Here is a 72,089-nt window from a genome sequence, read left to right as displayed (position 1 = left end):
ATTTTCGATTATGGGATCATGCCAATGAATTGTATTATTCATGTTCCATAAATAGTATATGTGACTGCTTGTAATACTACATATATATATATATGTATATATGTAAACTATAAAAACTACTCCTCCGGTCTTTAATATAGAACCTAATTGTTGAGTTAATTTTGGTCTTAAATATAAGACCTATTTCTCATATTTATCAATTTTTCTTAAAGTACCCTTATAGATACTCCCTCAACCATAATCAAGTAGATGAAGGAGAAAAAATATTAAGAAAGATGATTATACTCCTCTGGTTCTAAATATAAGACCCTTATATAAGTATGTATAATGGTCTTATATTTAGGACAAGAGGAGTAGTATTTAAAAAAAAAACATATCATATTTCTTATAATTAACCAACTTACCTAATTTTTTTAATCTAATAAAATTATTTAAATAGGTCTTATATCAAGGACCGTAGGAGTATATAATTTGTGTGCATGTCCATTGGGTGTTGGACTTGTGTTTCGGGTTTTGTTAATGAGAACATCATGTTGGATGATTTAGATTTCATGTTATTTTTAGTTTTATGTTTTTAATTATTTGTTCACTTTGATAGATGCAGAATTTAAAACAAACATAAATTTTAAATGTCACTTCCATAGAAAAATATGAAGTGTAATTGATGTGATTCTTACCCATAATTTGTGTTGTTGAATGTTAATGTTTTTCTTTTCGATCGGCTCTTATTGGAAGGTTAGTTTTGGGCTTGACTTATGGTACGTTAGTTTATTTGCAAGTAACCCTCATTTCTTTTAAACATTATTTCTCTAAAGTTCTTCTAATTTGCCTCGTTCATACATGTATTGAGAAAATAGTGATTGCATAGAAACACATAGTTACTTTGATTAAAGCTCGCCAAGGTTGTTTACAAATTTGAGGCTTGAACTTCTGACATGCCAGATACACATAAGCAAACTCCTAAAATTTGCAATGAGATTTAATAAGTGAAATTTAATTACTCGAGGAAACGTCAAAATTTTTATAACTTTTTAGGAATTTTTTGCTATTTAATTAACATTCCAACAGTTAAAATGGAATTACAGTTTTTTTTTTGGTTCCACTTGGTCTTGTAATTTTCAAGTTTCAAAAAAATGTTGGATAAAATATACAATCCTTCAACTTGATGTAAAGTTTCACTTTAGTTCATTAACTTTAAAAAGTATACTTTGGTTTTTTAAATCCCAAAGTTGTTAGTCTTAAATGATTTTTTGTAACAATCATAATTATTTTGAAAATTAAACTTAATATGTTAGCATTTAGTACTCTTCTGGTCCTAAATTTAAGACCCATTTTGTAGTATAATTTTATAAATTATACTACAAAATGAGTCTTATATTTAGAATTGGAGGAGTAATATTTTATCAACACCCAAGAGCTCAATATCATCATTTTTTATTAACGATTTTAGGGTTAGATGACTAAAAATTTACTTTTTAAATTAATGAACTAAAATGAAGTCTTTCGTAAAATCAAAGGACTAAAACTATACTTTAACAAAAGTATACTTTTGAAACTTGAAAATCACAGAGTACTTCCTTTCATTGTTGGTAAAATATATGTCTGCATTACATGGTAGGAAAAGCAAATTTAAGACACAACTTTGTAAACTTTCATATGCCAGCATATATAAATTTTTAAGCGGTTGGATAAGAAGCATCCATGGCAATTCCACATAAACCTTCTTTAGCATCTATGTTCCTCTTCATCCTCACGTACCCTTCCTCACCCCATTCAGTTCCCCATGAGTTCTTCACAATCCAATACTCAGTACCATCATTAGTAACGCCATAACCAACCGCGGTTACACCATGATCTAGCTGTGTTCCACATTCTCCAGTAAATACTCCGCTTGAATAAAACTGGAAAGAACCATCTCCGGCATCAATGGAAACAGACACTGGCTGGTTGGCCACAGCTTTCTGAAGTGCTTCCTCACTGTTAACAGGAACTTTCTCATAACCCTTAATTTCTGCAGCATGGGATGCTTCCTTGTTAGTGTTACACTTTCCATCAGATGCTGTGTAGGGGTAGTTTTCCTCAGTGGTAATCCCTCCGTTTTTTATGATGAATTCAAATCCATCTTCCATGTAGCCACCCTCACAACCTTGGTCCTCACCTTTAGCGTCACAGTCCACAAGTTCTTGCTCTGAGAGAGACACTAATTTTCCTGTAGTTAACTGGTGAATCCCTTCTGTTGCTGCAATAGTTGAAAATGCCCAGCAACTTCCTGGTTTTATGTAAACAAAAGTTGATAGATAAGTTTACTATCATATCACAATGAAATGAACCAGTATGAGAAACACAACAAAAGAGAAGACAAATTGAAACAAGAATAAATCATGATTTTTAATATCTTACCACAGTCGCCTTGATTCTTGACGGGGGTAACAGCTCCTTTCTGCCTCCAATCCACAGAAGCAGGAAGAGCAGTGACATTCTCGTACCTGAACGATGTGTCTGTCACGGACATGGGCTTAAGTGATTCGTGGGACCTCTTCAAGCCATTACGAATGGCCCTGAATTCTTCATTGGTTTGATCAGCAAACTGGTTGATGCTGAGCTTGTAGGGTTTGTTGCCATTAGAGTTGAAGGACTCAATGAACTGAACATTGTTCTTGAATATCTCAAAGCGTTTTTCCTTCTCTGCACCATCCCTGTACACTTTCCCATACTTGGCCATCCATTGCTCATGTCTTTCTGCTAGAGATGATTCTTGAAGCTTCCGGGAGACAGCCCCAGAAGTCCAGATTGCAAGAATGAGCAACACAGTTAGAACACAGCGGTTTTGACCGTTGGAAGCCATATGTGAAGAAGGTGTTTGATGAGAAGTATAGATTCTAAGAGAAGCTCTTGAGTTGGTATGCAAAAGGGCAAGAAGTGAATGCTTTATATAGAGATGGGTATGTTCTTCATGGCAGATATTTTAATATCAACTCGCAAATTAAAAAAAAAAATTGCAAACAAGATTCCCCATTCTGATTTTTGAACAATGATGATATCATAAGTTTAATATTATGGGATATTGTTCTAACACTATCGTAGAACTAGATTATGAATTAAGGATCAAACACTAGAAGTAGATTCTTGTCATGGATTATAGAAAACATATTTGACCCGGCAAATAAGTTTTGATGTTGATATTATACTACCTCCAGTCCTAATTATAAGACCCAATTGACTAATTTGAGGAGATTAAGGAAGTAAGTTAAGTTAGTTATTTGTAATAAATAAGTGTTGTCATTCTTAAAATATCCTTGCTAATTAAGTATATTGGTTAAAGTTATCATTATTAAAAGGACTATCTTGAAAAAAAAATGCATAAATATGAGAGACAAAATGGATTGGGGTCTTATAATTAGGACCAAGCTAAAAGTCAAATAGGGTCTTATATTAAAAACCGGAGGTAGTACGTCAAATAATTGTTCCGTCTAAGATGCTGTGATCAGGTTAACATTAACTTATATGAACCAATGATGTGATGTTTATGACTGGTTTTGTATGCTTCTATATATTACAAAACAAAAAAGGGTTCTCCAAATTACGTACGTACAGGGGGATACTATAACTTGGGTTTTCTTATGATTTATGCAGCAAATTCCAGCCATTTTCTTTTTCATAAACCAAAAAATAGAAGAGCAAAATATATATATAAGAAAAAATTAATTCCATGTCGTACATGATCAGATAATGGCTGGTCGACGTAAAGATTACGTAGGAAGGTATTCTTTTTCAGTCGAAGGGTGTCACAGCCTGCGTTTTTTGAAACTGAAACATTGCGGCCTGTTGCAATATTCTCGATTTTTTTTTTTTGCCGAAAAAATAAATTTTGGCCGAACAATATTCTTGAAAATTATTGCTTCTACGCTTAAAAGAAAAAACTATAAAAGTGACTTAATTGTTTGTACTTGACATAACATGGAGACAAACAAGAATGAAGGAGTTTTGCAAGTACCACACTGTATATATGCTTTTATTTGAACTGTAAGATAAATACGGCAATGTCGGCTTCTTGCAACCGGATATATTTGACTCACGTCTTAAACTGTTTCTTTGATTATGGAGATAACGTGCTCGCATGAATCATATGAGTTCCTTACTCATTTGAGTAAAAGGCGTGTGGGATATATGTGTGTGTATGTATATACTACTTCCAGTCCTTAATATAAGAGCCCGTTAACTAATTTGAATAGATTAAAAAAACTAATTAAGTTAGTTATTTGTAGTAAATAGATATTGTCTTTTCTAAAATATCTTGCTAATCAAGTGTATTAGATAGAACTATCATTATTGCAAGGATTACCTTAAAAAAAACTAGATAAATATGAAAAATAAAATGGATTGCCGTTTTATATTTATGACCAAAATAAAAATCAAACAAGTTCTTATATTAAGGATCGGATGTTGTATATGTTTAAATTAATTGACCATATTGAATTTAGGTGGTTTAAATTTATTATTTTTAAAAAAGAAACTATTCAAATTAATTCTAAGATATGCAAACCATGCGTACACTCTACATATCTTTAGGAATTTGTAAGGTTGCTAGTTGCATCTTGTCACAATGGCAAAAGCCACATTCTACAATTTGGGGTCTCCTAATATTATGTTCATTTGGTCTTATTTATGAGATAGAGAAAAGAAGACATATTTTAGTATTTCATATGACACTAAGAGAAATTTTTATATGAACGTATGATTTTACCCTTCATTTATTATTGTGTTGCTTTTATATATTAAATATGAACAAAGTTGGAAAATTATTAAATTTTAAATGAGAACTAATAAAGTTAAAGATTTTTTTTATCTATGTAAAACATGTTAAAAATGACTTATAAATAGGACTAGAGAAGTATTATATATGCACGTACCAATCACATATTCTTTCGAAAACTGAGAGGAAGAATCAAAGGAGTTTTAGGTAAGAAATATAATTACTAACATACCCTCCCTCAAAGACTTCTAACATTTTAATGTCGATAGAGGTAGTTTTCTGTTTATGACGTCACCGTTTGATAAATGTTTATTGAATTAACTTATTTAAGTAAATTTAAGCTCTATGAAATAAATGTGAAGAAAATTTTATCTCATGAAATATCAAAATAAATAAATAAATTCGTTTGCTTTACGAACATCGGAGAGTCTACAATGCCTAAGCACTGCTGTTAATTGACACATTGATTATTACAAAATTAGATCATTTTTACCTCCACACGAGTAAAGTATAATCGGATTTCACGTTTAGCGGCTCCAATATTTTGCTGGGAATAGAAAGGCTGACCTAAGATTCCCTCAAAAACTCCTCTTCTCAAATTGATTTGTTTATGGGACTTTTGGCAGACCATTAAATAATTTCCCCATTCATCAGTGACTGTTCACCGTTTCATTTCGAGGTTGAACACCAGGATCGGAATGACTTATTTATAAGCAGTTTTTTAATCAAGATAAATATATATATGAGAAAAGTTTAGTCATAACTTCCGTTTTACTAATTGATCATGAATCCAAACAAACCCATAAACAACACTTCAATCCAAAGGATTGGTTTTGTCATTTTACTTGACGGACGAATAGAATCCTGACGGGAGACTCAAAGTAAAGCCAATGTTCTACAAAACACATCACTTCTAAACCCCAAGCATACCAATAATCACAAGGAATTTCGCATAGCAAATTCCATCTTAGACAAGTAAAATCCACTTCATACGCATCTTACATACAACTAAATGCTAAGATAGGAAAGCCATTTGGACCAAAAGGTAAACCTGATCGAGTCAATCTCCAGACACGAAAGTTCGACAAATTTGCACTGCTGCCCGAAAGGGGGGGTTCAAGCTCGCTTAAACAGAACCACCATGGCAACCAGCACAGCCAATCCCATGAAAGTTCCTTTCATAGTAACATGATCTAAAAAGATTGTGTTTGACTTTTCAGCACCATCAGAACCCGCCTTCTCAGGTGATAATAACCCAAATAAGTTGTGAAAGTAACTTGAGACGCTGCCTATCATTTCAGCTACTGTGAGCTTAACATTCTGCATTAAATCATTGAAACCATGAAGGAAACCCTTTCCTGGGCTACTAGTTTCATCGTCAGAATCAGGCAACTCTTCCAGCTTTATGGAAGACTTCTCTGGTTCAAAGCCAATACCTGCAGAAGTATTTGGTACTAGAATTAGTTATACAAGATCAGTAGAGTAATGGAAATCGCAAGGGCAAACCCATTTAGTGATAGCTACCTCTCTCCTGTGATTGAACGAAATCATTCAGCATAGAATTCTGCATTATCGCACTCCATACATTCGGGTCGGAAACAATAGAAGCCACAACAGTCTGGATAAAGCCAAAGACAGCCAGATTGATTCAATCAATCACAAGTTCCAAGCATGAAATCAGTAACCTCTTTGGAATTGGATTGCTGATGAATTTCCAGTTATGCATTGATTCTCATGTTGAGACGAAGCAATCACTATATTATTACTTACCTGGGCCTCAGAACTAGTGCTCAGAAATTGAAAAGCTTGAAGGGCATGCTTTGGGATGAGTTCAGACTCACAAGATTTAATCTCCAGCTCTGAATGAGGAGACTTAACAGAGACTTGACTACCATCAGAGGAAATCTCATGTTTGTCGGCAGAGCAAGAAGAACTAGAAGACAGGTATATCCTAAAATATTCAACAACAAAAGAATCTTAGAATAGAGAGGATTTCATAAACATTTAAGTGGAAATCCTCTTAAGTGCAACCAACAATACACATCCACACACCCATAGAAAGAGAGAGAGAGCCACAGGAGACAGCAGCGCATGGATATATTATTTGCTTTTTTGGAAACTTAAATTACAGAAGATTTCATCACATTATGGAGAGCACAGACAAATAAAGAGACAGTTAATACACAATGACTGCGGAGTATACAATAAGATGATCATAAATTTGAAGAACCTACTTCCCAGCTTAACTTTTGAACCACTCCACTTCTCAATCTGCTTGGATAGGCTCAAATCAATCATCATTAGCACAAAGCACGTAAACTAAGCAGAGCACTAGTTTTGACTGATATAAAACTATATATACTTTCTCATAACATTGCCATAGGAAGAGAGTTTAAAGGAAAAACAAGTATTTATTACCATGACATACCACTCAAACTTCATTAAGTGGCCATTTGGTTAACCAAACTAAAGATAAAATTTTCTCCAAAGACAAGAATAAAATAAGGGGAAGATTTTGATGAGGGTGACTAAGCGGCACATCATTCTTCCTATTGGGCATTCTTCGCACTTGGATAAAATTTAAAGCATCTTGCACAAAATTATTGATGCGTGGCCTTCAAAACAGATTTTACCAAAGAACATAATTGCAATAATCAGAAAAGGCCAAAGCTGGAAATTAGAAAAACCAAAATAAAAGAGGAAGACTCTACAAGGGAAAGAGCCTATACTCGTGAAAGTTAACACAAACGAATCAGAAAATGCAACTTAACAAATCAGAATAAACAGCTGCACCTAGTATGTTATAATTTTGAATCACAAATAGTTAAAGTTGTCCAATTTATTATTTTCTCAAATTAAATGCTAGTCTCCGAAATAAAAGGAGAAAAAACCAAAATTTCGACCATAGCTGTATAGAAGTTCACATACTGATCAACAGCTTCTTTCAATTCTGTTGTCGCGGCCTTAGCCTCCTGAAACGAGGGCACAGCATTGAACACAACCCTAGGCATCGGCTCCCCGGCCTCCATAACCAGTTCACTGTCAGCGAATTCCCAATCATCCGCCTCCCAGGATGCCGCTGTGTGTACCGGCGCCGCCACTTCAGCTGTCGCAGCTTTCACTCCCTGCGATGACACGCCGGCGGACGTAGGACGCGACGCCTTCATCACCGATTGTTCGGCTACAGGCGTCATCGACACGCCCCGGAGACTGGCGTTGGCGGCGCCGAGACCGGCGACCTTCATGGCAGTCCTCATCGCACCTCCTCCTCCCATACTGTCTCCGATCAGCCGTGAAAAAATACAAAATCAGCAAAACCGGGGAGGTAACCGTAGAGGAATCAGAATGGCTTCGGCCCTTCAGGTCCTTGCTTAGCGGAGAAGAAGTAGGCCCACAGGATTTAAGATAAGATCAGATCATTTTAAACCGAAAAATGTGAGATAATAGTGATGATTTGATTCCGACGACGCGTGATGGATGAGGCACCGTTGGATTATTTCTGTCAGATGGCGCCACGTATGCAACCAAAGGGACAGTGTTCCCGTGCCGTGCTGCGAAGGGTAATATGCACAGTCAAAAATAAATATACCGAATAAAAGACGCTAAAACGCGGAGACGTTTCTTTTACTGATACTGAATTTTATCAATTAATTTTATAAATATATATAAATAACATTTTTTTATAACTCAGAATTTATCTCAAACCACTTTAAATTTGAGACTAATTTTTATAAGATTGTTAGAGTATTAAGATTAAAATTCTCTTAACAAGTGTGCTTTCTGAGATTCAAATTTAAAAAAACTTACCATATTAACCAACAACTTATTAATTATAAATAATATATTTTATTATCTAACATATTTTTATAGGAAAATTTGTTACAGAATCTCTAATTAAAAATTTTTTTTTTTTGAAGAGTTTGAATTGAATGTGTGCAACTCATTTTCAATAGTTGTAATTATATTTCAATTACGTCCGACATATTTTCAACTAAATATAATATTTTTGTTTTAAAGATAATTAATTGAAAATAAATTGCATAGAGTTTTTCTATCAATTTTTTAATTTGTAAGTATTACTGTATGATATTTTTTGATTTAGTATTAACATATATATGTGACATTTTGATATTTATTTCATATCCTTTAATTTGCAACGAAAATCTAGGAAAAAATCTTAGGGTGTGTTTGGGATAGCGGTGACAGAAGTAACTTTTTTCCAATCTGACTTTTACAGAAGTCAGATTGAGTAAAAATCAGATAGGGTAATGTGATTTATGTTTGGATTGGGTTTTGAAAAAAAAGTTAGTTTGAGAAGCTGAAACTTGTTTGGATGTAAAATGACTTAAAAGAACATGAATTTTATTAAATAGTACATATCTAATATTGGATATATATATATAATGTGACTATTTTTCAAGAAGTAAAAAAAATAAAAATTATTAAAAGTAAAGAAATTTAATTTATTATTAGAAAGAAATTATATATATAATGTGACCATTTTAAATGAAGTAATGAAAATAAAATCATTAAAAATAAGAAAATTTAATTTATTGTTATAAAGAAATTATATATATAATGTGACCATTTTAACAAAAGTATTGAAAATAAAATTATCAAAAATAAAAAAATTTAAGTTATTATTAGAAGGAAATTGAAAAATAATAAAATATTTAATTAATCATACTCACCAGGTTACTCCCCTCTCTCTCTCTCTTCTCTTCTTGGTTCTTTCATATCATTATAAGTTGATGATTCAACACCAGGCCAATCATACTAACCACGAAACACAGATCTTAAAATTTTAAAATAAAATGCGCCAACCAATCCGAGCTTGTCGCAAATAATTAACAGGAAAGACAGACTAAAGACACAAAGCCAAAAAATCGCAGAACCTCCTTCATTTAATAGCTAAAGAAACAGGAAAAGGGTAGTCATTCTTCCTCTTATGATCCTACCCAGTTCAACAGCTAGGACACATTAATCGAAAGAACATCAGATCAAGAGCAAGAACATCAAATCAACACTCCTAAATCAATAACAATAACAGCTATGGGTCCAAAAAATTCTAGCAATGGCAGCCAAGAACAAGCATCAAAGACGAGCAGATCTGGGACCAAAAACACTAATCTCTTACCAGGTGAACAAACGAGACTCTAACCAGTGTGGATCAAGAGCAGACGTGATCCGCGCGGTGGCAACAACAGACGGCGACGCTGGCTTGCAACCGAATAGAGGAAGAAGAAGAGCAAGCGAACGAACTAGAAGATGAAGAAGACCACAGTCCACCCACTCCCACACAAGAACCAGAACTGATGAGACGGCAGAGACATGACGGGAGACGACAGGCGCACAGCGAGGATATGGCAGAAGACGTCGCGAAGCTCCCGTTTAGCTTCATATCATGTTTCAAAACAGATTATGTGTGTGTGTGCATCGTTTTTCTTTGCTGAGGTGAGAGAAGAATCATACAGGGTCAGGTAGGTAAAAAATTTTAACATCCTAATAAAAATTCTAACGGTTTTCTCAACGCCCAACGGCATCCAAAAAAAAGCACCAAAAAATAGCTTCTCCCTCCCAAAGTCCATCTACACCTCAGGCCTAACGTGAATCCAAACATGTTGAAAAACACAGCCTGTTAAAAGTCAGATGGGAATGCACGTTTGGGGGCCCAAACGTGATCCCAAACGAGCCTTTAGATTCATAAAGACCGCTGCATATTTTTACAGTTTACTGCTATTTTGCCTTGTAATTTCTTCAACGACAAATACTGATTTTTGGTTTAATTACAGCGCCACAAGGCCAACTGATTTTGGTTTAATATTACAGCACTTTTAGCCACCTATAACCAGGCAACCTATATTTTGGCAGGAACACTAAGAAAAATATCGCCTCTGGCTCTGTGTGTGTGTGTAAGTGTTTAGTTTTATGAAATAAAAATTGAATTCAATATGGAGATTTTTTTGTCAAAATAAAGGAGGAAAAGATATATAAAGAGCCAGAAAAATGATATTTGATAGAGAGTGCTATAAAATTTTATGAGATCCTAGATTGGGACTTTAAAATTCGAAGGAAAAAACAATAAAAATGCCTCTTATTTACTCTTTAGAATATGTAATCAATTGTTATTAAAAATGTAGAAAAGAAAACTGTTTTGGGATTTGAGTTCCTATTTTTTTAAAGAATTTTTTCTGATTTTTACATATTTATAAACATCAACAACTCAGTAATATGCAGAATAAAAAAAACGTGGCATCGGCGATTGTTTCCACGTTTCAGTTTCTTTTGTCATGCACGTTACACCTCGCTGTAGTAGAACACTTTGACTGAAGCGAACTTAATGGGTCCGTTTAGATTAATGGTCCGTTTAGATTAGCGATTAAAAAATAGTTTTATTATTAATTTGACTTTTAAAAAAATAAATTGAATAAAAATTAAATTGAATAAGTTAAATTGTGTTTTAGATTGGAATTTATAAAAAGTTGGTTGTAAAAATAAGATTAGTATAAAGTTATCTTGATTATGATTGAGTAAAAGTAAATTTAGTTATATAATGACCAAATGGATATGAGTTTTAATAAATAATGAAACCTGATTAAAAAAATGATTCACATAATACAATAAAATTGAAATAATTTAATATGAAGAGGTCAAACTAATGAGTAAATTAAATTTTTAAATATAAAGTGAAACATGAAAAAAAAATGAATTGAGATAATATAATGAAGAAGTGAAATTTAAGGAGTAAATTAAATTTGAAAATTTTGGAGAAATGAAATATTTTAAATATAAACTTTAGAGAAATCTTCTTGCAGGTTTATTACTTCGGCTCTGTCTAAATTTCTTTTCATTTCCTATTGCATTTTTCGTCTCTCATTGAAGCAACATCACTGGTTTCTTTACTAGCTTTAGGTTTGCATCTCTCATGGATAATTCCAATTTTTTAATGACCAACAGTTGCTCATACTATCCTTCTTTTTTTCTTTTTTTTTCCTGTTACGTGCTCATTCTATATTCTTTGTGTTGCTATCAACCGACTTATACACTCCTCCCATATATATCACTTCTTCTTCTTCTTTTTCGAAAAAATTTTCTCCCCTCTATGGCCGAAATAGGTGTTGGAAGAAAAAAACACAGGGGATAACATAAAAAAAAATACTGCTGTTTACAGACAATCGTAACAGCAAAATCCACTAAAAATCTCCACAAGTTCAGTTTCTAACAGTAAAATCCATACTTGAACCCATTACATGCAATGCAATTGGATTATCAAATCGGCCTCATGGTTGTTTCTTTAACTGTACAGAGAAGGAACTACCTTTCGCGAGTTTGCGGTACCAGCTAGCTTAACTAGACAAAACCAAGCTCGGATAAATTCACAACATTTACATCAGCTCAACTCCACTAAAAATCTACAGTTGCCCATTACATACAACCAGAGAAAGTAGACGAAAAGAGAAAGGAAACAACAGAGATTCTGTATGGTATGTACCGGATCCGCAACAACAGAGCCTGAGAAAGGTAGATCGGCCTTTGTATTGTACTCTTTGGCCGAGATATAACACGGACAACTCACCCCCAATGCTCAAACATCGGCTGCCACAACTTCCAGGGGAGTCTTCAAATCCAATGTGCGAACAGCTTTGGACGATTAGTGAAACACGCAAAGATGATTCACCCACCAGACCCAACACAAGACTCACCTCATGCCGGCCAACGAACGGAAATGATGGCAGAGGAGCGACGGAGTCAATGGCACAACCTCTTCTCTCTAGCATCAAAGGTCCGAGTTTTTACGAATGAGGAGACAGGAATAAATGAGCAGATAATTGGACGAAGGAAAAATGACCATCCGACAAAAAAATTATTTTCGTAACGATCCAATATAAGCACAATTCAATTTTAAAAAGCTCCTCCCATGTAGCTTATCAGAACACCGGTGTGATCTGCCTTTTGGTACTGAAGTGGAATAGCCTAAAAGCTCTCCCAAACACCCTCGAATTCTACAAACGGGCTTAAGCTGATGATCAGCTCTTTTTGGCCCACCAACCGCCCATCCAAACAAGTTGAACATTGTGTATGTTCTGTGTTCTCTAGATAAGTAAGTAGGGTAATGGTGAAAGCTATAAATAATCAAATGACATTAAAAAGAAAAACATGACATTATATATATTACTTCCTGTTTTTAATAAAGGTTTTTTTTTTCTTTTATTTTGATTTATATATTACTTCCTGTTTTTAATAAAAGGTTTTTTTTTCTTTTATTTGATCTTAAATATAAGATTTCAATCTATTTTATCTCTCATATTTATCTTTTTTTCAGGGTAGTCTTTTACTAATAATAGTTTTAGCTAGTATACTTGATCAGAAATGAGATTTATGACAGAACAACACACATTTATTACAAATAACTAACTAATTAGTTTTCCTTAATCTACTCAGATTAGTGAACTAACTCTTATATTAAGAACCGTTTATCACTAAAGAAGTTGATCACTAAAGAGAAGCAACAAATAAGAATAGAAAAAAGAGCAGAAGAAGGATTATTAATAGCTACAGTATCTAAACTAGAAAATTATTTCAAAAAAACAAGGATATCCTAAATGATGATTGCAATTGCCCCTTCGGACGAGCTATCAATATGTGCTAGTTGTGTGATAAAAGTCAAAATCTATAGCGATTGATGATCAGAAGAGAGTAACGAAAATTAACAATGCAACTGAGAGAAGATAATAAACATTTATAATTAAAAGAATGATTCCTAAAGTTAATTTATTAATTATAATCATGAAAGAGCTAAATAATACTGGCAAACTAATTTGTCCGTCTTATAAACTGATATATAATCTAATGATATACTATTTCTGGTCTTTAACATAAAAGCTAATTGACTAATTTGAGTAAATCAAGAAAACTAGTTAATTTAAGTTAGTTATTTGTAATAAATAGGTGTTATATTTCTAAAATATCCTTACTAATTAAATGTATTGGTTAGAACTATTATTATTGTAATGACTATCTTAAGGGGAAAAAGAATGAATATAAGAAACAAAATGAATTAATATTTTATATCTAGGACCAAAACAAAAGTCAAAGAAGTTCTTATATTAAAAATCAGAAGTAATACATAAATATTTTAAAGAAATCATATAACAAATATTATAATTAAATAATTTTTTTTTAATTTTTTTAAATTAGTTAACTGGGTTTAATATTATAGGTAGTATTTTCTGTTATTTCTAGTGTTATTGCATATAATTTTTTTTCCGGCAGGTGGCGTAATTAATATGATGTAGTGAGAAATTTACAACACGAGAGACATGTCCCGGCCTGCAATATCCAATTGCTCAAAACAATAAATGACCCACTTTCTTTTTCTACCCAAAAAAAAAACATTTTATTAATTCTTTAATTAATTTTCATAAAATTGTTGCTTACAATTGAAGTCTATTAGCATCTATTATTATCGGAAAAAGACATGTTGATTGTGGCTTTTCACAAACAAATAAAAATGAAAGGACAAAACTATCTGTAGCACTCAATGAAACGAATGATTCTCGTTAATTTTTTTTTATCATCTTGTTTTTTGGCTAAGCAACTCACGTTTTTGTTTTTGTTAGGACCACATATATGATATTTGATTGCCCTATCAAAGATAATCAATTTAATTATTATTACTACTAATTTTTTATTTCATGAATACTGTGTGAATGATTAAAATATTGACGGAATTATTGAAGAATCCAACTAATGATACCCTTTGAATTATTGATAATTTGATATTATTGTCGCATGGGCCCTTTTCAGTCAATTAAGAATTTAACATTGGGAATTTACAGCCACAAGTCAAAAGGGAAGGTTTATGTCCCAATTAAAGAAGTATAAAGATAATCACGACAGAACATTCCAGATTAATTCATGCAAATCTTTCAATGATTACTTATCAAGCTCCTCTTAATTTGATATGTTTCTATGAGAATTTAGTTTAAAAAAATATTAACTTTCCCTATAATTCTGTAAAATGCTCACATGACCAAAAAAAATAAAGATTTTCAAAATAAAAAATTGCATTATATTTGAAAGGGAGGCGATGATAATTAAATAAGTAGGAATATTTTATAGACATCACATTCATTCAACTTAAAAGATAAAATCTTATTATACATGCATATAGAGATGCATTTAATCACCATTTATATACTTTGGCAAAAAAAAAAAAACCATTTATATACCTTATTCCTACTACTCACTCGAGTTTTTCACGTAAGAATTAGTTGGGATTTGCGGGTTGATTTATTTTAAATATGGTATTTCTATTCACTTTATCTTTTATATTTATTACTACCTCTGGTCTTAATTATAAGAGTTAATTAACTAATTTGAAGAGATTAAAGAAGTAAATTAAGTTAGTTATTTATCTTAAATAAGTGTTTTCTTTCCTAAAATATCCGTGCTAATCAAGTTTATTGGCCAGATCTATCATTATTAGAAGGATTACTTTCAAAAAATGTATAAATATGAGAGACAAAGTGGATTGGGGTATTATATTTAGAACCAAAATAAAAATTAAATAAGGTCTTATATTAAGAAAGGGAGTAGTGTATTTTTTTCAAATTAATTTATATAATTTAATATTGGAATATCTATACGAAATACAAATAGAAAAATAGGCAAATAGGAAGGTGAAGTAGCGAGTCACGAAAGTCAAAGAGAAGGAAAAGGCAGTCGGGTGGGGCCTACATACAGTTCAAACCGTGACTGGCCCCACGTTTCCCGCGTGAACGCAACGCCCCACTTCACTGGGCCCCCTTCTTTTCCATCCGAGTTGAGTTGAGACTGAGAGGACCTGGCAAGTTGTAATTTCCTTCTGTTTTATATGTTACTTGCGCACAAATAATTTTTACAGAAGTTAAAAAAATTGAATAATATCATATTTTTAAAAATTAAAATATTATTTAAATAAAAAATAAAAATTTTAACACACCATTCTTAGGATCCAAAATTATGAAACATGGAAAATAATTTTTTATGAAAGATAGTAAGAAATGGTGGGAGTAATTAGAATGAGATGTTCAGAAGCACTGTTATCCAAAAAGAGGGAATAATTATAACTAATAATTTTAGTTTCCAATTCATGTTTTTGCCAAGTGTGGGCATTATTTCCTTATTTGTTGATGTATTATTAGTGCACTATTTTACTTTTCTGTACATAAAATTGGCCCTTAAGCATAAAAAAATAAAATAAAATAGTTCCTTCGCATTTTTTTTATAATGAAACTTTTTTAAAAATATATTTTAATTTAAAAAAGGGAAAAAATAACAGTAAAAAAATCCATCTAAGAAAATATAGGATGCTTTTGAAATAATTAACCAAGTTTGCCAATAATTCACTTTCCACTTATGCTTTCAAGAATCACAAAGTCTTTAATACAAGGTCAAAAAGAAACTTAAAAAAAAAAAAAGAAAGAAAGAAAGGGAATCCAACTCATCAGCTTATTCCAATTACTATTCATTGGCACAAGACAAAGCAAAGACAAGACATCAATTTGCAAATGCCAATAATTAATATGCCTTTAAAGGGGAAAAATAATTGAAAAGAAAGACAATTAATTACTCCGTTCCTTCTTATAAAGACAAATCCAAATTACGTTGATCAAAAAAACAGTTAAAATTAGTTAGGACATTAATATGTAAAAGTAGAATGTTTTTTCCAACAATGCCCCTATTAATAGAGAGAGTATGAGAGAGAACATTAAATTATTAAAAGAAAGAGAAGTGGGAGGGAGAGAGAGTATGAGTTGGAGAAAAATAAATAGTGGTAAATAGGAAGTCAATACAAAAAATAGAGAACTTTTAATGTCTCTTATATATGGGAACATGCCATGAGTATCAAATGTCTCTTATAATAAGGAACGGAGAGAGTAATAATCAGCAGATTCCTAATATCACTCTTCTTCCATTTTCCCAAGCAGCCTTAATCATTGCTTAATTTAGTCTAAACATATATATAAATATATAACCCAGCTGGATTTTGATCCCTTGCTTTGGCACTTGTTATCTTCAAAGTTCCAACACATCAGACCAGAACAAGAACAAGGGAACAAGCAAAAGAAAAAAAGTTGGAAGATTTAGAAGTTATAAATTTGATGATTATGACAAAGCAGATTCAATTCCCAGGTTCTTCATCATCTTCCCCACCAATTCTTTTCTTTACAATCTCTCCCTCTCCCTCTCACCAAACAAACCTCTCTAACTCTAGAAAAGCCTACTCATATGACTATAATTGCAGAGCTAATTAAGATCATATAAAAACATTTATATATTTATATATAAATATGAACATGATGACAGAGAAAATACAATAATAAGGAAAGCCCTGTTGAAAACAGGGTGGCATCTCTCTGTTTTTTCTTTATTTGTTTTCTATCTCATAGCCTCGAATCCTCTCTCCTTCCTCACATGCTTCTTCAGTTTCAAACCACCTGCACAGCCCACAGAATCAGAATTAGCCTCAACCTCAAACATTACGACCACAAAGAAAAGGATCACTGAGAAAAAGGAGTGTGGCTTTTCTCTGATCTGACATGCCTCCGAGAAGTGCAGGCCAAAAGTTGAAGAACATGGCGAATGAAAGAAACAACCATATATATCAACCAATTAACTTAACCCTCTCTTATTTTGAACCCATCGTCCTTGAAAATTTTTAAACACCCCTCTTTCCACTAACAGTAAGTGTGAAAAATTCTAACAAGATCGCATCCAAATCAGATGTTTCAAGTACAAAAATTCTCTGACACGCACCAGTACCTGGAAAAAGATCATTGAAATGAAGAAACTGTGCTCCGTATGATTTTGCAGAATAATTATTGAAATCTGAAGATGAAAAAGTCCTACTGAATCTCTCTCCCTCTCCCCTACTCTCACACACACATTTTCTGTCATCCTGTTTTGTTAATATTTTTGAGAGTAGAACAGAAGAATTGGGTGGGAAAGCGATCCAGAGGGGTAGATATTATGAGCAAATGAACTATTATTGTTTGTATGCAATTTTGTTTCAGAAACAGAATCATGAATTTACTGAAGCACTCAGACATCAGAACAGGCCATAACGCCCTTCAAAAAGTTGTTTCGTACACACAAAACAACACAAAATAATCATCAAAATACAAAGCGCCACGTGATGTGTCCCCAAACTCAGAAAAGCAAATAAAGATAAATGAACCAAACAGACAAGCAAAACAGAAAAAACAAAACAAGAAGAAAGATCAAAAAAGCAAAGCAAGCTCAATTACATCAAGAAACAGATCTCACTTCATCACAAGAATTAAAAACCGATCCGGAGAATTAGAAGGAGCTAGCTAGCTGGTTTGATCCGAATTACCTTGGGGCTTGCAGTGAGGCGGATCTTCGAAGAGTGAGAGAGAGAGCTGCTTGTGAGCGACCCCAATGTCGAACAGTATCAACCCAGATGTGGGGTCATCGACGATGATATCCTTGACGGGAAGCCATAGAAATAGCTCTTCCTGAGACAGGCCTTCGACTCCGATGAGACTACCATACGTGAGATTAGCTCTCACGACGCTGTCAAAGAATACTCTGTTCTCGTATTTCGTCAAGCAAGGCCCGTCGAGAAAAACCTCCAATAAGCCGTTTTCCGACAACTTGTAGGATTTGACATCATCGGGCAAGAGTCCGGCCGGCAAGCCTTTTGAGCGAAGCAGGTCATGAATGGAGGAGGAGGAGGAGGAGGAGGAGAGAGAGAGTGGGGAAGAGAGAGAGGGGACAGGGAGAAGAAGGAAGAGTGAGAGGAGGAGGAGGAGGATGGTGTTAAAGAAGGCCATGGTTTCTTACACCAAAAAGAGAGAGGCACATGTGGAGGATCAAGGAGGAGGGTTTAAGGGAAGTTTCTTTTGCGCTGTGAGAGAAGCCGGAAAATAGAAAAGACTATTTTAAGAATAGGTTATACAGTCCTGAATTTACCATACTGCCCTTGAGTTGGTGACCTTTTGTCTATTTATACAGCTCCAAACAGAATTATTTTGGTGCTTAAAAAAGTTATTTTTATATTGATGATTTTCTATATTTAATTATCAATTATTTTAATAAAAATATAAATTTTATTTAAAAAATTGAAAATAAGGTTATGCTAACTTAACTTGCAGGCATGCAACCATATGGAATATTTATTGGGTGAGTTTGTCACCTTATGTGTTCTTTCCTACTCAATTGGGATTAGTTAAAATCTAATATGATTAACGAATAAAAATGATTTGATAAAAACAATTTTTTTAAAAATACTTATTCATACAATATTGAATTATAAAAATAATGTACCTAATTATTGAAATCATACACTTCTACATGTTTACTTAAAGTGTTTGACAATTTAAAAATAAGAGAAAATGATATTCAAAGTTACATAAAGTAACTAAAATTTTCGAACGTTGTAGAAATTAATTACTATCCACGCTAGCCAAGGCCACTATTCATATCTTAAATTAAAATCTTATTTTCTAGATATTTTCATTTATACATGGTAACAAGTTTAAAACAACCTTTATATAGAACACAGGAGCACACACACATGTACATATACATTGTACTTTGAAAGTAATTAATTTTGTTTTAAGGAATAATAAATTAATTCTGTAGTTTTATAAGGAAATGCAATTTTGTGCTTTTCCATAAAAATGTCTTTTTTCTTTGCCAGCTCCATGAAAAAAAAAATGGTGGGTCTTTGATGTTTGTTGGTTTGCGTTTATGGTTATTATTAACGTAGTTGTTGGTTCCTTGCTTGATGTGTGTTTTAATTTATCTACTTGAAAGTTCCAAGCTTGGTTTACACTAAACTAATTACAATGTCTGTGCTAATTAAGTTCCCTTCTCCTAAAGTAAAAGCAAAATGATTCTACGTATAATATCTTCTTATGAATTTAATTAATTACCATTAACTTGTATATTCCACATCAAAATAACTTCGAAATTAATCTAGGTTTGTAATGTAATTGAGTTCGAACAGTGGAAGAAGTCTGTTAATACTAAGTGGTTACCGACTAATTAAAAGCTAGCTTAAATCTTAGAAAAAATGACAAAAAAGAAGCTAAAACTTACCAAATGTCAAGTAATGAATGTTAACAAAAATTTGTTATTATTTGCAGATTCAGTATTGTTAATATTAAATAAAGTGTTGTTATCAAACATAATTTGGGATTTAGTAATTTTCAGTTTTTTTTTTGTCATCTTTTCTAAATCTTATGCTATGTTTATTAATTTCCCTGGATTAATATCACAGAATAAATTGCTTTAACTTAAAGAAATATATTATAAGGATGTGCACAAACAGATCCAATTTATCATTATTATTCTAATGCCAGCCAGTCCAATCATTATTTTACTAATTTATTAAAAAGTTCAACAAAAATATATACAAATTCATATTATTGTTTAAATTGTTCTGAAGAGTTCGATTTACAAATTTTATATTTATTCCTTAGTTCATCGTATTTTAAAAAAAATAGAAGGCATAATTAAACTAATCTTCTAACTATGAATCGAGACAAATTAATAAAGGATCAGTTTTTTTTAAAAAAGCAATAAAATTTAGATTATGAATATAATTTTTTAAAAATATATGCATTTCATTCTTATCTCTTTTAATATATATATACACACACACACAAATGTAAGTATCCAGCCACAAAAAAGGGAACTTAATTAATTGATATCACGGTCCAATACAGCAATGCCATAATGTGACATGTCTAGTAAAGAAATATAGTATAAAGTACAGTCAAAATCATAAAAATAAAAAAACAACAATAATTATGTGGAAATATTATATAGTATTTATTATGTTACAGGAAAATGTGGTCCAATGGGTAGGCGTATGGGGGCGGTGAGTGAGAGGGCACGATGGTAATTGGAAATCAGATATCATGGTGATGATGATCCCCAGGGCTAAAGTTGTAGCAATTAATTAGGAACACAATGATCATAAGATAATGTTTACAAAAGCAACACATAATAATGATCAATTAAAGGAGCTCAATTTAACCATGGTTAAGAAGAAAAGGGCCTTTTGGTCAACACAACAATATCCCAGTAAAAACACAAAGCAACAAGCAGGAAGAAGGGTGGGAGGATGGGCATAATGATTAAATAATAAATAAAGGATTGCCACAGTAATAAATATTACCTGCTGTTATTGTAAAACATTTTGCATGTTTGATCATGCAATATATTTTGTTTAAAATATTAATTTTTAACTTAATATTCGTAACTAATTATATAATTTTTTATTAATTAACCAAACTCTTCTAATTAATAATCTTTGTTGAGAGTAATTTGAATCAACATGAGATTGTGGGTTTGATTTTTGCAGGTAGTTCGCGCGCACCACCAAAAAAACTGCATTATGATAAAATCTAAATTATCTAAATTTATTTTAGATAGTTTTAAGTTTACAATTCTAAAGTAGAAATTTTTAAAGATGGTTGAAAAAAGTTGTTTTTGTTTTGAACTCCATATCGCAAAAAAATTACATAACCTAAACTTTACTCTCTAATCTCTATTGTCAAATACTCTTCTAATTCTAAATATAGAAACTAATTAATTAATTTGTATGAATAATAAAAATTAATTAATTTAGTTAATTATTATAATTAGACATAAAATTACATTAAAAAAAAGATAGATAAATATAAAAATAAAGTGGATCCATGTAAACAAAAATGAGATATTGTACTTACACCTAAAATAAAACTTGACGGTTAGGATCCGAGGGAGATAAGCCTCATGTCGATTGACGGACACATATCAATAAGCAGTTGAGCACCATGAATAAAAGTAGCTGGGGTCCAAAAATACGCGTGAGAAAATAGTAAGTCATAATTAATTTAGTAGCTTTAAGTTCTTTTCAAGAATATTTTAAAAAAGATATCATTTAATATTAATATTGTACTATCTCATATGCTTAATATGAAACTCAGTTGGTTAATTTGGAGCAGTTAAAAAATTAAATAAATTATTTTAAAGTATTTGTAAAAATAAAAAAATAGTTATTTGTAATTGTTATGTAAAACATCATGGTTGTGTTTGGTAGGAAGCATTGGAGGGATTGAGATTGAGATTGAAAAAATCTATTAAAAGAGCGTTTAATATAAGAGATTATTTGTTACATGGGATTAGTCAAAACCATATATATGGGATACGAGAATACCATAAGAAGAAGTGGCATTCTCTAATCCTACCTCTATGGGTTTGTCTAGTCCTATGCAACAAGCAATTAGTTATGCTAAATATTATTTTAATAATTTTTTTAATGGCAATCACAATCCATATCTCTCATTTTTAATACTTTTTACCAAACGGGACATATGGGATTTATGTCTTTTTTTTTAAAACACGCCTCTTCTAATAAAAGTTTTTTCCCAACCTTTTGATGAAAACATTAATGTGAAAGACATAATTTAGGGAAAAAAAAACTGCTCCCTCTCATCTTATTTATAAGCTTTAAATTTAAGAAGGAATATGATCCATTTTATAAGTTTCAATTTGAATTTATCTAATTTTTAATAAAAATTTTAATATTCCTAGTCCTTTTATAAGTTATACTTTGTACATGTCTAAAAGTTTTAGTTTACTTTTTTTATTTTTACACTTTAGCCAAGAATGATATTTTATTCTCTTCTTTTTTGAGCTGGAGAATCCTTAAAAAAAAACATTTGAATTTCAAAATTTCAGGTCAGTCTTATTTACTACACTTTAATAATAACTGATAATATTTGAAAAGTAAACGACAATATATTTTTATAGTCATTTCTAATTTAAAATTTTGAAATTTTAGAGGTATTCTTTTGAGAATTTTTTTTTTTCAACTCATTCTCTCTTATTCACATTCTCTAAATAATGCTATATTTTTAAAAATATACTATCTCTGGTTCTTAATATAAGACCTTGTTTGACTTTTATTTTGGTCCTAAATATAAGATCATAATCCACTTTATCTCTCATATTTATACATTTTTCTCAAGGTAGTCCTTCTAACAATAGTAGTTCTAGCCAATACATTTGATTAGCAATGATATTTTAGGAAAGACAATACCTATTTATTATAAATAACTAACTTAACTTCTTTTCTTAATCTCCTCAAATTAGTCAACTAGCTCTTATAATTAGAACAGAAAGTAGTATTTTTTATGTATTTATTGACCTTAACTAATTTTAGCTGTTTTTTTAATCTTATATATATTTCAGGTATTTATATCTTATAGAATGTAAGGGATTTTCTGGGGCCTGAAATATATACAAGATCGGAAGGGTATATTTTTTAATCTTTGAAAAAAGAAATGCAGTCGGAGATATTAAGGTTAATCAAGGCCGAAAAAGAAGAGATCAATGAAATGGCAGTGGGCGTCACGTCATGGTGCTCGTTGCGTTTGGCCCACGTGTAAATCATGCAGGAATTCAGGTCCCCCTTCATGGGACCATAAACCCATCACCTCTGTTTTTTTCTTTGTTTTTTTTTTTTTAAATACTAGCAAGATTTTATATTCAAGTTATAACAAGAAAAAAAAAGTCCTCTATGATTCAATTTGGTCGACTCGAATTAATTTAAACGTAATCTAATTTTTAGAAACCAGTTTTCATATTAAAGAAAAGATATTAATAAGAAAGCCAAGACTTTACATATATAACATTTTTATTTATTTTTCTAATATTTAAATCATCAAAACATGTATTTGGAAGGATGAATAGAAAAAAAAAAGAAACTAAATCCATTAAAAAGTGTGGATATATATTTTAAAAAAAAAATATCGCGGGGACATGAATGTGTGGATAGTATAAAGTATCATCAATATTATCTTCACCATCATTGTCAACATAGGTATATCCAAACCGGTGGCGTTGTGAAATTTAATGAAGAATTTATTATATAAAAAATATTTAGATATCCACACATAAAGAAGATTTGTCCTCATGTTTGAAAAAAAAGATTTTTTTTAACACATTTTCTTTCTCCAAATCATATCATCTTCCACAGTCCACATTTCATCCGATTCTACATGTATGAATTAGAAAATTGGTTTATATAAATTTATGAAATTATAGTAAAATATTTAATCCAAAAATGTGCGTTGGTTTAATTAAAATATTTTTTAATTATTTGTGTTGAAAACTATACCATTAAATTTTCCTCTAATATGTGTAATAAATATAAAGTTTTATATTTATAAAAAATATAGGTGTTGGTTTATCTTAAATTGTTTGTAACATCACTTATTTAATCATTACCTTTCGTTATAAACACTTTTGAACTTTTTTTAAAAAAAGAAATTAAAACAAAATCTAAATGATAGTGCCAGGTTTTTTTTTTCCCCCCCTCAAAGAATGGTAAAATATATGTGGATCCGGGAGAGGATTACTGGGCCCCAGGATAACATGGAGGGGAACTAGCTTGGATATAGGCCTAACGGGGGACATCTCTCCCACACTGCCTCATCTCCTATCCTAATCTTTTTATTGGGTTTGAACAAAATTGTTTTTTTAATATAAAAATCCATATTTTCCTATATTAGCATTGACTAGAAATAAAAGGAGAAAATTATGATAAAAAATTAATATAATGTCCTGTGAAAAAGACGATAAAACCCCTCTTCAGAGTAGCTCATAAATAGGGGGAATAATAACTAAGTAGAGGTTTAATTCTGGTTGGCACTTTGGGGACAATCAGAGCCAAAATCTCTGTGTCACAGTGATCTCCTAATGCCTTCATTATTAGGGCACACTAGTGCTTGGTGGGTAGGTGTCTTTATTCTATATATGACCTTTGTCTTAAGCATTAAAATGAATTCACTTTCTTCCATCCAAGATACAAGACCTCTTTAAAATCTAATTTATAAAAATTTTAAAAATTTAAACCAACCATTTGCAATTAATTAATGTGGTAAAGATTTGCGATGCTTTTCCTAAAATAACCGAACAATTAATTTACTATAAATAATCCTTTTCATTAACTAGGAAAAATGGACCATGACCAAATTGGAGTATTGAAAAGGGTACTAGATTTATATATAAATATAAATGAATTTATAAATAAGGTGGATTATTAAAGAATACATATTTTGACATATAATAATTTATGAATAAATTAACGTGTGTATATGGGTGTCATTAAATAAATTTAGTATTAATATAGAAATATAAAATGTAAAATATCTGAGGAGAAGTACTATTTTTAAGCTATAAACAATGCAACATTGAAATAATCAAGATATTGGGTTGGCATCATTATGATCTTGGCGTCACTAATGGGCTACTTCCAGCCCAGTTCGTGTTCCGCAGTATGTCATCAGATGCTCCAATTCCAAATAACACTGCACTCCTCACAACTGGTCTATTTTGGGCCAAAAACATTGTTTTCAGAAAAAATAATTGAGTATTCAAGAGAAGAGTCATTAAAAAACAAAATCAATGGTTTTTTTTTAACCTGAAAAAAATCAATGGTGTTTGAGGAGAGGGAATAGAACATGATATTCCTTGATTAAGGTTATGGATTATGAATGAAAAATATAATGTTGGGAGAGTCATCCCTATTTAAACCAACATTGTCGAATTATAACCTAACAATACTACCAATAAGAGTTGATACAGTTGGTAAGGACTCATTTTATAATCCACAAGATCATGAATTCAAATCCTGTTACTGATTTGAGGACTTTATTGGTGCGCAATTTTACATACTTCTGTAAGTACTCTTTGAATGTGAAGGTATGCTATAGCTCTAGTAAGTTCTTAATACCCAACTCACTTAAACTTGTATGTAACAAAAAAAACACCTAACAATACTACAATTTTCAATTTTTAATATAAGAGTTAGTTAACGATTAAACTTTATCTTAGATATAAAATTTCAATCTATGTTGTCATCCGAGTTTGTATTGCATATGTCAAGGGGTATTCATACAAGAGTAGTCATGATTAAAAAAGGATGTTTATAGGAAAAATGAACTCATATGTATTATAAATAACTAACTTAATTAATTTTCTTGATCTACTCAAAAAAGTTTTTAAAAATTTCATATTATTTTATCTAATGTAAAAGTAGAGTGCATGAAGACAATTTTGCCTCGAAGCACTGTCAAATTAATAGCTTTGTCTTTGAAAATTCCACCCAATAGTATCATGCATCACATTTCACAGGGAATTTTCAAAGGAAGAAAATGTATCATGTTCATGCACGGCGTTGAAGAGAAAAAAAGATGGTATTGGGCTCCACTTCCTTGATCTTCTCTGTACCACGTCTACAAACATCAAATCACTCTATGATTCTACTGCTACTGATTTCAAACTTGATTGCACTTTGCATTACAAGCAAAATAGTCAATTTTTTTTTGCAGGGCTTAAGTCATCATAATGTTTTATTGTCAACACCTAATTCTTTTTTAACTAAACCTAGAGGAACCCGACAATCAAATTATGAAGTATGGTTTCTCGTATTGCAAGCACATTTTGCATCAGGAACCATAAACTTATTTGTTTCTGGAAAAAAAAAAAGGGAACAAAAACTTGGGTGAATTGTCAGATTGGATCTCCCATTCCTATAATATGTGTAATAAATATAAAGTTTTATATTTATAAAAAAATATAGATGTTGGCTCATCTGAAATATGATAGGTAAATTGTCTGTAACATCACTTATTTACTGTCATTAGCTTTTGTTATAAACACTTTTGAACTTTTTCTAAAAAAAAAGGAAATTAAAACAATTTGGTGTCAATGGTGCGTGCACACACGTCATAAAAGGCAATGTTCATATGTCAATAATCTAAAGTTTTAAAGCGTATTAACCAAACCTACTTTGATTATATTAGAGAAGATTTTTCTTAATAACATGTTATCTCTTCCTATTGTGATTCATTAAATCTGTATACCACATTTTTATTAAATATAATATAGTTTTATACGAAACCTTATTATATGCAAAAAAACAGCAATTAACACAAAAGTCTGAATAGGGACTTGAAAGCAATATGAAAGGATTTATAAAAAGTGAATTTAGACAAAATCTAAAAGACAGTGCCAGTTTTTTTTTTTTTTTTTTTTAAAGAATGGTAAAATATATGTGGAATCCAGGAGAGGATCACTGGGTCCCAGGATAACATGGAGAGGAGCTGGCTTGGATACGGGCACAATGGGGACATCTCTCCCACACTACCTCATCTCCTATCCTAATCTTTTTACCTTGTTTGAATAAAATTGTTTTTCTTATATAAAAATACATATTTTTTAAAAAAATCACATTTTTCTATATTAGCATTGACTAGAAATAAAAGGAGAAAATTATAACAAAAAGTCAATATAAGAAAAAATGATAAAAAAACACTAAAAATTACTAAATGTCAATTCAGAAATGTGGACAAAAATTTGTTTTCATTTATAAATTTATTATTGTCAACACTAAATAAAGTATTATTATCAAATCTGATTTGAGATTTAGTAATTTTTATTTTATTTTTGTCATTTCCCCTTAATATAATGTCGTATGAAAAGGGATGGAATAATAACTAAGTAGAGGTTTAATTCTGGTTGGCGCTTTTTGGGGACAATAAGAGCCAAAATCTGTGTGTCACAGTGATCTCCTAATGCCTTCATTGTTAGGGCACGCTAGTGCTTAGTGGGTAGGTGTCTTTATTCTACATATGACCTATGTCTTAAATATTACACCTACTACGTTCAGTCGAAATAACGAGAAATCCACACTCTTATCTTAAGCATTAAAATTAAGTTTAATTGGTTTTTCAGAATAGTATTTTCTTCCATCCAAAATATAAGATTTTTTTAAAATCTAATTTTTCTAAACTTTAAAAATTTAAATCAATTATTTGCAATTAATTAATGTGTCAAAGATATTTGATGCTTTTCCTAAAATAACCGCATAAATTTACTATATATAATCCTTTTCATTGACCAGGGAAAATGGAGCATTGATTAAGGACCAAATTGGAGTATTGCAAAAGGTACTATATTTACATATAAATATAAGTAATTTATAAATAAGGTGGATTAGTAAAAATACTACGGGTGTATTAATATAGCAATATAAAATGTAAAATATCCAAGGAGAGGTACTATTTTTAAGCTACTTCCAGCCCAGTTCGTGTTCCACAATGTATCATCAGATACTCCAATTCCAAACTAGACTTCACTTCTCATAACTGGTCTATTCTGGGACAAAAGAAATAAAAATAAAAATTCTTTTCAGAAAAAATAATTGATTATTCAAGAGAAGAGTTTAAAAAACAAAATCAATGGTGTTTCAAGAGAGGGGATGGAACATGATACTATGGATTATGAATGAAAAACATAATGTTGGGAGAGTCATCCCTATTTAAACAAAAACCGTTGAATTATAACTTCACAACGCTACCAATAAAAGTCGGTGTAGTTGGCAAGGACTCAATTTATAACATACAAGGTCATGAGTTTAAATCTTGATGCTGATTTAAGGACTTTACTGGTAGGCGATTTTAAGTATTTCTGTAAGCACTTTGAATCTAGAGTTAGCCATAACCTTAGTAAGTTCTCAGAACCCAACTCACTTAAACTTGAATATAACAGAAAAACATTTAACAATAGTACAATCTCTAATTCTTAATAAAAGAGATAGTCAGAGATTGAATTTAATTCTAAATATAAGATCTCAATCGACTTCATCCTCTCAAATTTGTATTACACATGTTCAGGAGTATTCATCTTAGGGTAGTTATGATTAAAAAGGGTGCTTATAAGAAAAATCAACTCATATATGTTATAAATAATTAATTAAATTAAATTTTTTACCTACACAAATAAGTTTTTATATTAAGGACATATCACAACAACAACCGTGGGTAGAAAGATTTCATATTATCATATCTAATGCAAAAGTAGAGTGCATGAAGATAATTTTGTCTTGAGGCACTGTCAAATTCATAGCTTTGAAAATTCCACCCAATATTATCATGCATCACATTTCACAGGGAGTCGCTCAGAAACAGCTTCAAAAAAAGAAAATGTGTCATGTTCATGCACAACTTTGAAGAGAAAAAAGATGGGAATGGGCTCCACTTCCTTTCTAATCAATAATGATCTTCTCTGTACCATGTCTACAAACATCAAATCACACTATGATCCTACTGCTACTGATTTCAAACTTGATTACACTTTGCATTACAAGCAAAATAGTCAATTTTTTTTGGGGTGCTTGGGTCATCATAATGTTTTATTGTCAACACCTAATATTTTTTTTTAAAACTAAACATGGAGGAGCCCGACAATCAAATTATGAAGTATGGTTTCTCTTATTGCAAGCACATTTTTCATCAGGAACCATAAACTTACTTGTGTTCTGGAAAAAAATGAAAGAGGGAACAAAAACTTGGGCGAATTATCAGTTTTAATGGTAGATTGAACAAGAAAAGAAATAGTCACATATAGATAGAGGTGGGAAAGCGGGCTGGTGGTACGGATACGAGCCAGCCCAAGGTGGTGCGGGCCTAAAGCGATGCGGGCTGGCAGAGACCGCTTTAATATATTTTTTTAATAAAAAATATTATTATTGTATGGGTTGGGCTTAGTTTGAAATGTTAAAATTAGGCTTGGAATCTTGAATTTAGGTAGTGGGTTATAGTAAAATAATGTGAAGATTAATTTATAATTTAAGAAGATATTTTACAAAAAAATAACGCATATTCTTTTATAAATAATTAATTTAACCAGTTGTTTTATCCAAATTAATTAAGTAGATATTTTATGTATATATATAAGTACCACATGTTTATTTAATCTTATAAAGGCTTGTATAGTAACGCAACAAATCAATGAAAAATAAAAGATAGATGATGTTCTTTATATAACTACACACACAGTCACAAATATATAAAGTGCTTAATTAATTACATATGCAATTATATGAATAAGACAATGTTCAATTATTCATGTAGAATTTGAGGATCAAAATATTTTAATTATATTGTATAATACAATTGGGAATTACATGAAATTTTTTTTTAAAAAAAAAAAAGCGGGCCACCCTGTGGGCTAGCCCATGGTGGTGCGGGTTCAAAGCGGTGCAAGCTAGAGTAGCCCGCACCTTGGCAGGTTGGTAGGCCATTAAAATTTAATGTATTACCAGCTCTACAAACAGAGACTGAGAATTTAGCACCACCAATATTATGATCTGATGACTTGGCCGCCAATAACTATTCTGCACAGTCTTGGCCATAAAGACTTGGATGATACGCCAAAAACTTCAAGTGACTATTAGAAAAGATTAAATGAAATCAATGACCTTAAGTTAGTAAAGTTAATAGTAAATGACTGCAAGCACTTCACACTTTGTTTTAAAACCTTTTTCATTCTAACATCACCAAATCACACATGGGATTCTACTGCTACTGATGTACAAGTTAACTAGACTTTGCATAGGAAGCAAACCGGTCAGTTCATATTATGAAAAGTTCCCATGTTTTAAGTGCTATTGTCAAGACCTAACTTTGACTTAGCCAAGTTAGTAACAGAACAAGAATCAAACTATGGCGTCTATATTTCAACTCACTCTCTGCATTTGGAGACACTGAAGCTTTCTATATTTGTACCAAAACATCACAGTAACGTGAAGGATAGAATTCTATGAGCATCCTTTCTTTCATATGCATCTTTACTTACATACTAAGCCCTTCTCTAAGAGTTTCCCTCGCAGCTGATTCCATTGCTGCATCTCAAAGCATCCCAGATGGCATGACCTTAGTTTCCCAAGGAGGAACCTTTGAACTGGGATTCTTCAGTCCTGGAAGCTTTAGCAAACGTTATTTGGGAATGTGGTACAAGAAGATCCCAGTTAGAACCATTGTGTGGGTGGCAAACCGCCAAACCTCAATCAATGGAACTTCCGGAATCCTAATGTTAAACAGTACAGGCAGTCTAGTCCTCAGCCAAAATGGCACCGTCGTTTGGTGTACAACCCCTCAAAGACAAGCAAGAAAACCAGTGGCTCAGCTTCTTGATTCTGGCAATCTTGTGGTGAAAGACGAGGAAGATGCAAATCCAGAAGCCTATTTGTGGCAAAGCTTTGATTACCCATCTGATACAATGTTGCCAGGTATGAAGATAGGGTGGGACCTCAGAAATGGTCTGAATAGGCGTCTCACAGCATGGAAGAGCCCAGAAGATCCATCTTCAGGAGATTTTTCTTGGGGCATAGAGATCTATAACTATCCTGAATCAGTTATGAACAAGGGACAAAAGAAGTATTACAGACCAGGACCTTGGAATGGCTTGTATCAAAGTGGTACACCAGAACTAAAGCCTAACTCTTTGTTTGATTACAACTTTGTCTTTGATCAGAATGAGGCCTACTACACTTATACTCTCAGAACTAACTCTTTAGTTTCAATATTAGTTATGAACCAAACCAGTTATGTTCGTTATCGTTATGTCTGGGTGGAAACAGATCAAAAGTGGAGGATTTATGCATCACGTCCAGGGGATTACTGTGACGCCTATGGCCTATGTGGAGCCAATGGGCATTGTATCATTACTGATTCTCCAGTTTGTCAATGTTTAAAAGGGTTCAGGCCTAAGTCACCAGAAATGTGGAACTCAATGGACTGGTCTCAAGGCTGTGTTCACAAAAGACCATTAAGCTGCAAATTCAAGCAAAAGGATGGGTTTCTAAAAGTGAGCGGCTTGAAACTTCCAGATACTACCCACACTTGGTTAAATCAGACTATTGGCTTAGAAGAATGCAGAACTAAGTGCTTAAATAACTGTTCTTGCATGGCATTTGCAAATTCAGATATTAGAGGGAAAGGAAGGGGATGTGCCTTATGGTTTGGAGATCTAATTGATATTAGACATATGGCAGATGGTGGGCAGGATCTATATATTCGAATGAATTCTTCAGAATTAGGTAAGCAGTACACCAAGTATTTATTTTCTTTTTGAAACATTCAATACCTTCACTGTGTATTAATCTCAGCTTTTTGTTTGATTCAATTAGCTGAAGACGCAGAGCAAGGGCATAAGAAGTTAACAAAGAAAACTATTGCCATCATTGCCATTGCAACTTCGGTGATGCTTTTACTTGGGTGCAGTTGCATCCTCAGAGTCTACAAAAACTATAATGGTAAAGGGATCACCACAAAGTTTTTGGAAAATGTTTAGTTTCATGTCTTTATGCTTTTGCTATCAGATTCTTCTGCTCGAGTATTACATGTAAATATTTTTATGTCAGTACAAAACCATTGCTTCTTCAAAAGTAATTTCCCCCATCGGAATCGTACCCAAGCATGTGATAGTAAAAACCCAAGGAATTATGTACTTTCCCCCCGTTGTTTTATGTTTCTTTACAGAAATTTGACTATTATGAAGTAACTCCCCTGCATACCAATATATATGTGTTTGAAATCTATCTTTGTACACAATATGGTTCGGCTTTTTTTTTTTTTGTAATGTGTATATTTTGACCATGACAATAAGTATTACTTGACTACTTATGCTTGAAACCAAGCTAAAAGCTTTTTCTATTTTGTCAGACAAAGTTAAAAGTGTAGATCAAGATCAGAACAATGGAAAACACTCTGAAGATTTGGATCTCCCATTGCTTGACTTATCAACTATTGTCATTGCCACTGGTAACTTCTCCATTAACAACAAAATAGGAGAAGGTGGTTTTGGACCTGTGTATTGGGTAAAATTTAGTGTTTCACTATAAGAATTGTAAAAATGAAGTCGTATTAATACTGAAAAGATGATCTTAGCATATTACAAATTTGGATGTGCAGGGAAAATTGGTAAATGGGCAAGAAATTGCTGTGAAGAGGCTTTCAAAAAGTTCAGGACAAGGAATAACTGAATTTAAGAATGAAGTAAAACTGGTTGCAGAACTCCAACACCGGAATCTTGTAAAGCTTCTAGGATGTTGCATTCAGGGAGAGGAAAATATGCTAGTTTATGAATACATGTCTAATAGCAGCCTAGACTCCTTCATTTTTGGTACGGAATTGTTATACTAAGAACAAATGGTTCTGGATATGGTACTTTAATGATTTTGGTGCACTTAAAAGCTTAGGATCCTTGAAGTTTGAAAAACTTGCAAACTTAGATAATTCATTCATGCCAAATGAAACAGATGATACGAAAGGTGTGGTTCTAGATTGGTCTAAACGCTACCACATTATTTGTGGTATTGCTCGAGGACTTTTATATCTTCATCAAGATTCCAGACTGAGAATCATTCATAGGGATCTCAAGGCAAGTAACGTGTTACTTGATGACGCGCTGAACCCAAAGATATCTGATTTTGGATTGGCAAGAACTTGTGGGGGAGACCAAATTGAAGGAAGCACAAACAGAGTAGTAGGGACTTAGTAAGTGTCTTACTTGCAATTAAGCTCCATATTCTTCATTACGGTATCCTTGTTCACAGTATTTTGTTTCCCTTGTGTCTTACAGTGGCTACATGGCACCTGAATATGCCATTGATGGGGTATTTTCAATAAAATCCGATGTCTTCAGCTTTGGCATTTTGCTACTGGAGATCATATCTGGCAAGAGAAATAGAGGGTTTTATGATGCAAACCACAGCCAAAACCTTATTGGTCAAGTAATAACTTGAGATACGCTTGGTTATACTTGTCTTATATATTTTTAGCCATATTAAATCTGACACTAGTTTGCCCGTGTTCTAGGCATGGAGAAAATGGAAAGAAGGTAAGGCTTTGGAACTGATTGACAAGAACGTTGAAAACTCATGCATTGCATCAGAAGTCCTACGTTGTATCCACATCAGCCTATTATGTGTTGGCGAACATCCAGAGGATAGGCCTAGCATGTCCTCAGTGGTTCTAATGCTGGGAAGTGAAATGGATTTGCCTAATCCTAGGCAACCAGGTTTCTATTTGAACAAGTTCTCAGTGGAATCAAATTCTTCCCAACCAGAATTTGGTACATCGAATGAGATGACAATTACTCAATTAATAGCCCGATGAAAATCAAAGTATTCAAGATTCACATGTATATCATTGAACCATTCCTAGTATTTTGTAATTATTCCAGAACAACCAATGCATCACACAGGTATATGTCTAGTTAAAGACGCAACGTGCGAAGCCATGCAATTCTAATACATTAACAGTACACAAGTACCTTACATGGTAAGAATTTCCTATGTAGGTATATATTACTTTGTTTTGATCAGCAAGTATTATATGGAAGACGATTGATGTCTGGATTTGTTGGTACGAGAGGTTAAACTGAACTTATCTGAAATGAAGTTCATGATATGTGAAAAGTTGACAGTATTATATGACTAGCTTCATAGCCAGCTTATGACTTTAGTACTCATTGATTAGACTGCATCATCATCAAAATTTGCAAACTTGGGCAATCTTAGGCCTGTCAATTTTTTTTTTTTTTTTCCAGGGAAGCAAACGTTTCTTCTTCTTCTTCTTCTTCTGTTTTTTTTTTAAAAAAACTTGTACGTAAATATCAGAGACTCGAACATGCTGTGGTGACCCTCGGAATTTCATGGTTTTAGGAATTATGGCATGAATCTTAAAGGGGATGATGAATTATTTGGAAGAATTCTTGAACTGATCCATGAACATTTGAAATGATTTATGAAAGATCTGGAGATGCTTTTTGTTTTTTTTTGGGCATAGGTTCAGTTTTAGGAGTTCTCTCTCCTGATGTTCTCTTATTTTCCTCTCTTTTTCGCCCTATCCAAATAAACTTGTTCCCGCCAAACCAGCGTATGCATATACTCCATAGTAGTAGCTTCTAACGTCGGGCGTTGACCTTTAAATAAGACCATTAATAAATAATAATAATAATAATAATAATAATATTCGCCGGGGCTCTTCTTTCTTACTGCCAAAATATTTGCAGATATTAAAATAAGCCCCATGTGCAACTAATTCAAAAGCCCAGCCCACTAATTATTGATACAGACATTCTCTAATCTTTCTGTGTAAAAGGGACTTAAAATTTTAAATATTGAAGTCATAAAAAATTTTATAATAATTTCACAATTAATTTTTTACCTGACATGTATGTAAAAAAACGTTTAAAATCAATTCATGTTTTATGAATTTTTTTTAAAAGAATAGAGAAGATACAACAACAAAAATATAAAATAATGCATAGGGGGCCATTGGGCTTGACAACACCCAAGCCCAGTGTCCATCTCGATTCTTTCCGCCGATTTTCTTTATTTAGCCCAGCCCAGCACGGCGAGAATTATCTTCCTGTAAATCCATATCCATGGGGGAGTGTTGCCGTTGAATGGCTGCCGGAGTGTTGCCGTTGAAGGAGGAGGAAGGACGACGGGCCGGCGACGGAAGATGAAGAAGGTTGCTAGGGACAAAATGGGGGTGAGAATATTTTCTAATGGAAAATCATGTTTTCCATAAGTTTAGGTTAGGAAATAAATTTCCATAGTTTTGGTTAAAAGAAAAGGTTCTCAAGAAATTATTTTCATGCCAACCAAACAATTGGAAATGGAGTTTCCATTTCCATTTCCATGGAAAATGTTGATTTTCCTAGTGAACCAAACTAGAGTTAAGGGTATATTACTGGAAAAAAAAATTGGCATCTACTTCCATATCTAAAATTTCTAATTAAATTAACATATTTTTCATGATATTGGGAAAAAAAGAAGTACTAGTACTTGTTTTCTTATAAATAGAAATCGAGAAAGAAGTATTGCTTGCTACCTTTTGTGAGCTACAAAGTTAATTTCTACTCATTATGTGATTGTTAAGCGGCTAATACGTAAATGATTTTTGAAGTGTTTATTAAGTTATAATACCTACTCCTATCTAGATGCATTGAAAAACATCACATTAGTTTAAGGGACTTAACTATGTTATAATTGCGTGGTCAAACCACAAAGTGACGTCTGATAAATATAATAATCTGAGCTCAATCATTTATATATATATATAAATATATTAGATTTTGGCAATTTATGAGGTGAATGATTAGGCTATAAACTATGTATCAACCTAATCAATCAGAAGAAATGGAAGTTTTTAGAACGTAAGATTATATATATTATGCCATGTAAGCTTGTGGAAAATCTTTAACAAAAAACTTGTCGTTAGCACAAAAATAATAATCGAATAATATTGCAGGTCAAGTTCCAACTAATTCCCCTTCTTCAATTCCAATATAATTAATATTTTTCATACAACAATCTTCTTTTTTTGAGACAAAAAATGTTTAGGTGAGTTATATTCCATAAGTTTATTGAGGTCAGAACATAGCTCCAGATTTAGAGAATGCTTATAGAGATACTTACATATTGTCTACCAACAAAATTTTTATATCGATAATGGGATTGAAACTTATAACATTATGGTTATGTTTGGTACAGAGTATTAAAAATGAGGGATAAGAATTAGAATTGGGGTTGAAAACATATCTTAAAAGGATGCTTCACATAAGTGATTTCTTATCACATGGGATTAGGCAATCCCATATATATGGGATTGAAGAATACGACCTTCCCTTGTGGTATTTCCCAATCCCACATACACGGGTTTGTCTAATCCCAAGTATTATATAATTACTCATATTAAACACCTTTTTAATATACTTTTACTTTTTCAATCACAATTCTTATCCCTCATTTTTAATGCTTCGTACCAAACGGGATCTATAGGTTATAAGCCAAGTTCTTACTAATTCAGTCAGACTCTTGTAGGCTAGGAGAACAAGCTTTTTTTCTTTTTTTCCTAAAGTATAGGCATCCTTCTATTAAAACAATCTTATTCAAACCACTGTCAAGTACTAAATGTAGATATTTCTTTTAATAAAAATTTAAATATTGATTTATCATGTTACGAGAGACTAATTCTTTTTACTAAATTCAACTCCAATTGGTGCAAGAACAATCTTTGAATCACACAACAAAATCTATGTTTTAAGATTCGTCGGTTGGCTCGCGTAGGGGTGTGGGTGCAGCCCACCAAATTGGTGATGTGGCCAACTCACCAAACTATGGGCTGCCCCTCTTTTTTCTTATGTTTTTGTAAACAATTTTTATTTCGATTTCATGTTTACTTTCTTCTGTTTTTTTAATTGATAGAGTGACCAATAGGGATTGGGTCTAGTAAAAAGAACAAACCTCTCACAACATGATGAATTAAGATTTAAATCCCCGTATTTAGTGCCCGACAGTGCCTCGAATAGAATTGCTTCCAATAGGAGGATACATATGCTTTAGCAAAAAAAAAATTGATAGAGTGAATATACAAAATAAATTATATATCTATATTCGTAATTTTTTAGGCTATTTTTATGATATAGTTTTCATGAAAGTATAAAAATAATTTGAATTTAGTTCAACAAAATTTGTAATTTATATTCGGCAAAATGCTAATTTGTTTTGAGACGAAAATTTAAACTCCGATTGCTTGACCCATTGTGTATATGAAACTATGTCATTTTATACCACTCATTATTAATTTTATGCTTTGAACCAGCATTCATACTCATACAATATATCAATATATATCATAAAATTCTCATAAAGGGGAAGCATATGAAAGAGCAAGTAAATTGGCCTATCATAATTAGAATAATTTCTTTAAAATAGATACATGAGCTTATGACTTGCAAATGATGCACCATGCTGTACACTTGAATAATGGATAGCTAAATATTATAAAATGAGGAGATTCTTATTGATTATGATTAAGACGGATTTTAATTTACTCATATTTTCAGGACTAAGTAAGAACTTTTTTATTAAAAAAGGTTAACTTATGTAATTCTACTTCTACGAGTGTGAACCCACTAACAAATTATAATTACTAATAAAATAAACTTTTACAAAATTAAGATAAACAAATAAAGGACGTTATCTAAGACAAATCATATACATCATGATCTCATCATTATTCGTAAGTTATTAACTTTCCACAAAAATCACACAATAATAACTGATTCTTTAAGGGTTTTTTTTTTTTTTTGCAGTGAAAGGTGTGGGAAAATACGAGGCTACTAGAGAATGAAGAATGATGCTCTTGTTTCTTAAAATTTCATGTGGTTTAGCACAAACCAATGATGAACCCAGGCCAGAGATCAAATTAAAGTCCTGAATAGTTGTTAATGAACACTAATAACATAATTATAACTAATAAAGCATGTGTAAAAGATGGTTCCGGTTGGTGCTTGACAATCGATCGAAAGGCTTATAATTTATATGTGTGTCTGTCTCATTTGACCAAACATTGTTCACAAAATTTAATTCAGATTGCTTCATCTTAAGCATGAAATTAAAGTATCCTTCAATTATTTGATATATTTCTTTCTGTCTTGTCCTCTTTGAAGACGTAACTGCTAGCGTGAAGTAGAGGTTTATTTTTTTGGCATTTTTCAGTCATCTTGAAGACTTAATGACAGCGAAATTTATTATTTATTATCTGAGGGATTGATGTAAACTTATCAACAGGAAGCTTATAAAGATCAAATTTTTTGAACCGAATATGTCAATATAATAATCCTACTACGCACAGATCAGAGTGGTTGAACTCTGCAGAAAAAAACATGTTTTTAACAGTAAACAGAAATTGAAGAAGAAGACTTTTTCCTTTGGGGGGGGGGGACGTCAGATTGAAACTTGAAAGCAGAAATCTTTGTCACTCACTGATTGCTTCATTTTAATAAACACATGCTGTTATATATACATATATATATTTATATTCATATTCTTATATATTCTCTGTACTAATTTGACTGATGAAGAGCTTTGAAAACACATATTAATTAATTAACATGCCCATTTTCTTGAACATTATTTCAGATAAAAGAGAAGTTGTTTACTTTTATCATATGTGGATGGATCGACCTGTGTGTGTGTGTGTGTGTGTGTGTTAAATTTAAAATAAGTTGTATTTTTTATGACCAGCGAATTGTGTGATTTCTTATACTTCTATATTTTATAGAAAGTCAGGTTCTATATACTATATTATCTCGAGACGTATATTTCTGCCTATGCGACGTAATTAACTTGTGGACAGTGTGACTGCTTCATGTAAATTTATTAGATATATAAATATTTATATGGATTGATGCACAAGATCACTGATAAATTTTCATCATTCCTTTATTATTATTTTTACTATTTACTTTTATCACTGATAAATTTGTTAGAATAATTCTACTTAATTAGCAAATACTAGTATTTATTACCAGAAAGATCATGATCTGTTTGGTTCAATATAATATAATCCAAAGAGAAAAAATAACTAAAGGCACCTTTTGACCGAAGCAACCCAATTCATCCAATTAACTCGATCAATCCGACTTTTTTCTGCTTAGAATGACAATGGAAATTGACTTTTTTAATTTCAGGAATGTCAAAAAGTCTACTAGCTAGAGATTTGAATAATATATTATGTTGTGTGAAGCTAGCTATATTATCAAATTTTCCTGTGTGAAGTAAGACTTATTAATTAATATATTATGTTGCTTGGATAATATATTAATCCCCTAAAAGAAATAAATAAGTTGCAGATAAGTTTAAAGACTCTTTCACAAGAAACAAAGGTCGATGAACTTACTAGTTTGCACAAAAGCAGACATGCATACATATAGCCTTCAAAAGGATGATAAAAAGTCAATGTGTTTAACCAATCATATTTTAACTTAACCATAATATATATATATATTAAGAAGCTAGATCAATCATTAAGGGACTAATAATAACTCAGAGGAATGAGAATTAATAATGCAAGAAAGGTTCTGTTCCTTCTTTAACCCTTCTTGCTTATTCAAGAAACCCTATATATAGATCAACCTTATGTCTATAGTGTGGTCCTCAATTAAAGGCTTAATTACTATAATACATACAGCTGCCATTATAATTTCAGATAGATCAAAGAGAGGTAATTCTTTATTCCATCCTCTTCAATTATCCCTTAATTAATTATTAAACAGAGAGTTTAATAATATGATTAAGGCGAGGCTTATATGGAGTAGGTGAAACCTGCAGAAACATTGAAGATGATTGCTATAGAATATGCAGAACATGTCTCAAAACACGGCTATTAATTATGTTTGTATCACTTTCAGACTACTTCTTCTGCTCCTTTCACTGATTAATTACAATAATTAATTATTATATCATAATTATATTAACCACTAGTGAGTTATCTGTTACACAAGTCTCTTCTTTTAATACGGAATCATTATATCAAGAAGAGAATATAATGCTTGGTATACGTGCGATATTTGGCCCAACACAGATTCATCATTAAAATAATAAGAAATAGGAATCAACTGATAATTTGGACCTAAATTGATCATTTAATTTAGCTTTGACTGTGTATGTGTATTGTGTGATTGAGATATTGGGTCTATTTAGAACAACTTATAAATAGTTTTTCAATCGTAATTTATGAAATATGAGGCAAGTATGTGAGGAGAGTTTTATTTCAATTTACATGATGCGTACTTATGAGTGTTTTTCATCGTGATCCCAAACAAAGCCATTATATTGGTTTTAATCAAAATAATCTAGAGTCTGACCCATAATCAGTTAGACTCGGTCGTCCAAGCAGGATTTTTGAACAGTATTTTTAGTTATTGACATCTTTAATGGGAAGTTATTAGCTCTTTAATTATCTAATTAGCTCGAGATATCTAGAGAACTATTGCTTCAGATCTACCCTAACATGACAAGAACTATAAGAAATCGAACTGGTCTCTGTGTGTCTATTAAATATATTCATATATATATAACAAGCTAAGTATCACTCAAATTAAACTCTTACACGGGAAAAAAAAAACCCTTAATTTAATCCTTCGAATTAGAGCTAATTAAGTAGCTAGTTGGGTATAGGATTTGAAAAATACAACATGAGTCTCAGTTGCCAAGTGGTCCAGAAACATTGGAGATAAAGAGGAAAGAGGGCTTATGAGTGGTTGAAGGCGGTGAAGATACTAATAATTAAAGCTTATCCATTATATATATATAACTGCATGCGTGTGTGTATACATATGTTATGCTTTATCTGGTTTGTTCCAGCGCAGGCATGAAATTTTATTGGCTCCAAACAAAGCAGAGATAGATATATATATATATATATATATATATTGTTTATATAGTATATGTTTGATGTTAGATTTATGTAGCTATCATTGGAAAAAACAAGCAGCACAAGTGTTATTGTTAGCTAGGAAGACATTAGGCACAAAATAAAGTGTTTGATCAAATAAGCTTCCCTTTTTTTTTTTTGCTGAAGAGGATAATAAAAACTATTGTTGCTGCTAATATTTTTTGAAACATTAATTATCATTACACCCTGGTCTTGTATTCTGCTTGTGAAACATGGCACCACCCTCTTACGTATACACACACTCACACACAGAGATTATATATATATATATATATATATAATGTGCGTTTTAATTTGATTGGATGATGAGGCAATTAAGAAAGGGACAAGACCAATAGTTACAGCTACTGTGTTTAACTGGTGAACAACATTGATACGTAAAATAATGTGCGCGTCTTCTAGAAAGTTTTGATTCGACAAATTAACCCTACTCTACACATGTTATATTATATTAATATGAATGTGAGTAGGAAAATTATTCTTTTAAAAAAAAGATTTGAAAACTAAGTACCAGCTATAATAATAATAATGTATTTGAAAGAAGTATAAGCCAAATTCAAAGGTTTGAGTGGATCAAAATAATGATATACTCCTCTTATCCTATTTATAAGTCACTTCCAATATGTTTCATTTAAACCAAAAAAAACTTTAAATTTCATTAACTTTCATTTAAAATTCAACAACTTTTCGATTTTATCCCTATTTAATATACACTACGCTTCATGTAAACAAAGTCAATATAATAATAAATGAAAGGTAAAATTGTACATCTATATAAAAAATTTCTTCCAGTTCCCTGTAAATAGGACCAAAAAATATTTTCTCTTTCTGCCCTGTAAATAGGACTAAAGGAGTACATATAATTAAACTAATAAACGTGTCTTAATTAATTAGTGTCTCGTCATTTAAAAGATGTTTAATGAAGCAAATGTTTCATATGGTGACTTAAATTTTGTGTTGTTTAATTGGTGTGATTAATTCGGCAAACCTAATTCAGCAGCAACCTGAGAAACTGGTTCTGGATTTAAGGTTTGTCTTTCTCTGTTCTATATCACACACACACACACACACGCATAATTTTTGCCATAATCCAATATAATAATTGGTCCATATAAGACTTAAGAGACATTTCATTTCTCATTTAATTTTCTCGCTCATACGCAATCCCCTCCTGCCAAATCTAGTAATTAAAATATTTGATATTACATTTTATTTTAGAATAAAAATCAAAGAGACATAAAACTGATTAAAAATACCAAAATAATTTTATATAGATATAGCGTAAAATTAAGGGATACAGTTTCTCACTTTCTTGTATTTTTATTTTTAACTTATTGAAAAATTTGACCAATAAAAATTAGTGACAAAACTATAACATATAAAAAACTCTTCTTTTTTGTTTTTGGAAAACAAACTTATTTACATCATATTTTCATTAAAAAAATGGCAGATACTTTTTTATAAAATAATCATATATTTTAAAAGTCACATTGCTATAAGGTTACGGCATAGATTAAATCTTTAATTTTCTTGTGACAAATTTCTCTATACATAAACAGAAGAAATATAAGATTTTTACTTATTATATCATATGTTCTATTTTTATATATGTCTCTGTCTAATACAACTCATATGTTAGACAAAAACAATTAGATCTAGCTAAATTAATTAATTTTTTATTTTGTAAATTAGAATGTCATGGGGAGTACGGTGGGGAGAGTGGGGCAAGGGTCACGTGTGGGGTGGGGGCCATTTGAGAGGGTACCTAGTGAGGAGGCAGTCAAAGACACACGTGTCAATGTCCAGTGACTATCGCCCACGTGGGTGCTGCCACGTGTGAAGTGACCCCACAAAATGTAAGCCCCTCCTGGCTACGATAATCAAATAATTCAAATTGTTCGAAAATTTACGACTTAGAAGTTGAGAAATATTTTTAAGTTGAATTCCATGCTTCATTTTTCTCGGTAACATATTTTTTAATTAATTATTAATCTAATAGGCGTGCTAGAGTTTTGAATGATTATTAATTAGCATCCTTTAATTATACTGTGAGTTAATTAAATCATATTAATTTCAACAAAATTATGAAAAACGCCAGGAACATTAATTGAAAAAGTCATTTAGACCATTAAATTTCCTCAGTCATCAAGGGCAAAGGCGAGAAAAAGAAGGCTGTCTTAAAGTAAGATAGGAATTAAATCACATAAGAGTAAATGAAATATTGCTTGTTCATGCTAGTACTTTTATTAGTTTGAAAACTTTTCCATGAATAGAAGTCAGTTGTCCTTCGCCTAATTCTTGTCATGACTGCTTCCCATCTTTATCATGGCTGGCTCCATGATTAGTAAAGAAAATATCAAGTCAATCAATAAATGTTAAAAATGCCCAAATCTTTAGTACTGCTCTTGCGTTGAACGTATGACTTAGTTGGAAAGTTGATGTACATATTTAAAAAAAGTTTTTAATTAACTCAATTGATATTCTTTCAACAATAATCAAGTAGAATGAGAAATGATGAATCAAGAAAGATGTTTAGAGTATTTTACAACAAAAAAAATCATATTAGCTAATTTAACTAATATTCCTAATCTACTCAAATTAGTTCATTAAGTTTTACACTAAAAATCGGAGGAATAACTGTTACTCATATGTTGTAACATGGTTGGGAGGTAAACTGTTTTTTTTAATTATATTTATAAGTCTTATTATTAAATTTTTCTTGTGAACACACATTTTTATCCTTCATTTATCTGTGTGCAGATTGTTATTTTATTATGAAGCATATATATTAAACATGGATAAAGATAAAAATTTATTTATTAAATTTTACACTATAATTAATGAGATTTAAGATTTTTCTTGTGTGAATTTTTTTTCCTTGTTTGCTATTTTCTATTTGCCCAATGAACGGAACCAACAAGTATTAGTAATAGTGAAAACTGAAAAGGGTTATAAGTGTTTAAATACAATAATATTTCTTTAATAATTATATATATTAAAAATATTTGGGGCAATTATAAAAGAATATAAACAATGAAATGTGAAAGTTCCACTCTTTATCAATTAACATCAAGCTTTTTGCCTTTTTGGTTTCCTTTGTTAGTTATTCTACCACAAGTTCAGTCCCTTTCTAATGATTCATTTTTGCCAAATATATATCTTTAGTGATGTATAATTATTTAAAATTATTAATCTGAAGTAATCTAATGACAAATACAGATCACGATTCATAAGGATAGAGCTGTAGAGAAAGTGAGATTCACTTTGAGGATTTGCTGGAAGGCATTCAAATCCATTTTGCAATTTCTCCGGTAAAACAAAAAAAAATCTGTAAGGAAAGATTAGTAGGATCAGCATATTATGTATAATAAAATGTACTACCTCCTATTCTAATTACAAGATCTCATTTGTAGTTTATAAACTTTTATAAACTACAGACGAGATCTTATAATTAAAACTGGATATAGTAATAAGTTGGCACTATAGATTTGTTATAGAATTATTTATTTAAATTACATAAACTTTTTTCCACTTACTCTAGAAGCACATAGAAAAAAGTTGTATATATGGTTTCTATAGGCTTCTTTTTATTTTTAAGAAAATTTATATAATTTTTAGAATAAAAGTACACATATGTGGTTTAAGTTAAAATATGATTGGTAAAAATAAAAAAGTGATGAGTAAAATAGTACAACATTATTAATTAATATTGCCTCCGGTTCTAATTATAAGATGTTGTTTGTAGTCTACAAACGAAGTCTAATAATAACTAATTAAATTAGATTAAAAAAGTTAGGTAAATTAGTTAATTATAAGAAATATGACATATTTTTCTTAAAATATCATAATTATCTTTTTTAATATGCTCCCTTTTTTTCTATTTGATTATGATTAAGAGGATATCAATAGCAGTAATTTAAAAAAATAATAAATATAAAAAAATGCCTTATATTTAAGATTAAAGTCAATTTAATAATTGGATCTTATTGGAGGAGTATTAAACAGTAAATGGGAAGTGGCGCATATCTTAAAAAAATTCTATTTCTTTGAACCATATCAAATCAGCTGAAAATTCTGTCTTTTCTTCTTTAGGGAAAAGAAACATCTAGCTTTCAGTTGATTCAACGAAAATGGATAAGGCAGCATTGCGATCAGCTGCGGCGCAGCCCCACGCAACAACTCTTGCTCAAGTAAGTCATTTGCCAGATCACACAACTGTGAGGAAAACAGAACTTCATTGCCGTACGGCCAATGCTAACTAGATGGTGTATTTATCTTCTATGCTGTCAAGAGCAGGTGATCCCACCACCAAGACCCACTTAGACCCGTATTAACTGGATCGGATCGGAGCACAAGCGTGGAAAAAGAGATCCGAGATGACAGTACCACGTGGTTTGTAGGGCTGTCACTGGCGAGGCCCATAGTGGGGGCCCACACCCGCACTTCCTCCTTTTTTCCCCCATTTAGCTTTTGGAGGAGAAAGAGAGGAATCTTGTACGACAGGTCAACGGTGTACCGGAGACGTGGCAAGCAATGCCTGGTTGGTCCCCACCGATGGGGACGGTCGAAGGCCAATCCAGTTGCTCTTGGTGCCGGATTCTACGCCCATGGGGAGCCGTGAATGCATGGGAGGTGGGCCCCGCAGACAGGGCGATCTTCCTCTTACGTGGACTTGTCCCCTCCTGCAACTAGATGAGTTTTCTGATGTACAGTAAAAATCCCAACAAATTTAATTTCAATTCTTTTGAATAAATTTCCAAGTTGATATCCTTTCTAGCCCGCCAAAAAAAAAAATTGATATCTTTCCTATGTTGCTAATATATGAGATATAGAAAAATAATTTATACATATTAAAAAAATATTTAATTTAATTATTTGTGTTGATCTTTAAGAATATTTGTAATTATTTGTGTGTATATGTATATGTATATATTAAAACTAGCTAATTGCTGATAGTTGATTAAAGCTCTCTTATTATGCACAATAAATAAGAATAATTTAGAAAAATTATATATTTGGGAGACAATGTAATTAGTATATCATCAGGATATTTTGCTTGAATTAGATGTTTTAATATAGTTCATTCCATCTTCAAGTGACGTGCTGGTATGTTCCGTCTAAGCATTTGGTAATACAAGTTTAGTTTATCAAACTTGTATTTCGTCCAAATTGGATTGTTTAAATAAATTGAAAACTCTTTAGCTGCTTGAACAAAGTACACATTATTTGGAAAGCGTTACCTGTGTAGACTACTCTTCTAAGCTTGATTGGTATACCAGTTTTCAAAGATTTTATAAAATCTTCATTGGCTGTTACTCTTTTTTTTTTTTTGTATAACACTGTGTGCATCAATATCCATAGTAAAATTCTTAATATATCTTACCATTCACATGCTATAAATATTAAAGAAAAACTTATAAAAAATTTCTCATTAAATAGTTAATTGTGCAAATGTAGCTAAAAAATGCTTTGCATATAGTTAATGATAAGCTGCATACAACTGAAGAAGAATTTTATTTACTTAAAATAGATTTCACCCTGTCTGAGCCCAACTCCTTCGATGTTTTTATGCAATTAAGTAATAAGAGAGTATTGGGTGATGCTTCCTAAATATAAGCCATGACCAACCTGTCATGTTATGTACAATGAGTAAGAAAATATGTCAACTCTTGTTTAATACTACCTCCGATCTTAATTATAAGACCCAATTGACTAATTTGAGGAGACTAAGAAAAAAAGTTAAGTTAATTATTTGTAATAAATATGTGTTGTCTTTTCTAAAATATCTTTACTAATCAATTATATTGGCTAGAACTACAATTATTAGAAGGACTACTTTGAAAAAAAATGCATGAATATGAGAGACAAAATAGATTGGGGTCTTATATTTAGGACCAAAATAAAAATTAAACAGAGTCTTATACTAAGGACTGGAGGTAGTACCTTCAATTTTAAATATAAGATCTATTATATTATAAACTAAATTTTATATTTAAAATCAGAGGTAGTAATTGCTAATCTCTTGTGCTAAACAAAAAGCCAAGGTGGGCATATAATTAGGCAAGATAATCAAAATATGTATACGAACATGCATCACATGTGTTAAATAATAATTCCTAGTTGGAAAAATGTATTATTATGACACAAGAGTTTTCATTTTATGATTAATCAAAATCAATATACGTATATATATTAGTTTGTGGGGTTGATGCTGAGAACGGGCAAACAAAAAGTTAGGAAAAAAAGGGAATCAAAAACCTAATTCACATCACAAGGTCAATTTCATTTATAAGCCCCACAAGTTGTCCCTTCCTCTCTTTCTTTTCTTCTTCCTTTGGTCTTCTCATATTAGTATTTAGTTTTGTCACGCATACGTATTACCTTCTTATTTTAATCAGCCTCTACTAATTTATGAACACTCGCACACACATATATGGGTTTCATATACTCCGATGAATCAGCTATATATATAAAGATAAATTAAGAATGTCATTTATTGATCAGGAATGAACCTTTGATCAGATCACTTTTGACATGCAACAAGTTTAATTCTATTCATTTTTCTTAAAAAAATTAGTAATTTTCAGTTGATTAAATGGTTTGAATTAATGAACCTAATTTAATTTAAAATATTTCTAAATGATCAATGCGCTCGCGTTGGTCAGTATCAAGAAAAGAGCTTTGTCTCGTTTATAAACATACATAATCTGATTAATCACTATCAAACTACTCAAATTAAAGTCTTGTGTCTAGCCAACGCGTTTCTCTTAAAAACATTAGGCTTCTTTTGATGTAATCTCAGTTAGCATATTAATTGTATCATGCCTAATAAAATCTTGGGAATTGAGATGTCTTCTTTTCCTGGCAATTTTTATCACAAAACAAGAAATTCTGCAATATATAATGAAAAAAAAAACCCATCATATTATGAACACATGTTTTCATATAATTATCTCGCATATTTGGTTTTATTGTGTCAATAGATATTCATACATTTTTAGATTCAACTGGTGGTGGCTCCTTCAACATTGTTCTTAAAAAAAAAATACATAAAATTTAAATTTTTGATGTTATCTTAAGGAATATCAAATCCATCGCAGCATATTTAAAGTGTACTGTGTTACTTCACCAATATGATCCTGATATTATTATTGTGTGTCTGAAAAGAAAAGAAAAGAAAAGAGAGAAACAGTTCTTGTTTGGTTTGTTTGCTTGTTTGTTTGCAGAGAATGTAGCGAACAGGGAAAGAGGGAAAGGGATACTGCTCTGATTCTTCCTTATTTGCTCCCATCCATCTCCATTAATTCCAACATCAATCTCAGTACCTCTCCTTCCCAAATATTCCAGTCTTCTTCTTCTTCTTTACTGTTTCTGATGCCATTTAATGCTCTCCCACTTACTGATTTCACTGACCCAAGATTCATCATCCCCAGAGAATAAATCATGTTATTTTGAGCTCTATGTGAACTTCCAGTTCCAGTGCTGTGTTCATTCACAATGCCCCACTAATGGGTTTTTATTTAAGTTTCTTGATTTAATGGAAGAATCTGAGTCTGAGACACTCCACTACTTGTTAAAGAGACTGATAGAGATATATTGAGATTTAAGAGGATATGGTTATATGGTAATATTCTCTCCAAGAGTTGTAATAACAAGTTTTATATATATATATATATATATATATATCTCTTTCTTCCCCCACTAAACTAATTTTTTTTTAACTTTTAAAAATGGTATCAGACAAGTCTTAATCAAGTTGCAAAATTTGTTCATCAAAGAGCCCTCTTTAGCAGGCAAATCTCACTGCCCCTCCCTGTTCATTAGTTTAGCTCCACCGTAACAGTACTTGTTAACCCCACTTTCATGGATGTACGGAACACTATATATTAACATGCATATTTTTTAGTGGTGCATTTAAAAATATTTCTTAATTCACACGTATGTTCTCTTTATTCTCTGTAACTTGAAATTTAATAAATGGATATTTTGTGTGTAGTTGAATAATTGTTTTTAGAAAAAAAAAATGAGTGCTTGTACTGCTACGTTTCTTCTGATTGCTTAGCTTTTCTTCTTCTTTTGTTCTTGAGTTGACAACCTCATAGATAAAAAGCTCATGACAAGTCCATGATACTTGAATAGGCAAAATTCCCAGAAAGAGTCAAAACTCTAATTCCAACCAAACCTTACCTAACAACATAATGATTCATCACTGGAAAGAGAAGAGGAGGAGGAGGAGGAGAAAGAAGAAAGACTGTTTGAAACAGGAATTGCTTTTTACAGAGGTAGTGGTGGAAGCTGAAGAAGATCATGAGGTCCCTCCCTATGCAAAGTCAAATTGAAAATGCAGCAAACTTAAAAATGGAGCCTTTCTTCAACATAAAATTACCCTAATTAAGTAACTAATTTACCTAATTGAAGAAGAAATAAAAAGACCAACAGCATTAATGAACCCATCATCATCATCTTCATCCTCGTGAACATCCTCAGTTATTCAGATTAATCCATTGCTTGTGTCCCGGCGCCCACTTGGGACACTTTGGACTGAAATAAGAACTCACGACTCTCGAATCCAAAAGCTCAACCACAGGCTTGAACTTCACACACCTCGGTGTCTTGTACTGATTTATCGAAGCTCCCAAACTAATTGCATAATCCATAAGCTTATCGAACGTCCCCTGTTCCACGATCTTAATCTCCAACGGTCCGATCGACTTGTCCGACACACGACCTTGCCGGTACACGCTGTTCAGTGACTCCTCCACCGTCAGGCAGCAATCCTCGTACACCGACGGCGGAATTGGCGTTGACCCGTTCAGGCTGACTTCCCAGTAGAGCACGTAGTGCCCTGGGATCGTCGACGTGTCGGCGTAGCTCGTGTACTCTGAAACCGCCGCGTCGAATGGCATCAGATGAGTCACCGCGTTCTTCATCGCGTTCTGAAGCTCAACCTCGTCCGTCTTGTCGGAATCTATGCTCAGAACCACGTTTTTCCGACATACGAAGTGGAATTGCGGCGCCTTGTTCTTGAACCCCGACACCCTCAGAATGTCCCCAACTCTGTACCTGTACAAACCTGCAAATACAAATTCAAACTCCCACCGTCAAATCCAGTCACAAACAATGCGTAAATTAACAAAACGAGGAACGGAGATGTTACCGGCGTAGGTTGTGACGACGAGCTCGTATTCTTGACCGACCTTAACATCTACGAGCTCGACCAATTCTTTCTGGTCCTTGTCGTTGACAGCGCCATTGCTGCGATTTACAGGGAGGAATTCGAAGTAGCACATGTTGGGGATGAGGGTGTAAGAGACTTCGCTGGGTTTGCAGAGAGGGTTAAGGTTGACTCCGAAGTAACACTCGCTGGAGGCATACATGGTACAGACGAGAGGGAGGCCATTGCTGTAATAGTCCAACGTAGGAATGTACTGTGACATTGTGCCTGTAACAATAACATCCACATACTTAGTATTAGGCCACAGCCTGGTTATAATCCCCTGCCACGAGCTCTTCCTACACTCGGACTCGATGAAGTCCGCGAGTTCCGGGTCGGGTTTGAGGATCTCCATAACAGAGCCTTGCACCGATGTGTCAGTGATCTGGGGATTAATGGTTCCTGTGCGGATGTCGCTAGCGAGAAGGGCCCAATGTTTCTCCAGGAAGCGGATGGCGCGAATGAAGCCTGAGGCGAAAACGGCGCCGACCCGGACAACATCGTGGCGTTGGCACAGCCCGCAGAGCAACTGAGAATACATGCTCTGGTAAGAATCCGAACAGAGGACCGTCTCGTTGGGGCTGGTGTAGTTGGTGTAGGGATCGTAGGGTCTGTCCTTAAAATAAGAGCTTTTGTAATAACTCGTCAACACAGGGCGAGCCACTAGGCCTCCTGGCGTTTTCGCTTCGGATTTTATGAACAGAAAGTACATTCCTTTTCCTTTCTCTAACCCAGGAACGGACTGGCTCATCACCGGCATCAGCAGACTGTAAAGCAACGACCTTCTTCCGAGCTCTTCTTCGATCGTCGGCATCAGCTTCCTCTCGCCGCCGGAAGTCCCAGAACTGCAAAATCAAGCAAAAACACAGGCGGAAACGTTGAGGAGCCAGATTTTAAAACTGTAAAAACAGGGGAATTATTAATTAAATTCATTGTGACGATTCGAGAGGGGGGACCTAGTGAGGAACTCAGAGACGGGTTTGGAACAGAGGATTGGGGAGGTGTCGCCATTGGCGATGCGGGTAATGTCGGGTTCGATGTCCTCGTAGGAGACGACAGGGAGGAGCTTCTTGAAGGTGTCGCGGTCGGTGGCGCCATTCAGGCCGTATCTCTGCAGGTATTCAACGTTGGCATTACGGGACAGGATTTCGGCGAGGACATTACTCTGGACTTGGTCGGCGTTGGAGGTGACATCCTCGATGAACTCGAGAGTTTTCCTGTTGCTCTCTACAAGGTTGTAGTCTATGGAGTGGTCTGGTGCCTCAGGCATGGTGGGTTTCTGGTTTCAGACAGAGAAATTGTCGGAGAGAGAAAGCAAGTAATGCTCGCAGAGATACAGAGGAGAAGATGAAGAAGGTTGTGTTTGCGTTGGGTGGGAGCGTGTGGGGAAGAGAACGAAGAGAAAGTGCTATATATAGAGAAGCACACACCTGTCAAGCTGGGTTTGCTCGGGGGGAATGGGACACAGGAGTAAATTAAAGAACTAGTAAGGGTGCCCTTGGAAATGTAGGGACAATTATATCACATTTTGTTTTCTTTTTCTTTTTTATGCTTTTGGACAATTATTTAAGCGTACAACTTCCATGCATTGGTGTTCATGTCAACACTGCATCCACTTAAAATGATTAAAAAAAGGGAGTCACAAGCTCAATTTATTTAATAAGTACAGATTAGTTAGGTCCCAGCATTCAATAAATCTAAATTTTGAGTTTTTTTTTGTTAATGGCAATTGGCTATAAATTATATATATTGTATATTAATATGGATTGATTATTGATTGTTCACAATATAATGAAGAAAAAGATACAAAAATAGTAAATAAAAGCAAGTAAATATATATTTTTTAATATAAGTTCGCTTATTTTCATCTGCATGATTCAACTTTGAATCATCTCAAAGGATCATCAGCTTGGAATTGACAAGAATCCTACTATCTTGAAGACGGATCCATTTTTGCTTTTTAAACATTGACTATGGAATTGGTAGGTCATAACTGATAGGCTTTTATTTTCTTCAAGAAAAAATCCAAAATGGAAATTTCAATGTACATTCACTAATTCCACACCCCATGTCCATATGATTAGTAATATCCGATTCTATTTATAAGACTTCGTTTGTAGATTACAAATGAAGTTTTATAATTAGGACAAGAAGTAATACGTAAAATATATATAAAAGCTATACTATTTATAAAATATAAATGATTTCATTTGTTTTATATTCTGAACAGAATAGAAGCTAATAGTCTAACATAAATCTACAAAAAAAACCTTTTGAAATATTTAATCTTCAATTTTAATCATTTGTACCTTACCCAGTAGTTAATTTAATCAGCAAATTGTTTGCATCATTATTCTTTTCTTTTTCATTTTTCTGGGGTGAAACTCATCCTTATAAATGCATTTTATGTACTTTTTATTGGGCAAAAATATCTGAACATAATATTTATTTTAAATATTTATACTATGGAAAAAAAAAAAGCGACAAAATATCTGAAAGTGTCGTTTGGGGGGATGGGGAGCGGAGGAGATTGGCGGATGGAGTGCTTGTCGTACAAGGAAACGGCGAAACGCAGCTGGGGAAGGAAGGCGCTCTAAAGCCAAAGGGAAAGCTAATAAAATAATTAACCGGCAAAGTGCGGTAAAGACGGAGTTAAACTTGAAGCACACGCTCGCCCTGGCGCGCTTTGGTTGCGGATGTTCCACAAAATACCGGCACCCACTTACTTAATTCGTCGCTTACTTGCGTTTACCGGTAACAGAGCAAATAACGGCGTACCGCTATATTCCCAGTCAACATCCCGTTTCACGAGACCCAGAGATTGTGTGTGGGAGTTGTGTACGGTACACTTTTTCCCTTCTTTTCCTTATTTTTTCAATGGACGGAAATTTAGGGGAGCCAGCATTCATTAGAATTGAGAGTTACTAGAATTATTATGGTGCGAATTTGTTTTAAAAAATTTTATTTAGAAGCATTGGTTACTGAAAGTTATTTTTGAGTTTAATATTGTCTTGAAATTTTTAAATCATAATAATTTTATCCCATATTATTAAAAATATTATCAGTTATTATTGTCACTATTTTAATGGGGCTTTTTTACTCAGATACGATGAACAGTAAAAAAATTTACTCAGATACGATGAGATCAAAACTATTTACCAAGATACTACACTTGAAATCGTTCAGACTGTGAACGATTTTAAATTTTAAATTTGTACAAAACTCGTTCTTGGTCTCAACAACTTCAGTGGGACCCACATCAGAAAATAGAAGTTGTTCTTGGTCTGAACAATTTCAGTGGGCCCACATCACCAAATGAAAGTTGTTCTTGGTCTGAACAATTTCAATGGGGCCTACGAGTCCTATGTTCCACGTGAAATTGCTTCCTTCCGTGCTTTTTCAATTTTTATTTGACCAAACTATACTTTTGTTTTTTCTTGCCACAAGCACAGTCACTCAAAGAATAGTCTTTCATTGTTTGAAGCTCAACTCACCCATAAGGATTCCTTCCCTACATATTCCCATCAATATAAGACTCAGGGAGTGGTCATTTATTGTCTTTAGCTTTGTTTTGGCATGTGAGTGCATAGTGTAACTTTGGTCTATATAATGGCATTTTACATTCCCACTCCATCTGCCTTCTCATCACTTCTCAAACTGTTCTTAAACTTGACTGATTCCTCTATTCTTCTTTCTCCTTCCACACTTTCGTGTGAAGTAGGTGGTGTGTGCGATCTTATAATTGTATACATTTTAGAAATTAGAGGCTGAAAGGAATATAATTATTCTTTGACTAACACATAAAGGTAAATTTACATTAAATAATGATAAGCTTATAATAAATACACTTGTGTAATTTTACATTAGGTACCATTTAAGTGACCCAAAAAAGCATCCTTATGATTAAAAACAAAAATAAATGTTAATAACTATTTCACACTAGTTATTTTAAAATTATAATTACTTAATATGACAAAACAATTAGCCATTATTGATGAGTAATTTTTTTAAATTTATATTTTATTATTTGGTCTCCCTAAATAATTATAATTTTTATGCTTATCTTTAATAAATATTACTTTTCCTAAGTCCTCCTCTCTAATTTTCCCCAAAAATTAAATAAAAAAACTCCTCTCTTTCATTATTATTAATCCCACCATCAGTACTCTTTTTATCAGGAAAATTTGGACACCACTTAGTGCTAGTTTTCACAAGATATAAGACCAGATTAAGCTCACAACCAAATATTATCTAACCAGATACATATTTAATCTGACTACATATTTACTCAAACACTATCTACTAAGAAAACAGTTATATTTTTAATCAGGTTATAAAAAAGTAAACTACAATTTATTTTTTATGACAATTAATTATATGTCTACATTTTTTAATTAAAACAAACTCAACATGTTAAAATGACTAAATATAAAATTTTTATTCATCATTTAGCAAAATACATACCAAAATTTTAAAAAAAAATAATCTAGAGAATGTACCTTATTCATAAGAAAAATCAAGTTTCAAGTTGAGATGAAATATATACAACTGCAAGACCGCACACACCACCTACGTCACACGAACGTGTGGAAGGAGAAAGAAGAATGGAAGGAATCAGCCAAGTTTAAGAACAATTTGAGAAGCGATGAAAAGGTAGATGAAGTGGGAATGTCGAATGTCATTATATAAACCAAAATTACGCTATGCACTCGCTTGTCAAAACAAAGTTGAAGACAATGAATGACCACTCCCTGAGTCCTATATTGATGGGAATATGGATGGAAGGAATCCTTACGCGTGAGTTGAGTTTCAAACAATGAAAGACTACTCCTTGAATAACTTTGTGTGTGGCAAGAAAAAACAAAAGTGTGGTTTGATCAAATAAAAATTGAAAAGGCATGGAAGGAAGCAATTTCACATGGAGCATAAGACAAATATGGATTGTGGGTCCTACTAAAGTTGTTTAGACTAAGAACAACTTTCATTTGGTGATGTGGGCCCCACTGAAATTGTTCAAACTGAGAACAACTTTTATTTTCTGATGTGGCCCTCACTGAAGTTGTTCAAACCAAGAACAAGTTATGTACAAATTTAAAGTCGTTCACGGTCTGAACGATTTTAGGTGTAGTATTTTGGTAAATAGTTTTGATCTTATCATATCTGAGTAAATTTTTTTACTGTTTATCGCATCTGAGTAAAAAAGCCGTTTTAATGGTTAAATTAATATTTTAATAATAAGAAATAAAATTGTTACAATTTTAAATTTCTCAAGTACTATTATACCTAAAAAGACTTACAAGTGCTCAGTGCTTATGAGTAAAAAAAAAAAAAATTTTTTGAGACAAACTTATACCTAAATACTTAACCAAATATTTATATCAGAAGTGAAATTTAAACTCACCACCTTGTAAATTATGGACTAAATTCTTATAATGATACTCATAACTTGTAAATTATGGATTAAATTTTTATTAATTTATTAAAAAATAAGCTAAAATGTGGCCAATTGCACAAAATTCAAAATAAAATCTAAAATAGATTAGTTCAAATAAGTGACTTTTGTAAATTTTAATTTTAATTTAATATTAATATTATATTGAATTATCGATTAATTTATACTTGTTTCCTAGTGTTAAAGAAAGTCACGACTTTTTTTTTTTGAAGAATTATTACTCGTTTCCCATGTAAAAAATAATTTTTGAAATTTGGACTCGAGGAATCAGGTAATATTTATAAGAATTTGGGCGCTTTGGTCTGATTTTCTCTGATCTCTTGTTGAAGTATCCAAATGGTACCGGCCAGCTGGAACACATTGTTGTTAGGTTGACACGTGTACGAATAGGACTTCGTTGTCTAAGTCTTCACGTAGCTTCATTTAACAATAACATGCTATAATGTCATTTCGTTAATTTTTTTTTGTTATTTCATTATTCTTATTTAATCTCCCTCGTTTAATTGTTTAATCACGGCATGAAACCTGAGTTAATATAGAGAAATACCCATTTTTTGACCAAAATTTTAGTCATCAAGATAATTTATTTTAATGGTATAGTAATATCAAATGCGTTAATCATACATTAATTTAATAAATATTTTCTCCGCTTCTATTTATAAACTTCAAATTTGAAAAAAGGTGTGGTCTATTTTGTGAGTTTTAATTTGATATTTTTTTTGACATTTAATGTTTTTTTTATATTTTACCCTTAATTATTTATTCTCTCTCTTTTGTCACACTCTCTTTTATCACATTTTTCTACACATTTTCTTTCATCTTTTTTTCCTCATTTATTATAAGGACATATTTAAAAATAAATTTATATTTTTAACCTATTTATTGTTTCAAACTAATTTTAACTAACAGTTCGTTATCTGTGAATTAATTATTTGTAGCTTATAATAAGAACTGGAGGGAGTATTGAAGAAGGTAGAAGAAGAGAAGCACTACTTTGAAAAAGAAGTATGGAGATTTTATTTAATCCTGCAATTTTTTAGTTGATTAAAAATTGTTGGACATCCCATCAGTGTGTCTGAATTTATAATTGTTTATAAAAAAATAAAATATATTTTGGTTTTTAAATGATTTAATCAGTCAATGCAGTATAATTTTGCAATAAATGTCTATAATATAATTAGAAACGGAAGATTGGAAATGTGGGGATGAGAAATACTAATAGTAGTATAGTATTATTAGAAGACTTCTACTATCACTGGTTGCTTATTTGTTGAATGTGAACACAAGAAGTATATAAAGAGGCTACAAATGTAGGCACGTACATATATAGTTAACCTAACTTTACTAAAATATGTTGAAAATTTGGACACTTAACTAATTAAAATGCTCACAGCCAACTCATTTTTCTTCATAATAGTGATAAATTTATATAGCAGTTGGACTTGACAAATGACAATACCCAAATATATACGACTCAAATATTATCAGATATTCTACATATTTTCTTGTATATAGAAAATTATTGTAAAACTATCAAAAAGAAATTAAAAATAAGCCAAGTGTAATATGAACGTTTGTGTACTTTATTTATTTTTCCATTTCATACTTTTATTTCACCTACTAAACGTTACAGAAATTTATACTAAAATTTTCAAAGAATATGTAATCCAAATTGGTAAATGTCGACTGTTAACTTAAAAATAAATTTCTAAAGAATATCAAATGGGTTCTTTTGCGGAATTAAAAATCGGCAAAGCTTTTTTATTTTCAGAAGTAGACAAGAGACAAAGAAGAAGAAGAAGAAGGAACTAATGTGCGAGTTAAACTTATCCATTATTGACGTATGGAATTGACCAAATAAAGCAAAATGTGATTCTCTTTTTGTTTCCTATCGAAGACCGATTGCGTGAAACAGTATGGTTTTACCAGAAAAGAACCGACCATATGCATTGTGTCGATATATATTTCTTAGATATTACTCCTCCGGTCCTTCATGTAAGACCCATTTAACTAATTTGATTAGATTAAGGAAGTTAGGTAAGTTAGTTAATTATAAGAAACGAAACACATTTTTTCTAAAACACCATAATCATCTTTCTTAATACCCCATTTTCCTCTTCTACTTGGTTATGGTTGAGGAGTATCCATAGGGGTAATTTAGAGAAAATTGATAAATATAAAAAAATGAGTCCTATATTTAGGACCAAAACCAACTCAACAATTGGATCCTATATTAAAGACCGGAGGAGTAGTATGTTTTTGTCTTCGTGTGTGTACACACATATATGTATGCACACATATTCGCTCATTTTCAAAGTTTATACACACTTCGTTATTATTTCATACCAAAAAGTCGCCATATAATCAGAGTTCTCTGTATTCATTTGTATTTGTGGCAATTTTACGTACATAAGCAACGTAACACATAGTGCGCATAACCCTAACTTATGCCAATTAATTAATAATTAACCACATCTCTTTCTTCCTTCAAAAACCGACCATCCTTTTTCGAAAATCCTAGAAACAGAACATATGTAATTCTTAATTAAATGGACTCTGTATAGATTTTGAGACAAACCAGACTTTTCATAATTTATTAACGGCGCGGCTTTATATATCCACGCACGTAACATACCTTTTATTAATTAATTATATATTTTTTTGTTGTTGAAGAGATATAACGTAACGCCGCGTGTTATCTTAGATTGGTTGGATCCCATTTTGTGGTTTGGCCATCAGAGATTGGATCTGATATATATAGCCTCCGTTTCTTTTTTGCTCTGAAAAACAATTCAAAATATTATTTTTAAGCTGAATGTATCAAGAATTATGATATCCAACTCCATTTAAGTCGTTAGGGACGATTTCTTAAGAGCAAGAAAAATAAAGTAAAGTGGTAGGGTTTACTTCTTGGCCTTCTGAAAAGAAAGGGATATATAATTACTCCTCCGGTCCTTAATATAGGACCCAATTTTTGAGTTGGTTTTGGTCCTAAATATAAGACCCATTTCTCATATTTATTAATTTTCTCTAAATTACCCCTATGGATACTCCTTCAACTATAATCTAATAGAAGAGGGAGAGGAGGTATTAAGAAAGATGATTATGGTGTTTTAGGAAAAATGTGTCACTTTTCTTATAATTAACTAACTTACCTAACTTCCTTAATCTAATCAAATTAGTTAAATGGGTCTTATATTAAGGACCGGAGGAGTATATATATAAGACATGTTTGCTTCAGATCATTGATTGATATCTTCAAACGAGAGAGAGAGAGATCTGCATGATAATATATGATACAGCTGTGTATGTGTATATGATGGAAAGAAATGAAATCTCTGACCAGACAACATCGTAAGGATCCTTAGGAAGATCAGAGGAGGAAAAGGCATGAACATTTGACAGAAATAAAATTAATTATTGGGATTAATGATTCACAAACAACATGATTCATTAATTGTCCTTAAAATCGGTACCTAACACACAAAATCTTATTACGGTTTCCACATCGCTGAATATATTCATGTTGCGAGTCAACTTCACCTTGTGTGACGCACGCACACCACCCAGAAGGCTGTCTTGTTTCATTATCTTTTCTTGCTTATATTTATTTATGCGTTGACTTTTATCATTTTATTTAATTTGATATGTATATTATCAGTTGAACTTTTAGGTTTCCAACTTACAACTTACAAGAGTTTTGATATGATTCGGAACCAAATCTTTTTAATTATGATCGGATAGGGTTCTCATATATATTACAGAACATGTGGATCGATCGATTTATAGTTATTGCCAAAACATGTGTTAATTTCTTCATATTTTTTTGGTTGGAGTTATTATATCGTTGACGCACATGCATGCTTGCTCTTAAAAATCTAACAAGAACGAAGCATCATTAGTGGATGCATATATATATATATATATATAAACATAGAGTTTTGAGTGCACTGTTCTTGATTATGTCTTTAATTTGTTGTATCAGATCTCATTCTTTTTCTACGTTTAGAATCAGTGGTCTAAAGTCTAAAATATACACGGCTTCCTTCCAAATCAACCAATCAATATATCCATATAAAATTTAATATTTATAATGTACTGGTTAATTATTAATTTTGAATAAATAAAAAGAGCACGCTATCTTTATCATTGTCCATTGACATGTTTTTTATTTTTTTTAATGAAATTTTGATGAGCTATGGAAGAGTCTCCCAGAAGCCATTGACTTTGAGTGAAGACGTGCTATTGGGACTTTTTTAAATAAGACTATGAGGGAAAATTATGAGTGCGTCACAATATTTATCACTTTTATATATATATATATATATGAAGTGTTTTATAAATATGATATCCCATATTGATTTAGTATAATGATCACTTTGTTCCTACATAAGATACAATTTTTGAAACAGACATAATCAGATTTATTAGACACACCTAAAAAATGTGTGAAGTTTTAACAAATATTTTTTTAATCTTTATCCCATTAATTATTGATTAATCTCAGAATTTTAATTATCTACAGTCTTTAACTCTCTCTTCATAATCATAGATAAGGGTGTGTTTAGAAAATAAATTACACTTTTCTGCATATTTATTTTATTGCTTTTAATCAGTTCTTAAATCTAGTAATTTTGTTATTTATACTTTTTTTTTTTAAAAAAAAAGCTTGGAGAGAGTAAGATGCATAAATTGACGTGGAAGCTAGGAAATAATTGGGAAAACTATAGGAAAATCATATTATCACGCATGCATTCTCATTACTTTCTAAATTTTTGTATATAATATCTAATAATTGAGTTGGAGAATTTATTGAACACTAGAATATGATTTTTTATGTCAAAACCATTTTCTTTCTGGGTGGAGGACAACGCGCAAAATCTTCAAATAATTGGCCGAAAATGGTCTTTTACTTTTCTTTTGATAGATAATAAGAGAAAATAAAAGAATGAGGAGGAATAGAAAAGTCAAGTCAATCACAGGGGATGCTGGAGATATCCAGAGGATGCCACGTCATCACATCACATCACCAAGAAATCTTCGCATTGCCCCTGAATTCGAGAGGCGCTGTCTCCCCTCAGGCTGGTGTCGTTGCCACGTCATCTCACTGCCCTCACCAAGTGTGCCCGCGTGTTGCCACGTGTCAAAACCTCCCCGCGTCGCCACTTGTCCCCCCCGCCCAGTCACGTGCCTCGCACCTGACTCCTCGAAGAAGTCAAACCTCCTGCTCATAACATCCGAATCGGATGGCTCCAACTCCGATCCCATCAAAAATAAAATAAAAAAATTAAATAAATACCACACGGAAGAAAACATGATTTGATAAGTCATCTAATAAGATGTTTTTGTAACTTTTTTAATTTTGTTCGTATTAAAGTCTATTAAAAATGTTAGAGAATGTAAAAAAGAGTTTTTTTTTTTAAATTTCAAACAGAGAGTTTAACTATCTTCTTGATTTTGGTAAGATGCTCAGAGGAGTACCTTATGAACAGAGATTGGAGGGAATACAAAAGCATAAATCCCATGCAAAATGAGATCAATTAAACAGTTACAATTATTTTATGTTGGGGAGTTCAACTTCTATTAGTCACTATAGAACTTCGGACTGTCTCCCTCCCATGAAGTTCAAGATGAATCATATTCCATTTATAAATAATATAGATTTTTATATCATACATTGATAGATATCGATTGTTTGGCTATTTGGCATTACGACTTTGCAAATTATATCATTTGATCATCAATCTTGCAATTAAATTCGAAGTTATTATATATGTACATATTATTATAATAACGTAAATAATAATTTCACAAATATATATACAATTTTTTGAGTGATATTTACTCTTTCAATTAGACTATAAGTATCCTTTACCAATAATAAAAATTAATCTTAGGAGAAACTGGAAAAAAACGCCATATTGAAAATTTTGTTAAAGAAAAACGAATGTGATAAATTTGTATACACAGAAAGCACTAATACTTTACAAAGTATATGCACACAGAGAATATCAGTATTCTGATTTAGATGGTTGTGACTGATAGAATGTTAATAGGAAGTTGTGCCCATTTTATGTGAATTAGATTTGCTTGGCATGCAAAAGAGTTGCAGACAACAAAGAGAGGAAGTAGGGCCAGAGGCAAGTGGGGAGGGATTTGAGGAATGTCATCTGCCTGTGACTCTATGTGTGTGTATGTATGTGGGAGACAGAGACAGTCATGCAAATCTTTGACCGTTGACTTTTCCTCCACAGGATATTTCCCATTTCTTAACTTGCTCATACATTATTTAACATCTCGAGAAAAATTCCCAGATCTCTTTTTATTACTTTAATTCTTACATTGTATATTATATATATATCCACCAAAATTATGAGCACTTTGTGACTTGTGTGTTGCTTGTGTGCTTATTTTATTGCTCGATATGGCCTGATCTCCTCCACTGTGTCTCTCCCCTTACCCTGTTATTTGCCACCATTCCTTTGGTTGTTATCTCTAAACATATCATTCATATTATTGGATGTTTCCACCACAAATGGGGAATATATAAAATTATTTATACTTTTATTTTATATATATATATATATATCCCCCCTTTTCCCTCTCTTGGTCAAAATTTGCATTCTTTATTTCGATCTTAGGACCCCCACAATTCATGTCGATCGATCCCTAGCTAGCTAGCCATTTTGCTGCTGGTACGATCTAGGGTTGTACTCATCATAATTAATATTAAAAATTTAAGAAAGAAAAGTGACTTTTTTGAAAAATAATTGCCATGTTGGGGAGAATGTATGGGAGTAGATTATTATTTTGAGGTTAGTAGCTAGGCACATGATGATGGGTTCGAGATCATAGGCTCTTGAATGTTCATATATATAGCTTATAGGGAAAATCATATATAGGTTGAAAAGGTCGACGTCCTCACGTATTAACAAAAGGTGCCATTATTGTTGGCACTCCAATAATCACAAATTATACAATGTGAACAAGAAAAGGATATATATATACATATATATATATAGATAGATAGATAGATAGATATATGTAATCGTCAACATAACGACGTATAAGTTTAACGAGGAAGGACTAGCATACACACACACACAAGATAGGATGGAATATAATATATAGTCAGTCAACTACATATAGATAAGAGCGGGTAATTAATTAGGTGAAGACCATTACTGGTAAGATGATATAGGAGTAGTGATTAATTAAGTCCAAGCCAATCGAGAGGGAAGCTGTGAACGATAATTAAGTAATAAGTTGATTAGGTAAAAACCATTATTACATGCGCAATAATTAATTAAGTTGATTTGGAAGCGCTTAATCAGTGTAATAAGCACTTTAAAGATTTACTGTAATACATGCATATATATATATATATGGTTATTATCCCGCTGCTATATAGCTAGATAACACCGTACATTCTGTAATATATTACTTTCAATTCTAAATATAAAAATTATTTAAGATTTTTTATTTTAAATATAATAACTCAATTTATTAATTTTTTAAAACCATCCTATTGTTGGATATATAAAAATGAGTTTTATCAATAGGGATAATGATCTCAAAGGGAATATTTTAGATATACACATATGAAAAAATGCATTTTGTTTGCAGTCTGGATATATACTGCAGAAAGATTAGCTTGAAAGCAGAAATATTGTGTAGTGTGTGAGATACACACACACGTACACATATAAATGGAGGTTATTCTTTAAACTATGCTGGGATAAAAGTCTGTTTAGCATCTTTTAAGAGCATAATTCCCTTCAGATCAGTCAGAAGGCATTTAATCAGGATTTTCCTCTTAAAAAACGAGCAAGTTGGTAAGAAGAAAAGTATATTATATATATTTACAGAAGGATATTCAAACCTAATCAATTGATTGCCCTTGTTTAATAATCACTGTACCATAGAGTGGTGGCATGATTAATAAAGAGGGTTTTCAACCGGGAATTAACACTTAAAAAAGGAAAAGAAAGAAAGAAGAAAGCAATATTATTAAAAACCGCTAAAACTACAAAAGTTGTAACACTCGAGTAATATATATAGTAGTCATAGGATATATATTCACACTGTTTTGAGAGTTTTCACACACTATACCTATACAGACAACTTGTGGCTCGAGGAACTAAAAAGGTAACAAGTTTGACACTTTAAGGAATATATATATATATACTACTTTCTGTCTTTAATATAAGAGCTACTTTGATATTCAATTTGGTCCTAAATATAAAATTCCAATATATTTTGTCTCTCATATTTATCTATTTTTTAAAGATATAGTCTTTATAGTAGTTGCACATGTTAAAGATTCTATCAAATGGTAGTTCTAGTTAATACACATGATTAATTAAGATGGGTATTTTAAGAAAGATAACTTATTTATTACTAATAACTAAATTAACTAATTTTCTTAATTTACTCAAATTAATTTAGTACTCTTCCGGTCTTTAATATAAGACTCATTTAACTAATTTGATTAGATTAAGGAAGTTAGGTAAATTAGTTCATTATAAAAAAAGTGACACATTTTTCTTAAAACACCATAATCATCTTTTTTAATACCCCCTCTCCCTCTTCTACTTGATTATGGTTGAAGGAGTATCCATAGGGGTAATTTAGAGAAAATTGATAAATATGAGAAATGGGTTTTATATTTAGGATCAAAACCAACTCAAGAATTGAGTCATATATTAAGGATCCGAGGAGTAGTTCTTACATTAAGTACAAGAGATGGCATATACACACACACACTAGGGTTGTGTCACAGCGAAAATCCAGCACAGAAGCACATTGGTAAACGATAATTAAGAGGAAGGTTAAACCTAAGAGCGGTGGCTTTATGAAACCTGTGAAGTGGTCCCAAATATGATGCTTCCATTTGGGTGTAACAGGGAAGAGAAGCGTCAGTCGAAGCAGTAACACCCACCCAAAGCACTATAACCTACGATTCTGCCTCAAAATGTGTCAATTTTGATTGTTTATTTTTTGGATAACAATGTTATTATTACTATTATTAAGTAAAGTAGTGCTTTGCATATATCCCTCTGACTTAACGCTAATTGGCTCTCTCAGATCCAAATCCAAGTAACATTTTGTTAACTTTATTATTGTTCATCACATGCACCTTTTTGCTTGGAAATTTGAGATATCATTATTTATATATATTATTATTATATTATAGCTACGGTGTATGTTGCCATATTAAGGCAAAAAAGGTTAATTTTTTTCCTTCATTTTTTCTTAATACGTAATGAAAGTTGCATATATAAATACGCACACATATAGAGATAGAAATGAACTCGTCAAAGGTTTAATTTACACTAGCTAGCATATAACATAGATTATTTTTATGAAGGAAAATTATATTAGTAACTATTGGATATACCATAACCTTCGAGGTGGAAAAAGTGAAGCTTTTCATTTACACATCAAAAGGAGGGGCGCTTTGAAGCTAGTAAAAGTTGACTGCTTTTATTCTCAGATAGCTAGAAAAGATCACAATGTGTTTTGAATATATATATACATATATATATATAGAGAGAGAGAGAGAGAGAACGAGAGAGTTGTGCTGCAAATTCATGTAATGATGATGGATTCAGGACCGTCTAAACTGTGATCAGATGAGCAGCCCCCACAATGTATCATTATTGCCTATAGAATCTTTTTATCTTCAATTCATATATAGATATATATATATATATATATATTAAGAGAAAAGAAATAATCAAGTAACAAAATGATGACAGCCGAGAAAACATGTTGATCATATACAACAGCAACAAAATTTAGCATTCTAGGCAACAGTGCACTTCGACACCAATAATATATCTATCTTCTTGTGTTAACTTACATAATTAACTATACCCTTATTATTACTTTTACCTTTTTTCGCCCCAGATGATTATGACAGTAGTGGCAGTACTATTCCTATGCTCATATTCCCAAGTGACTTTAACAGTACTCAACGTGGTTATGTGAGACTCTCTATGCATGATAATTAGTCAACAAACAGCAACATTTCTATAATTTAGTGTATATATATAAACCCAGCTCTTCAAGTTTTTCTTTTTTTATTTTACTTAATAATTGCGTACAATACATAGTGTAGGTTTAAAAGTCTTTTAACTAAAGATGATAGCATTCTTGTAACCCAAAAAAAAAAAAAAGGATGATAGCATTCTGCATGATCTACATTTTTAGGTACAGAACAGTGAAACGATTTGATGTGATCATATGAAACTTTAGGAAGCCATGCGTCAAGCTAGCTCAAGCACATAATGCTAGTCTAACTCATATGTGTGTGTGTGTGTAATTCTTTGCTATTGGATACAATTTAGCAGAAAGGCTATTATAGTCAGTGCGTGCATTGATTTTTGGATCTGATTAGCTAAATAATGCGCAGTAAAAACGTTTGAGGAAAGGAAAATAAGACATGTAGTCCAATCAAATATGGACACACATTCTTCAATAACATGTATATAATTGAATTATCTTGGTTCAAGACGGAGTCGTAGATGACTTGAAATGTTGTTTATTATTATTGTTCAAAGAGCACTTTCCTGTATTCTCACTTCTCCAATATATATATATATATATATATATATATTTTCCATGGTGGTGGAAACCCTTTTCACCGACACCCATTGTTATAACCGACAAGAAGATCATCATCATCATCATACTTATGTGCTTTGAGATCATAGCAAAAATTTATATAGATATGAGTTTGTATATCTACGCAAAGGAATCAGTACTTTGCTTGTACCACCATCGGAACGTGTTCTCTGCATTGCATGCTTTTGATTTTGAATTTCCCTTCGGGAAAAAAAGACACAACAGGAAAGAAAGAAAGAAGAAAAGAAAAAACACTTTGCCCCAGAAAGTGAAAAGCAAAAGGAACTGTATGAAGAGCAAATTTCACCTCAGCTAGTAGTCTATGGTTGACATGAGTATTATGACATCTTGTCTACCACTTCATGCAACCAATAGACAATAATATTGCATCAGTCCTTACAAAAGCAGAACTTTGCTGTCAAATTCCCATTCCTCCGGGGCAAAAAACTCACAGGCATAAGAGAAACAGCATTTTGCTAAACCAATGATGATTGGATAGATGATAGGGAATTTGATTTCATAAGTAAGGCATTAATTCATAGGTTGGAAAAAAACATGTTAGGGTTTCTACTTTTTATTTAAGACTAGCTACCCTCGATAATATTGAAATCTAAATTAAATAGTTGTTAATCTAGAGAGAGAGAGAGCATTTTACAGACCTGGAAAACCTAATACTCCTGCGGACATTGATTTCAGGCTTTTTTCTGCCCCACTTGGTTCAAATAAGATTCATGCACACTATTATTGCGAAGGAGAACAAAGTACTTTTCACAACGCAACACGTAGCAATGTGAATAAAACGTGTGCCAATAATTTCTGTACTTTTTATTTTATGAGCAATGCCAATAATTTTCTACCTTGAAAAACGTTCTTTGTCATTATTATTGTTATTGTTTTATTCCCCCTCCGCTTACAAGCTTTTACTTTTTGCTGTCTCTCGGACTGTTTTGCTTTTTCACTTTCATGTTTTACCCTTTGAAATACATATAGAGATATTGATCGAGCGAGATTTTTTGTGATGATCATAGGCATACGCTAATGCTAATGATGTTAGGTCTTTGATTCTACAAACTGTTGGAGATATGTATGATGTCGGTCAAGTGCCCTAAGACTAAGGGTTTGTGTCCTCGAAAAGTGCTTCAGCAGGTCATAATGATCTTAAGATTATGAACCATAAACTTTCTTTTATATCCCCTCTTCGATATTTCTGTTGATTCTTGTCAACACAAATTATAGATATTCACGAGGGTTGAAAACGTAGGAATAGTTTTCAAATGTTTGGATTCGTTGATTATTATGATGCATAAATAAACTTTCGAATATGATTTAATAATGCAATGCTTAATTGTTAAGATGTAAATATTGTTCTTTTATTAGGTAAATAGGTAAGTAAAGAGAGAAAGAAGAGGAGGGTCCGGAAAAAGGCAAGGGCATTTCTTGTTAGTGGATGGAGTTGCTCATAATTCTAAGCATTATAGTAAACAAAAACAAAGCATATGTGACAATCAGAGAATATGTGTGTGTGCGCGCGCGTGTGTGTTTCACTCCAAAAAGATAGCGTTTTATCTGAAACAAAGAATAAGAACAAATTGTGTACAATCTTTTTTTTTTTTTTATTTAAGGAAAAGCAGTAGAGAAAAAGCTAATGCATTTTCCTGAAAAGTTTTATATTTTGTTTCCTTTGAATGGCTTTTTGGTTGGAATCCAACTGATAACGTTCAGTTAAGCAGCGGATAACATTCAAGCAAATGGTCAGTGAGACCAATATTCTCTGTAAAAGGTGAAATGAAATGAGATAGAGAGAGAGAGAGAGAGAGATCCACTAACATGAGAAATGACCTATCAAAGCATACAGAATCTAATTGATCAACTTCATCATCTTCTAGCTGGACTCAGCTTTCTAGAACTTAGCGTCGAGTAATAGGCACTGATCATAAAAACAAAGTCCCCTCTAAAGCTTTTTGAAGCCATCATTACCATTGGAATATTTTTGTTAAACAGAAGGCTTAGGTATAATCATGCCTTGTCAGGCTCCTGAAAGCATATATTACCAAATTGATAGAAAGTGTCATCACACACTGTATGAACACAGAAAACCTTATTAGGCATCCTTCCCAATTAGGAAAATTGAGATTATTATTAAACCAAGGATCTTAAGGAAACCATGATTGGTTATTATAATTTCTCAAAGTAGGGTTTTTTCTCCCTCTCCTTTTTATATTTCTTTTTCTGGGGTGGGAATAAAACACAACCAACCAAATGGGTGAAATTGGTTGAGGCCACAAATCACATGGCAGAACCCATGGAATGAGTTTGTCGGCTACTTTTCAAAGCCAGGATTGGAAGCCTACTGATAATAACACTATGAACTTAGGCACACACATTTTGATTATGGTCTGCCATATAGCAGAGGATAAACATTAATCCAAAAGGTTGAAAGCTAGCCAACATTGACAAGATAGATCATAGACCTGAAAAAGAGAGGAACATCCTCCTTGTTAAAGTGTTTTACTGTGAAGATGAATTTTTAGGCTGAAGAGATTATGGGTGTGTTTGGATAGAAACCAAACCATGGTTTCAGAAGTGCTTTTACGGATTACGAAGTAAATATGTGGAGGAGATTATCTCGTTTTGCGAAAAAGTGCTTCTGAAACCACGGTTTTGGGATACCCAAACAGGTCTTATATCAACAACATATGCTAGTTACTATATACTTCAATATATATATGTGGGTAGTTCTTCTTTTATTAGCTTTATACTCATATAAACATAAATAAAAATATATACTGATTGTTTTTTTAGTTAAACTTTGTGAAGAAAAATGTGTGTTTGACGCTATGCATTAACATAAAACTAATCATATTCTTGTTTATTTATGTATTGACATTACTAGATGTCCGCTCCACAAGAAATTTGAGGCTGAAAGTCTCACTGTTCATGACTCAGCTTTATATAGTTTATATATGTATTAATTTAATTCTAGCTAAAACTAGAATTTCTTTTATGACTGAGCATTAGGTTCCATAGTAGTGTAATAAAGTGGTAAGAGTAATTAACGGCATATATTATAAGGTATAGGGATGAGAGTAATTGATGGGGTTTGTGGATTTCTGATCCTAAAGCTTATTTAGATTCCTAATAATGGTTATATTTGGTTCTGAAATGAATGCAAGATAGAAAAGAAGGAAAGCAAATGAAAAGTGGGTTCAAAGTTTGAAGAGGGGGGGATGAGTTCATGTCAAATCCTCCAAAATGGCCTAGTAAAACTAAAAAACCTTTCAGCCCATCGTTTCATGTCGCCTCACAGGGTACCTGGTGGGACCTTCAAACGCGAATGCCCGCTTGACCTCAAGTACGCCACAAACACTGTGTCTCTCTTTTAGATGATGATTGCTGCCACATGAAGCAGTAGGACTAGTAGGGGCACACTTTGCTCTCACTCTCGCACTCTCTCATCTTTATTTTATTTTTCCTTTCTTTGTTTATTCTTTTTCTCTGTAACATGGCAGATATCAAGCTAAATTCTCTCTTGAATCATCTTTTAAAAGTACATTCCTTCATATCAGTTAAAGCTAAGATGGGATATCACAGAAATTGGACAAGTATAAGACTAGGATGAGATATTCTATTCTCTGAGAGCTAGCTGGCATTTCTTCAATTTTTGTGTGCGAGAGGAAGCAAGAAAGAGAGAATTTTTGTGGGACAAAGAGATAAATATTGGGATAATAAAGGGGGGGGGTTAAGAGTTAAGACCAAGGAAGGTGGGGAGCATATTGATGTAGAGGTTGAAAATAAAATAATGTTTGTAGGCTACTAGGCTGCATAACTTTGTTTCCTCCTTGCTTTGAATCGGGATAGGGAGGGATTACCATATTTTCCAATATAAACAGTTCTAAGAGAGGCTTGTGTGGACCATTGGTGTTTGCCTTTGCTTCAGATGCTGCATTGTCTAGATAGTGCTCTCTATAGTGCACAAATATTTAAAAAAATGTTTTCTTTCTTCCCTTTTCATTTCTCCCAATGGTTTATATTTTGACCCATATCAGGTATAGTGTTGAAAATTAGGCAGATTGAAGAGGTTGTCCCAAAAAAATAATATTCTTAAGTAGACTTGTTCAAGCTAAATCAATTATAGAGCGATATCCTATACATCTATTCATTTTGAGTAAACTCGACGTGTTTCTTTCTCCCATCATATTGTTTATGAATGATAAATAATATAACTTGCTACAAATTTTATATTATATACTGATATTGATTAGGTATACATGGAAGATATTTTGGTTGGCGCCTAAAGCAAATGCATCTAGAAAGAGTGGTGTGTCATGTCTGCTACAATTGACCCCTTGAAAAAAAAAATAGAAGTAAAGAAATGCATAATTATGTCTTTGTGAAGAACTAGCTAGTTTGGCCCCCCCCCTTTTCAATCTCTCTTGTTTGAGGGAAGAAGTGGATGAACATTAGGAACAAATGAGTTTGCCCCACAGGCTATCTTCTTAAATGAAATCACATTTTGGTGTTCCTTGGTAGGTATTGGTTATAAGTGCCTAGACACGCTGTTTTGACTGTGAGCTAGCAGCACCATTCCTCTTGTTTGTTATTATTTCTCCATATATATGCAGGTATACTAGTTGGGACAGGGGAAGGAGAAAGAGGAGCCCTTGTCCTAATTTAGAGTGTGAAGGACATAGAACTACGTGTCATAATTTCCAGTTTCTTAGCCTTGCCAAGTTTCTGACTTGGACACCATGTTTCTTTGAACTTGAAAACAGAATTTTTCAGTGAAATGAATTAAAAAGGGATTCCTAATGGACATAATGGATATTGTCTTCACTGGTAGGTCATGCAGACTAACAATCCTAGCTATTCATGTGATAGGGCTATTCCATAACCACGAAATGTGTCACACATGGAATGACCGGATCATAATGAATGGCTAAGATTTGCACCCTGTTCATGACTTGTAGGGAGAGATTTAACTGAGATTCTAAGCACTATAATTGCTAGCGATTGATTATTGATTCATTGGCAAACAAATGTTAACCTTCGATGCTGTTAAATGTTGTGGGAACCTTGCAACTTGCAAGCCAATAATTGCTTGAGACACAGCTGAAATCAGCTAGTCATTTTCTTCAAACAAAAACTGTTTTTTATGATGGCATCCTTTGACTAAAACAATCTTTTTCAGAAAGCGAACGCTTAGTAGAATCTTGGTAGCCATGAACCTTATTTGTGTCGCTGCCTTTTTGTTTCAAAGTGGGGGTGGAGCCAGAGTGACTCATCAGCCAATTTAGATGGTGATGGGAAACAGAGACATATCCGCAGATTTACACAGTGAAATACCAATCCCTCAGTTATCAGAAACAGTTCTTCCATTGGAAAAATAAAGGGATATCAGGAATCAGAATGATTAAGGGCACCTTACAAGGCCAAGCAGAGTTCCAAAAGTGTACTAAATACGTAACATCCTCAATAAGGTAGTGTTACAAGATATATGCACGCTTGACAGATATTAAATCACATGTATCTGGGACAAATCTAACTATCCAAACCTAATATTTAAGAAAATAGAAAAAGCTAGAGTCTCAGAAAAGAGGCTTTCTCCTCCCCATCTTCTTTTGTGTCCCGCAAGTCATTTATCTTGTGATTAAATGCAGAGACTTGTTTCACGTTCATCTTCAGCCACCCAAAGGCCAGAGACCGCCAAGAAACAAGGGCTGATAGTTTGCAGCTCTATTCAAATATTGAAATGCTTCCATCCCAGGAGCATGAAGCAATAGCGTTAGGTATAACAGGATGGAAAACGACATCTATGCATGCTTGGTCAGAGGTCTTGATTTTCTTTACAACGTTAGATGACTGATAATCGTAAAG

The 72,089-nt window shown here is 32.3% G+C and overlaps 6 protein-coding genes across 6 annotated transcripts in view; 1 reads left to right on the top strand and 5 right to left on the bottom strand.

The window, feature by feature from the left end:
- Nucleotides 1–1,562: 1,562 nt before the first annotated feature.
- Nucleotides 1,563–2,886, bottom strand: LOC114762354 (senescence-specific cysteine protease SAG39-like). The gene is made up of 2 exons (XM_028951820.1): nucleotides 2,401–2,886; nucleotides 1,563–2,269 (listed from the first exon to the last, which is right to left on the bottom strand). Exons 1-2 carry the CDS (start codon nucleotides 2,843–2,845, stop codon nucleotides 1,677–1,679), a joined length of 1,038 nt encoding a protein of 345 aa, XP_028807653.1. The 5' UTR covers nucleotides 2,846–2,886; the 3' UTR covers nucleotides 1,563–1,676.
- A 2,763-nt stretch (nucleotides 2,887–5,649) lies between these two features.
- LOC114762351 (uncharacterized) lies at nucleotides 5,650–8,154 on the bottom strand. The gene is made up of 4 exons (XM_028951817.1): nucleotides 7,682–8,154; nucleotides 6,524–6,704; nucleotides 6,278–6,371; nucleotides 5,650–6,189 (listed from the first exon to the last, which is right to left on the bottom strand). The coding sequence occupies exons 1-4, from the start codon at nucleotides 8,026–8,028 to the stop codon at nucleotides 5,870–5,872; spliced, it is 942 nt and encodes a 313-aa protein (XP_028807650.1). The 5' UTR covers nucleotides 8,029–8,154; the 3' UTR covers nucleotides 5,650–5,869.
- Nucleotides 8,155–16,851: 8,697 nt separating this feature from the next.
- On the bottom strand, nucleotides 16,852–18,657 carry LOC114762355 (uncharacterized). The gene is made up of 2 exons (XM_028951821.1): nucleotides 18,135–18,657; nucleotides 16,852–17,235 (listed from the first exon to the last, which is right to left on the bottom strand). Exons 1-2 carry the CDS (start codon nucleotides 18,592–18,594, stop codon nucleotides 17,177–17,179), a joined length of 519 nt encoding a protein of 172 aa, XP_028807654.1. The 5' UTR covers nucleotides 18,595–18,657; the 3' UTR covers nucleotides 16,852–17,176.
- Nucleotides 18,658–30,424: 11,767 nt separating this feature from the next.
- On the top strand, nucleotides 30,425–34,004 carry LOC114762359 (G-type lectin S-receptor-like serine/threonine-protein kinase At4g27290). The gene is made up of 7 exons (XM_028951823.1): nucleotides 30,425–31,703; nucleotides 31,794–31,919; nucleotides 32,329–32,483; nucleotides 32,578–32,788; nucleotides 32,925–33,162; nucleotides 33,248–33,398; nucleotides 33,484–34,004. The coding sequence occupies exons 1-7, from the start codon at nucleotides 30,425–30,427 to the stop codon at nucleotides 33,781–33,783; spliced, it is 2,460 nt and encodes an 819-aa protein (XP_028807656.1). The 3' UTR covers nucleotides 33,784–34,004.
- Nucleotides 34,005–49,065: 15,061 nt separating this feature from the next.
- On the bottom strand, nucleotides 49,066–51,472 carry LOC114762350 (indole-3-acetic acid-amido synthetase GH3.6-like). Its single transcript, XM_028951816.1, has 3 exons — nucleotides 51,091–51,472; nucleotides 50,078–50,979; nucleotides 49,066–49,993 (listed from the first exon to the last, which is right to left on the bottom strand). Exons 1-3 carry the CDS (start codon nucleotides 51,402–51,404, stop codon nucleotides 49,404–49,406), a joined length of 1,806 nt encoding a protein of 601 aa, XP_028807649.1. The 5' UTR covers nucleotides 51,405–51,472; the 3' UTR covers nucleotides 49,066–49,403.
- Nucleotides 51,473–71,935: 20,463 nt separating this feature from the next.
- The window catches only part of LOC114762353 (WD repeat-containing protein 25-like), a 3,943-nt gene continuing 3,789 nt past the window's right edge, over nucleotides 71,936–72,089 (bottom strand). The window contains exon 4 of the mRNA XM_028951819.1: nucleotides 71,936–72,089. This exon is cut by the window's right edge and continues 231 nt beyond it. Within this exon, the coding sequence (XP_028807652.1) occupies nucleotides 71,949–72,089 (141 nt within the window). The 3' untranslated portion in view covers nucleotides 71,936–71,948.

This window comes from Neltuma alba, unplaced genomic scaffold (assembly GCF_004799145.2).
Source record: "Neltuma alba isolate B1F8T4 unplaced genomic scaffold, ASM479914v2 tig00011213_pilon, whole genome shotgun sequence".
Taxonomy (NCBI): Eukaryota; Viridiplantae; Streptophyta; class Magnoliopsida; order Fabales; family Fabaceae; genus Neltuma; species Neltuma alba.
Note: the sequence above shows the minus strand (reverse complement) of the source record. Positions and strands in the feature narration are given on the sequence as shown.

What these genes read in the sequence shown, in the direction of transcription:
- LOC114762355 (XM_028951821.1), bottom strand. Translation starts at nt 18,594, where the DNA reads ATGGCCTTCTTTAACACCATCCTCCTCCTCCTCCTCTCACTCTTCCTT. An exon ending in GCCTCACTGCAAGCCCCAAG is followed by an intron (nt 17,236 to 18,134) that starts GTAATTCGGATC and finishes TGGGCTGTGCAG; the next exon opens with GTGGTTTGAAACTGAAGAAG.
- LOC114762359 (XM_028951823.1), top strand. Translation starts at nt 30,425, where the DNA reads ATGAGCATCCTTTCTTTCATATGCATCTTTACTTACATACTAAGCCCT. An exon ending in AATGAATTCTTCAGAATTAG is followed by an intron (nt 31,704 to 31,793) that starts GTAAGCAGTACA and finishes TGATTCAATTAG; the next exon opens with CTGAAGACGCAGAGCAAGGG. An exon ending in CCTAGACTCCTTCATTTTTG is followed by an intron (nt 32,789 to 32,924) that starts GTACGGAATTGT and finishes CAAATGAAACAG; the next exon opens with ATGATACGAAAGGTGTGGTT.
- LOC114762354 (XM_028951820.1), bottom strand. Translation starts at nt 2,845, where the DNA reads ATGGCTTCCAACGGTCAAAACCGCTGTGTTCTAACTGTGTTGCTCATT. An exon ending in CAAGAATCAAGGCGACTGTG is followed by an intron (nt 2,270 to 2,400) that starts GTAAGATATTAA and finishes ACATAAAACCAG; the next exon opens with GAAGTTGCTGGGCATTTTCA.
- LOC114762350 (XM_028951816.1), bottom strand. Translation starts at nt 51,404, where the DNA reads ATGCCTGAGGCACCAGACCACTCCATAGACTACAACCTTGTAGAGAGC. An exon ending in GTCTCTGAGTTCCTCACTAG is followed by an intron (nt 50,980 to 51,090) that starts GTCCCCCCTCTC and finishes TTGATTTTGCAG; the next exon opens with TTCTGGGACTTCCGGCGGCG. An exon ending in CGTCGTCACAACCTACGCCG is followed by an intron (nt 49,994 to 50,077) that starts GTAACATCTCCG and finishes TTGTATTTGCAG; the next exon opens with GTTTGTACAGGTACAGAGTT.
- LOC114762351 (XM_028951817.1), bottom strand. Translation starts at nt 8,028, where the DNA reads ATGGGAGGAGGAGGTGCGATGAGGACTGCCATGAAGGTCGCCGGTCTC. An exon ending in TTGAAAGAAGCTGTTGATCA is followed by an intron (nt 6,705 to 7,681) that starts GTATGTGAACTT and finishes TGAATATTTTAG; the next exon opens with GATATACCTGTCTTCTAGTT. An exon ending in GCACTAGTTCTGAGGCCCAG is followed by an intron (nt 6,372 to 6,523) that starts GTAAGTAATAAT and finishes GGCTTTATCCAG; the next exon opens with ACTGTTGTGGCTTCTATTGT.